Raw genomic sequence first — 71,023 nt, forward strand, 5'->3', positions numbered from 1 at the left:
AGAGTGCTTCTTCTGCAGAGTAATTAGTTACACGAGAGCGAAAATACATGCCACTTTATTATTACAAATAATAAATGAGCGTTAGGCAGGCGGTAATGTGACCAATTTGTCTTTCTGAGGGTCGCTAATGACGCAAAACACTTGGCGTGAACTTGACAGAAAAAGAGCAGGTGAGCGGTGGTTATCAGCGCAAAAGCAGAAGAAGAAATGACACACGGAGTGCAGAATTTGTGCTGCAGCTCTCGCTGGGGTCAGCGATGCTGAAAAGACAGCTGGCCACTCCAGTCTTCTGTCGATCCATCACAGGAGATGGTTCCCGCTTGATGAAACACACAGAGAGACAGAGACTCTGCATAACCAGTCGACACTGATACAAACGTGAACTGATTAAAGGAGCTGAGGGAAACGATGCAGTTGCTATCCTTCGCCTTTGGATCCGAGCGGCGGAATGCTGTGAACGCTCGCTGACCTTCTCTAAATGGATTTGCTTCTTCTGTTAACAGGGGGACGTCCTTGTCTGCGTGCTCCGCGTGTCTCTTCCTGCGCTCATGAAATATCCTCCCGTCGGGTCCCAGGGCCACGGACCCTGGCCTGTCTGCTGTGTCTCTCTGTGCTGTGGAATATCAGAGAGGCCCCGCCTGCTTGCTGGTTGGCCATTCAAACGCCCACACTCAGCCTTAATGAAAGGCGTGAAATATTGCCCCGGGTGTCCAAAGTTTCAGCCAAAGCGACGTTAGTGAGGGCCACAGTAAAGCTGTGTGCTGTGTGTGTGTGTGTGTGTGTGTGTGTGTGTGTGTGTGTGTGTGTGTGTGTGTGTGTGTAACGCAGGCAGTGAGGGTAATGTGCACACAAACACACTTCGGCTCCCACCTCCTAGCCACAGCGGCGCAGACACTCGGCGAAGCCCAGGCGTCGTAAACAGGATTTATTTCATTTAATTAAGCTTTGGCACAATTACCTTTATTTACAGCCGCGTAAAGCGGGTGACGGGGAAACTCATAGAAAGATTTTGATTTCTGTTCGGCATTCCCTGCCGTTCCCATGATTAAAGGACAGCGCCCCAAAGTGGGTGTTTGCATCGCGGTGCTGCATATATATATATATATATATATTTATAGCTGGGCCAAGCCATTTCCTGCTCCACAATGCTGTCGTGTTGGTCTTGTTAATGAACATAATGCGGAGACATCCACCATGCTTTCTGTTGACTTGCAACTATTTCAAATTGGTTGGTGTTTTCTTTTTCTTACTTTTTATAGAAATGCCTCTTGAGAATCTGCATTTCTGCCGAATGACATCCATTATTAATGCTCAGCGTCCAAGCTCTCGGACGCGACCTTTTCTTCCCCTGCTGGCTCACAACCAGTCCTTTCAGGACTTCAGCTTCGACGTTACAGCAGCGCCATCTTCTGTTTCGTCCGCGAGCTCTCTTGGATTTTGGCAGCCATTGGTGGAATAAAATATATATCCAGATACAACAAAAACATGTGATTCTGATAATGGGGCCAGTTTTCTTGGACAACAAGTGAGTCTGTCTCCGGCTCTCAGACAACAGCTCCTATCACTGTGTCAGCCCAGCGGAACACATGGCATGTCTGTGTGTGCTGGCCTCCGGCCATGAGGCAGACTCACCCGGATCCGCTGTGACTGCTGGCATTGTTCTCAGTCCAGCGAGGACACAAAAACCAAACAAGAGCAAGAATCACACTGAATGCAACACAGTGGGTAAAATAAGGACACAGTAATTTATCAAATTAAGGCGGATATAGTTAAAAAGGTTATTTGTGTTTCTGGAATTCTTCTCTCACTGTGTTATCTGACCCGGTCAAAAGAACTACCCTGACACTCCATCACAGGATGCTCCTCCTGTTCCAAGATCTCACCAGTAGATGGAGCTTTACTCATACTTTTGTATAGACCCGCGATGGAAAGTGGAACGGCCTTAATGCATGTCACAGGATTTCTTAATTGCTTCAAAACAACTTCCTGGCATTCCGTTGGAATTTTCCAAATATGCACCATCTTTACTTCTAAGAAATACAATTAAACCATACCCCGTCCTGCTCTAGGAATAGCAATTATTTGCTGTTGTTTTTGTTTTTTTGTGAATCGTGTCCTTTCATCAACCTCTCTGAATGGCACCGGACAGGAAGCCAGGCACAGAAATGCAACAGGCCCCGGGGGCATGGCCGCTGAATGCACGGGCTTTGCTTCTTGTTGTGACTGTAATAAAGAGGCTTTTTGGACGCTCGGGGGCCCCGCAGGAGTCCTTGGAGGAAGGTTCAAAAGAGGAAAATAATTGAAAAGAAAGAAAGAAAAATGAATGAAGAGGCAGATGGAGGAGAGAAAGGCAGAAACTGCTGGTCTGAAATTGCCAGTCCCAGTGCAAACACACAGCAGAGATAAAGGACTTGATTTTAAATAATGAGTTCACAGGGCAGTCTATACACTCACTCTCTGAGCAGACGTCCACACCGGCTCCCCCATGAGGTCTTCCAAAACAGATGGGACTCTGTCACTTTGACTCAGTCTCTTCAATCTCCTGCACGCCGACGGACTCATTTTAACGTTATCTAATGTGACGATCGGATTCATAGGGCCACAATTTTTTTGTCCAACCTCTGGTTGGTTATGGGGGGAAAAAAAACAAAAAAAAACAACAACAGCACAGTGTTGAAAGAAAAAGTCCATCCATTTGCACATCCCCGGCTTACATTGTGTGAATATTCACACGGGCCCGGATTATGAATTCATGAGCTGTCATTGTCTTGGAAAGTGAGAGAGGAAAAGCGCCTGGCTCGCTGCTCTGCTGCAGTCAGCGTCTCGGGGCGTTTTAGTGTTTTGGAAGTGAAGAAAAAGAGTATTAAAATAGTTCCTGTCTAGCGAGTAATGAAAAAAACCACATCCCCTCTGATCTGGAAGCTAGCGCTCATCCTTTTTTAGACAAAAAAAAAAAAAAGCAACCCGAGGAACTGCTGGCCTATTTAATCATGCACAAAACACACCACATAGGTCTACAGGGAGCGGTGCTTTGCAGTGTCTTCAACACCCTTTTTATGATCTTCCAAATCCCAAAGTGTGCAGCAACAACAAAAGCAAAATTTACAAAGTATTTAAAAATTCAACACAACAAGACTACTGGGGCAGTTTCTATACTTTGCTTATATTTGCCGGCAAGGCTATGGAGCTTCGAAAGCTCGGGGGTTCAGAGGCTGTGGCCGTGTTTGGCGAACTTGTTTTCCAAAGGAACATTAGCTCGTAAAAGTGGGGACAAAGTAATTCTTTAATTAATTGCTATTGCAGAGCAAGTCTTGCCCTCAGGCGTGAATCTCTGCCCGCCGCTGCTCCAGAAAGACTGCTGAAGTAGATCCAAGTTTCATGCTGCAGGCATTCTTCCGAATACAAATGAAGGTTGTCTAAATGTCAGTTGAAAATTTCCAGATGCAATTTTTAGACGCTATGTTTGGTTGGCTATTTATCAGCTTAGATTTCACATGCTTTGACCTGCGAGAGCGAAGATATTCCCATCCTTGCTCCAAACTCACCCACTTGAAAGCAGAAACTGAAGAACAGCGCGAGCAGCTGCCTGCCATTAAATAAAGATGAACTTCCTCGCCGTGCGTCTGGAACACGTGGATTAAGCAGCGACGACGAATATCCTTCCCGGGCTGTTGGCTTGCCCTAGATTTTTCCACCTGCACCGTCTTTATTTTTCACCGTGGTGCCTAAAATCCACCTCCCCGACGTGCTCGCGGCCGCCCAAGGGAGCTGCTCCACTCGCGCCCCAGCTTGATCACATTCTAGCAGCGCACCGTTCACGACATCCATTCTCAGGGTATGCAGGATTATGGCAGACAGATAGGGAGAGCTCACCTCTTGCCTCCGAGCCCTTCCGCCGATTCATAATGCAATTGGGCTCATCATCTAAATGTGTCCCCACCGCCCCTGCCGCTCGCGTGCAAATACAGGTTTATCTCGCCGGGGTGATTTGCTTGCTACTGAGACGCCGAGCAGCAACAACAGACATCTTTACAGGGGAAAAGTTGTTTGCTCTGATGTCTGACACAAGCGGCTAAATCGTTTGCACCGAAACGCGTGCAGCCAGATTGGAGAGTCGTCGTCTGAGTTCATTACCGCCAACTGCCATGATGGCACAACCCGCAGTGCAAAACGCCTTCTGCTGGCACACAGAGTCCTACCTGTGGCCTGCTCCTATTTCCTGCCACCGCCGCTTCAGTAAACATTAAGGCAGCAGAGGGAAAATGTTTATTTGAGTTTACCTCAGTTGCCTTCTAAATAAATAGCTGTAGGAACTAAAATAAAGTCAAATTTCCTGTTTTCTAAAACCTTGATATGGACGTGAAATATGAGGTCAATGGCCTCTTTATATTTTTTGACATCCATCCATGGAGACTACTAGGAAATATTTGAAAGTGGAAAGATCATAGTAAAATGTGCTATGCATTACCTCTTACCCCTCGCTCTTTTACTCTTATTGGGCAAATCATTGCACAGCAGATGACCCGAACTCGAGCCAAGCAGCTGTTTCCTGTGACTAAGCGGGTTAGGGGGAAAATGAATTCATTCCTCTTCGTCTCATTCTCCTCGATGGCACTACTGCCCTTTATCCCCAGTCCACCTGCAGCTGCCCAGCTCCAGAGACTCCTGCTGGATGCCTGCTGATACATCCCTAATCATAATGTAAATCGAGATGTCGAAAACTGAGGCCTCGCCGCAAGTCCACGTGCACAACTCGTAGCTCTCTGGATTACCGTTATCTGTGTTTTTACTGCACGGGGAACTAGTCATGAAGTAAAAGGTCTAAACCAGAGTTTTTGGCCTTGTTCTCCTAAATATTCTGTCACAACACAAGTTTGACAACTGAAATCGCCGCTGCGCAGCCATGAATCAAATTAATCGTGAAGCAAATTGTTGAAACCATGAATCAAGTGAAGGTTCACGTAAGAAGAAATAGAAGCGCACACACACACAACTGCCACATCATGTGCAAAACAAAATTAGCTGCATCCGCAGATTGCGCAGGTGCTTGTATAACATACTCGGCCTCCGTAGCGCATTTGCTGAACATTGCACGGATCAATAATGACACGGTGCAATCTGTTTCCTCTCAAATACTAATGCAGTGGCCGTATGGCTCATATGATTGTATGACAAGCTGACAATGATCACGCAAAGTCATGATAGTGAAGTGCAGTTCCGGCTACTTTAGCCTAACTGGCTTTTAGATTATCTTGGAAGAATATAGCACGACGAGGCGCAAGTCATCGTGGTTATCGAGAGTGTACGTGTCCTGACACAGTGACACAGAAAGAGAAAATTGCAACAGAGATGTAGTTCCCTCGCCCTCCTTTTTCTCTTCCCCTCTGCCCCAAAGATACTGTACCGTATTTAAAAAAAAAAAAAAACAATGCTGACATGAAGTTAACTCTGATATTTTGCCTTCCTGTTGCATGGAGATGAAACACTATGCATTCTTTGTCATTAGTCTGCATGGCAGATTGGGAAAAATGGCTGTAACATATTAGAATTGGATGGATATGAAATGTGATCATTTTTATCCGCTAGTTTTCTCTGTTTTAACAAGACAATCACTTCAAGCACAACTCTATTCATTAGATTTTTGCATGCACGGCTGGATGGCGCCTCAGGCGCTTTATTTCACACAAGCGCTTGCAAAATGTACCGAGACAAACACGTTTGTTGCCACTGAAAACAGACCACGCAGGGATTCCCACAAACAATCTGGGAACTCTGCAAAGAGAGGAAGCAATTTACTGAGACATTTTGATTACCTCCTGGAGCTTTACTATCCTTCTGAGGTTCAGTCCCCTGCTATGATCTACTCTTTATTCATGCAAGCAGGATAAATGTCCTGGAGCTAGATATTTAATGGGGACTAACATGCCATTGTCATGTCTGAGGAATCCGTCTGATCTGCTTAACAAGCAGAACATTTGGCTTTGCCGCTAAAGACTGCCCTGTGAGAACAAAGTGGGAACCTCGCCGCCACGCTGGTGCTCTCATTTCTCATTTTGTTTCACAACAGTATTGATCTGGGCATTCTATTATGCTGTTTAACAGAGGAATCTGCCGAAGACTGCTGCTGGGATGGCGCTCTGCTGCAGTTATGCCAATAAATCGCCCAGAGGTGGTCGATGATAGAGATTCCAGCATGGTGGGAATTAATGCTCGTTTGATTAATGGAGCTTAAAATATGGCGAGGGAGAGAGGGCCGAACACACCGCGTACGTAAAGACATTCTCAAGCAAGAATACTAAATTATAGGATTTTTTTTTTTTTTAGCAAACAAATTGTAAACAATCCTGTAAGAGTAGTTCACTCTCAGAAGGAAATGACTGAGTGCTTAATTTAAAAGGGACAAAATGGGGACATTTTAGTTTTTTTTGTCCCTTGTGGCCCATGGGTGATAACAGTTTGGGCTGTTTTTAATGGAACAATTTAAGTAATTCCAATAAGACACATTTAACCATATGCATTTTTACTTACATCTGTGAATGCATGCAGTGCTTTCCTTCATCTAAGCTGTTGACTCGGCTAAGTTATTAAGTTAAGTTATTTTTCTTTACATATTTTTCTTTAAAAAAAAAAAAGCCCTTATTGAGCAATTGGGGCTGAGGATTAACACACAATCATTCTTACTAACTGCATGTATAAATGCTTCCAATTTTGATATGTCCTGCTAAAAGTGGAGACACTTTAACGAAGCTCTTGCTAATGCATGCCGGTTGCCCCACACTGACCTCGCCCTCTGGCCCCCTTATGTTTAGAGATAATGTTATGGGCATGACATATGTGTTAGAGAGCCACACACACACACACACAGTTTGTTGTCCTGCCCTCTCCACAGGGGCGCGCAGTGCACTGCTGTGACATCCAGCATCGAGCATGTCTTTGGGGATGCTCCATTATTTACACCGTGCCTTCCTGTGGCCCAGATGAGACATGACAGGAGCCACAGGAAGCTCATGAATTAAACAGAGGCTCCTAAAAGCACATGGGGAGGGTACAGGGTGATGGGGAGGCCTGGGGGTAGGAGCGAGGAGGGGCGGCACAGCACTGGGGATGCAGATTGCAACGCACATGTCGCCACCGCCTAAGGGGTTGAAGGGAGTTGAGGCAGGGAAGGAAACATGGAGGGACGGAGAAAGAGCAAAAGAGATGGCCAGACGGAGAGGGATGGGGGGATATTTGGTAAAGGCAGAAAGGAAGGGATACAAACACACAGAGATTCTGTCGTCCGCGACACTGGAACATGAGAGAAAAAGCCGGTCTAAATTTAGCGAGCGATACGTTAATCCCCCCCCACCCCCCGATGCACATAAGAAGAATGAGGATGACGTCATCCATTCAGCGGACGCTCAGCGGAGTGTGTGATGCCTTTTGGAGCGGCTGCACAAACGCGTGGAGCAGTGAGAAGCTTCCGGTGTCGTCCTGCGCAAAAGCACAGATGGATCGGACAACTGCACCAGTGTGCTGCTGTGACTCGTCACCTAATGCAGCAGAGCAAACAGACGCCATTTGACAAATGGGTACAAAGATAACAGACACTTTCTAAACGGTGAATTTACTGCTGTACACATATTTATGTGCTATTTGTTTTAGCCGTATGTAAACTGTGCATGAAATAGAGTGATGGTCAGTCTCTTGATTGCAATATAATAAAACATTCTTCTACAAACACACACACGCATATGCTTGTAAATTCTTGATATTTGTGAGTACGTTTTTACAGGAAGTGCCCTGAGTGACAAACCTCTTTTACTGGCCCCTCGGGACCTGCTGTCCATCTCTCATGGCAAAACCCAGACGGGAAAAGGAACCGCCTAGTGCCAGGGTGATGTCATCTCATCGTCAAAGTCAAGCGTGGGCGCCGAGCCACACAGTGCATTTTCATATAGTGGAAGGCTCCTCGTCGCTCCATTTCCCCCTTTTTGTCCTCATGCCCTTTCAAGCACAATTATTAATTCCGCAGAATCAGTGAAATTGGCTTGTCATATAAAAATGTGAGTTGAGAGCACCATACATCACAATCTGTGCCAGTCGTACAAGGTTTATTAACTAGAATCGGTGTCTTTGAAGTTGAATGAGGTGCTGTTGTTAACAAATTCATTAGATTTAATAATGACTGTAAGTTGTCAAGCGGGTTTTTGACAACCCAGTGCGCCTATTATAAAGCATTACTAGGAAAATCATTTGGTCTAACAATCTGACATTAATACTAGGATTGTAGATGTTCAATATCAAAGGCAACAGGGCATTAAATGTGTACTTGACATCGAATGTGGTGTGTAAACTTTGTTGTCTGTAAAACAATTCACAGAACAAAAATGAAAGGGGTTCTTTCCACTTGGCTCGGGGTGTTGTTACTTACATGGTGAAGGTATCACGCAGGGTCTGCTCTTAGTTTCTGTATAGCAATGTGTTTGCACGCAAAGCTGAGGAAGGCTGTACTCATTGCCCGAGACACATTGCATGAAAAAATAAGTCATTTTTTCTTACACAAACTTTAAACTCAAAATCAAATAAGAGGTCAATGATGATGATGCTTTTTTGGTAAATATGACCTAATATCAAGCAAATCCAATAAGTAGCAATTCAAGTGGTGAAATGGCTTCATCATGTCTCAGCACGTTTTTCAGAGTTGACCTGAGAAACCCCAGTCGTGAGCAGGAGCGAGCCCATTTCCTAACATTTTCCCTCTCCAAAAAGTGTGACTGAGGGGGCCATGTGCTTTATCCCCCTCCCCCATTATACCAACACTCTGTCCATGTGTGCAATGGAGTGGCAGCTGCAAGCTCCCCCCGCATGCCCTGTGAAAAAAGAAAGTGGAAAAACAGCTTTTATGGGCGGACACTGAACTGCGACTGTCAGTGTCCCAGAAGCCAAAAGAAAAGACTTCCCTGCCACTTCTCATGGAAGGAGTGTTTTTTTTTTTTTTCAAAACAGCCTGCCAGTTGTATGGGTAAAAGAAAAGTTGTGAATTTTGCTATTTGGGGTTGCTGTCCAAATCCGGTTGATGCAATGCACTCGACTCCCCATGGAGAGAGAAGCACGTTGCGCACACCAAACCTCACACAGTGACACAGTGCGAGCAGCCAGCAGCTACCAAAGAGATGAAGCTAGAGGAAGTCTTACTCAGCGCCTGTCACCATATTACAAGACAATCGCGGAATTGAAGGAGACACATAAAAGAGAGCGCTGCACACAGATGCAACTGTAGACGTGCTGTCATGTGCTTTTCACGCTTTCTGTTTCCCACACTGCTCGGCGCTTAAAGAAATGTCAAGGCAAAAGGAAGTGGGGCCTTTTAGCATGAAAGTGTCTGTAAATACATGAGAACATCAAAGAAACCACATAAGATGAGGCTGAAGATGACTGGGTCCAGAAATCTCCTCCTGGGTCGTATTAAACATGCATGAAAGCACGGCCGGTGCACTGCATGCACGGTGCAGAGGGTTTGCACAGGTGACATTATGCGAGTTCCGTGTATGCACAGAGGAAAGAGACTTTAACGTGAGTTCATTTACATGTAACAGTAACCACATGAGGATATCCGGCTGCAATTTTCATGTCACATCTTAAAATTCACTTTACAAATTCACACAAATAAAATAATAATACAAGAATAAAGTCTGCATAAACGCCGCAGATGCTGACGGTCAGACTTCTACTCAGGAGGATCTGCTCACGCAACCTATCCATGCCACTCACTCCCACTTTAAACTTTCATGTCAGACTGGTAATTTATTCAAGGCAAGTGCGGAATCAGAGCAGTGCAATAATAAGAGCCATGAACAGAAATAACAACGTGTGTGTGTGTGTGTGTGTGTTATGTTAAACATGTATTAAATGCTAATAAATAAGGAATTGATATTGATATTGACTTTTTTTTTTTAATTTAGTAACACGCTAATATGTTAATTTGATGCACTTCTCTATACATTCTCACATGATTTTTTTTTATCTGAAGTGCTTGACTTCGCCGCCCACTAAGGCAGTGACACGGGACCAGATATGCTGTGGTGTTTGGCCTGTATGCGTGAAAGATAGCTAGAGAGCCTGAATAAGGGAAGTCGACATGCATGTACGCCCCACGTGCTTCAAAGGATGGCTGAAATGCACTCACACTATTTATACAGTCTGCAAGCACTCTCACATGTGTAAATGGCTATGGCCACAAAGGGGAAGGGCATCCGTTCGTTCCTCCAAAGTGAAAACCTGACAAAGTGTCAGCACGTTGGAGATCTGTATTAGATGTGTTGCCCGGGGGTGGGGGGAGTGGGTTGGGGGACTGAACTGGATGAAATGATACGATAACATGACAAGTGATAATGAATGGCTGGTGTCCAGTTAGGCTCTGGTGGCAACCAAATCAGCGCGGATCCTTACACTTCACACCACATTTATGGTGAAACGGAGCAGAACGTGCAGACCGCCTCACAGATGTTCTACACACACTATTCATCGATTTGGCAGACTGTCAAGCAGCCCCCCCGCCCCAACCTCCCGAACCACCACCACAACCACACACACACACACCTTCCCAGTGGGGGAAAGGGATGTACAGAAATAGTATGAAAGTATGAAAGCTGGGGAAGTAAAGAGACCGTCTGCCTTTTTCAGACACTCATTGCAGCCACTGTTTCTCAATTATTTCAATCCTTCTGTCACATTAGGTGAACTCTTAAGGTTTGATAGATTTCAGTAGTTATTCCCTGTGGCTAATTCTAACACTAGCAGGGCCACACATGCCAATTTGTGGCAACTGTTGCGACATGGTGGTACAGCACTGCACTGTCAGGTTACAGCAAGACAGAGGTGTCAAAAGCACTCACATATGTGAATGTATGTAAAAAAAAAATAAAAAAAAAAACTCTGGTAAAAGAACTTATTCAGCTCCTTTACTCGAGTAAAAGTAAGAAAGTACAGGTGCTGAAATGTACTTCAGTAAATGTAAGTTTATTCATTCATAAGCTGAGGTACAGTTTGATATTTAAAAACAGAACAGCACAGTTCAAATAGCTCAAACAAGCAACAACAACAACTATAGTAATAAGTGATTTACTTTTGAGAGAATTTGTATCTTTTAAACTTATTCAAGCACAAAAGCAACTACCGTGTTTTTCAAATGTAAGGATCTTTGTGTACAAATGTAGGGAATAAAAGTAAAAAGTCATTGGAAAAATAAATATTTTAAGTACAGATAACTGAAAAATACACTTAAGTACAGAAGAGAAATGTAGCAAAAATGTACTTCACTACTTCCCACATTTGCAGCAAGAAGGCCGTATGTTCAATTTCCATGCTGTGGGTGGAGTTTGGATGTTCTCCATTTGTCTGTGGGGGTTCTCTCTGGATATTCCGGCTCCCTCCCGCATCCTAAAGACATGCACATTAGGCTAATTGGCAACTCCTAATTGGCCATAGGTGTGAGGGTGTGTGGTTGTTTATCTGTGGCCCTGTAATCAACTGGTGATTTGTCCAGGGTGTAACCTGCCTTTGCCCCAGGGCCGTTGGGAAGGCTCCAGCGCCCCCCATGCCCCTCAGGTGGAGCATAAGCAGTGATTGAAAATGCACAGATGGATGGAACTCCTCTCAGAGGATAAAAAGATCATTTGTCTGCTGGCTAAAGACTATTAGCAGTCTCATTACACTTAACTGAGTGTTTGAGGGGCCCGCTTGGCGCAGCTGCTCCCTGTCCAAAGCACACCCCACTGTCGACTAAATGAGCAGTGGGCACCGCAAGACCTGTAGCAGCAATTAAACCAAGCGGTGCCCTATAATGAAAGGACAACATGTTTCCCATGACAGGTGTAGGACTGACATTATGTGCTCACAAAGCCCCGCCTGAGCTTGAGACTAGAACTGGTGATGCATGCACACCTTGTTGTGTACAACTGAGTACTCAGCAGAGTGGCTTTAATGGCTGCGTGTTGAGTCGAAAGTCAAGGGTTCACACTTCACTGATCTTCTGTGTCACAGGACGTCGTGGGGAAGACTGCGCTTCAGCGCAGGACGCAGGCCCTGAGTGACCCACAGGATTTGTCGGAATCACTCGCGTGCACCGCCCCGTTCACCTCTGTCACGGAGCGTGGCGAGAGCCAAGTCATGAGAACATGAGGATCTATCTATCTATCTATCTATCTATCTATCTATCTATCTATCTATCTATCAAAAAAATAAAAAAAAATAAAAAATATATACGTAAGCTAGGTAATACTGGCATAATACTTCAGGAGATTGAATAAATGATGACTCAGCTCTAGTCCATTGCGTTTGCAATTACATCAATGTGATAATAAAAGTCTAAATATTTTGTCAGAGCAATCAAAGATCACGACATATATCGACAACAAGTTATTTCCCAGCTAATGTGGCCCATGCATGGTTTTGCACTCAACACCAGAAAACCGTTGACATGTCCATACTGGTATCTGACAAGAAACAGAGAGTGTATTCAGTAGTAGTGACAAAAAAAACAAGAAGTTCGGGCCCTAAATTGTTGTTCTCTCCAAGCATTTCGTTCTCGTGTCACGATTAATCCGGTTGAATATCAATTTTGGACCCGAATCTATTTTCCCCCGAATGTACCGAGCCAAGATGTCATGGATTGCGCTGCTGGTGTCGCTCTGCGTTCACTTGGCCGTGTCTGCTTAGTGAATGAAGAGAAAGCTGGAGGAGGGAGGGGAGAAAGAGCAGCGCAGCAGCGGGCAAGGCACCAGCTCCGAAACCCAGGAATAAAGGCGAACTTAGCTCGTATGCGCAAGAATAATTTACTGCGGTTAGCGACATGATAGTCCGCGCCGAAAAACACACCGTGACGGGATTCGGGCGGTAGGGGCTGGGCCGTTGGTGGACTGTGCAAGAGGGCGGCTGGAAAGTCGAAAGGAAAGAAAACAACAACACTGGAAAAAAGACGGGGGTTACTCTCTACAGCGACAATAAAACAACACTCCACGACAAGTGGTCCACTTGGTGCCGAGGGTGACGTCCGAACAGAGGGAAAACCAGGAAATACTTGGAGACTGGCACTCTATTTAATTTTTTTCGAATGTCGGTTGCCCGATTGCGTCGCCGCGTCAACTTTAAACTCAGGAAACAATGAAGACATAGCAAGCGAGAACTCATCAAGTGTCTCGGAGCTGCTAGCTATCCCGCTAGCCTTAGCTCGGCTATTTCACAGCGAGCGAATGCGAGGTGAGCGCTGCCGCCCGCTATTGGAGCCACAGAAGCTAAGTTAGCTCGTCGGCTAACGTTAGCTGGCTAGCCAAACACGTTTTTCAGAAACTTTTGCCGTTGTTTCCTCGGAGCCCAAACGCTGAAGGAGTATTGCGAGTACAGAGGGGAAGGGCAGGCTCCCTTCTGGACGTTCTCCCCTCTTCTTCTTTTCCTGATATGATGATGGCTGCGGAGGTCAGCAGTGAGGATACGGGCTCGGTCACGACAGGGACAGGGGTGGCAGGCGTAGGAGGCCCGGAGACGGCCCCTTTCCCTTACTATCCCAACTCGGGCAGGGTGCGAGTCACGGACCTGCGACAAGCACCACCACCACCAACCCTCCGCCAACATTCTAACACCTCTCCGGACTCACTTCCCGACATGAGCATTATCCACAGCTTGTCTATTGGGGACTCAAGCGGAGCAGCGCTGTCCTCAGCTGGCAGCGCAGGAGGACGAGAAGGAGTTGGACATTCAGTTTCCCAAGGAACGAGCTCAGGGACGGTGAGCGGCGTCAGCCACTCTCCCACATCGGAGGGTCCAGCTAGTCGGACCTCACCCACATCAACAGGCCCCGATGGGCCCACTGCGTTCCCCCCACTGCCACCTCCTCCGCCACCCCCTCCAGGTTGCGGGGGGCCCGGTGGCACCGTGGATGAAGGGGACATGCAGGATGGACCCGAATACGAGGAAGAAGAGGTGGTCTTCCCACTGTCTGCACCTCCCACTAACCAGTAAGTGTGTTGAAATTACAAATCCCGTCCCTATTGACAAAGAACACTTTCCTTTATGTCGAGCTCACTTCCTTCCTGTTAACATTTGAGTTATGAATCATTTCTTTCGTTCTTCACGTTCACTCGGTGACCTGTTTGTGTGCTCACGTCAGTTCCAGTCTTTTTGGGTGATTTAAACCCCACCCACCCACCCAAAACAAAAACCACCCTAAAGGTTTAAGTCTGGCAAAAAAAAAAACTACTCAAGTCCTGTAAACTTATTCTACTTTTTTTTTTTTTTTTTTTTTTTTTTTTTTAATAATATATAAAATAAAGTGTTGCTATCTGTCGTAATAACCGTAATAGGACACTTTGGCTGGGTTTAATGGCACATCATGTACCGGGTTATGGCTAAGTAGTACTGTAGAACACAAAGAACAAAACAAGGTAATTAACAAGCTACAGCCCTGGTAATGAACAAGGAGCATTTTCAGCATAATTATGCATACACGTCACTAGATTTAAGTGAATTAAAAAAAAAAAGTGACACATTTATTTATTTTTTTAATTCAAGACAGACAAATCTCTGATCCTCTGACACTACAAAGACCAAATGATCAGCTTCCTGTATAAAAAAATAAATAAAAATGTATGGTCAGTTTTGATATGGAGGCATGGTGAGAGGCCCATGGCTTATGCGAGTTCCTTTAATGAGGAGTTGCAGGTGACAGGTGGCTATTTTCAGTCTGGAGGAGTCTGGGCCTGAGAACACCTGCAGACGTAGACTCAGTATTCAGAGCAGAAGCAGCCACACTGTCCTGTCAAACTTGTTAATTCTTGTTTACACTTCCAGGTTAATATTAACTTTACTCATTGCCAGTAGTTTAGTGAAGCTGCAACGTATGATGACCTCAGTCTTAGTCCTTGGGTGACTTGGACACCCTTTCATTTTAATATAGATTGTGTATTTACATGTTGTCGAAAAACATGCAGTTTAATTTGTCATTGCCAATATAGGTCTGCTATTCTAAAATGACATACTGGAGTCACTCCCACTTTTGTGTTCGACTTGTGAGTCGTTCACAGTGGCCCTACTTCTAAATTCAGTCACTTTTCCATTAATTAAAAATCCTCCAATTAACGTCGACTTGACTTACCTAATTTACTTTTCTGTACATTATTATGATATTATGATTATTATAACGTTGTCACCACTGCAAAGAGGCATGCAAACAAGCGCATGACCAGGCCCCCTTGTGCTAATGTTGTAATAACCTAAAAAGGGCCCTGCCATTTGTTAAAGCCTTATGAGAGAAGTGCTGAGCTTTCTCTTACACTGACTGTAAGATATGGAAGTCATTGGTCCGGATTGTGGATTCAGCTCTTATTTTAGGGCCAACTTGTGTCTGTCTGCATGATTACTGAGCCAGAGGAGGGCCATCATTTTTCCACTCTGGCATTTCCAAGTTATAAAAAAAATTAAATTAGCTATACTTTAATCTTAGGTTTTGCCTATTTTACTACTGTGGAGAATTAGTATTGGTCAGGGCCATGACATCCTGCCAGAAATTATTGGACGTCTGTGGTATCTGAAGTTTTAGGAAGTCCCCCCCCCCCCAGCCCCCCCCCCCCCCCCAAAAAAAAAAAAACTATTCTGTTTTGCTCCGTTTGACAGAATCCAATGTGATAGCAACTTTTTATGTTACCTGCAGTAAAAGCATGTCTACTCAAAGAAATAAATAATTACGTATAGATGAAAAATCAGTCTTAACAACTAGCGTTGTCAGTAAAGTGTTGTTTGAACTGGGATCTTTGGGAATTCAGATTGCTGACAGTGTTTTACATTTCAATCCTTTTTTAAAGGCTGCCAACAAAGATGAATCGCAAATTGTGGAATTCATTTCTGGTTTTGTCTTTCTTTTTTTTTTTTTTAAAGGGTTCTGCCGTTTCACTCTCAGAAATATATTTCCCAATATGTCTTGCCCAGGTCATAGGAAACAAAGCAAAAAAAAAAAAAATCTTGCCCTGGCCGACTGAGATGTTCTATTTCACTCTGTTGTGTAAGTCACAGACAACACAAGTGTTTCCTCTATTGCAGGTTTGCGGTTTTGTTAAGTAGCCCGTTTCAGTGATGAATTACACAAGACACTCGACCGCATGCCTTCCATTTTTCTTTTTTTCGCTGGTTATTATTAGCCCGCAGTTTCCCTGGTAGGTGCTGCGAAGTGCGAGTTTATCAGAAATGCGCTCCACCCTGGCCGCCTTTATGGATGTTGAACTTTGCCCGCGTCAGATGGAATGAGGCATATCTGTGAGAGCACGGCGCGAACATGCCACCGCGCCGGCTGCATCCATTTGTTGTTTTTTCACCCGTGTCCATCCGTCTGTCTGCCTGCCTGCTGCGGGAAGACGCATTAAGAGGTGCTGTGTTTTGCCTTGTAACGACGACCCACTTATAGGGAGGGTCTGCCCTTAACTTCAGGGAGGGACTTCCACTTCACTTTAATAGCGGCTGATCTGTGGGCCCTGAGCGAGCGCTGCCGTCTCATATACACGATGGCTAATCTGATCCACTGTGATTTAGGCAAAATGCATCATAGTCACCATAACCTGATTACGGCTTTGCCCCAGATGCATAAAGCTGAAACTAATGGCCACATATGGACCTATAGTATATAGTATGCACTAATCCTGCAGTTTTTTTATTTTTTATCTTTGTTTCTCTCTCTCTCTCTCACTCTCTCTGTCTCTCTCTCCTTTTTACAACAACACACACGGTTGGCAAATTTATGCCCAGCAGCTATGGGTGTTGTCCTCACAGCTGACTGCCCTGGATGACTATCATTCTCATCCCAGTCCTTCAGCTCTTTACTTAGCCGTGTTTGCTGTCTGCGAGCTCCTGCTCCCAAGGCTGATCCTGTATTCCTTCTGAGTTATTTCGCAGCCAGCGAGGTGCGACACGGGCGCGCAGCGCTGCAAGTCATCCGCACTGTTTGGAAAAGGTCCCGCCAGTGCGTGTTGCACAACAACCGCCAACAACAACTCCGCACTGTTGTGCACCACGGTGAAGGGGACAACTTCATTCCCACCTCTGTGAAAACCCGAGTCATTCATTCATAAAGTGCGCTGGCGCGTTTGTGTCACTGTCGGGAGAATTCGGCCGCCTCGTCAGCCCCGGCGGAGAGTCGAGAGTGGAAATGTGCTGCGGCTCCAACGGGGCGCCGCTACCTGCTCCCCAACCAAGTGCACGGGCTTAAACAAACAGCATGTTGGGAAATGAGTCGTTGATTTTGAGTTTCCACGGAGATTAGCAAGGATTTGAAGTCGTAAAGGGTTTCCCTCAGGAGTTGGGAGAAAAGGGGGGTAAAGCAAAGTTGGATTTGAAAGATCAGCGGCTGTGTGAATGTGTTTAACGGATTAGCAGCCGGTTGTGGAAACGTCGACGCAACTGCCGTGTAAATTTAGTCTGCACACTACCTAATTGCTGCCTCTGTGGTGTGATTGAGACAATGGAATTCGTGTTGTGTAGCATAACCCTGCATGCCCTGCGTACAACGTTTCCTAACGAGGAGAAAAATGCTGGTCTGGTTTCTGTCACTGTTAGTTCGACTGGACCTGTAACTGCTTTCCCCCCCTCAAAAAGTTCCGATGTTTGTCGCTGACGGTGTTACTTCTCAACAAAATGATTGTGCGGAAGTTATTTTCAGTATCATCAAACTAAGCACGCGTCACGACCAAAACATGCGTTCAAGTGCACAGTGGAGTTGAGTTTTGTTCCTCACAGTGGGGGAAAGGCACGCCATTGGATTTCGGCGGCGGTCACGAAAACGAGATATTTGCAGGTGAAAGCACTGTCACCCCCACGTGCCTCGACGTGCGCACACGTCTCCTCCTGACTCCGCCGGACGTGTGTGTTCGCTCTGGAGCGGCAGGGCTGGTGCCTGCTCTGCTCCGCTCCGCTCCGCGCCATCTGTCAACACCCAGCGGCTATGTTTTCTCGCAGCGCAGCGCAGTGCGGCTCCACCGGACAGCTGGAGTCACGGGGGCCGACGAGGCCCCGCAGTAATTAAAGAATCCATGCGCGATCGCGTGACTCTACACAATGTAGTTTATATAAACAGAGCAACAAATCCCCAAAAAAAGGCTTATTGTTCCCCATCTGAGCGTCTAGAAGGCCCAATCTGCTGATAGGGGGCGCTAGACCCATTCATTTAAATAGCAATCCCTTTTTACAAGTCTAATCGGCGCGCTAAGCATTGATAAGGTGAAGCTTATGGTTTCCATGCATTTTCAGGCCGTTGTGCAATATCCTGTCATGCCCTTCCAATACCCACACTGCCCTGCCTTTTCTCTCCTGCATCCTGTTTTCAAGACTTCCGAGCCGCTCATTGTGGCCTTAACAGGATCCTCGGAGGCATTCTGGTTTGTGTTTGACAGTGCCCGTGGCTTTTCACTCCAATGTCTTTTCCGCATAGCGAGGTGCGCTGGAGGTGGATGATTGCAGTCATTTTTAGCGGTTTTTGTTTTGGGTGTATTTTAGGGGAGTTGGCGGAGGACGGTTTGCAGGCTCCTCTACGGATGGCGGCCCCTCGTCAGAGGAGACCGAGCAGCGGCTGCCTGACCCCTGAGCCCTTCCGATCGGTGGCGCTTGGCCATATGTTGCTGCAAGCGGTGTCATTCTCATAATTGGTGTCCATTTCCAGTCAGGCTCGGCGCGGAGAGCCACGGATAATGTGCTTGTCAGCCATTGTTGTTGATGTCACTGTTGTTGGGTGACTTGACATTCATTCTGTACTGCAATTGGAGGATGTTTTTGTTCAGCATGCAAATGCCCGGGAAAGAATTGATCCAGAATAAAATGAAGCGCTCACTTAATGCGGCGCGATGTTGGCGTCCTCGCACTCCTCAAAGTTTAATTAACAGTTTTAAAAATATTAAACCCCAATGCCAAGTTAAGTGTTCCGCCTGGCACAGCTCTTTCTCCCTTTTTTTTTGCGCTATCTTACTTTAAATTCAGGGAAAATGCAGTGTGAAGTAATTAAAACAAACAATTACCTGCTGAATACAACCTGCAGATAAACTAATCTCTCATTTCTTTCTTTCCTTCAATTTTTATCTTTTTATAATTAAAACCTCAGACAGACACTGCATAATATTGTCGACCATCTGTTTAGTGCTCAAATTAACCAAACATAAAGCTTTACATTCAAATGGTACAGTGGAACTGTGGAACAGTGGGAGCGTTTCCAACTGCAGATTTCTGCAGGTAAATGAAGTCGAGGTCACTGCGTTTTAATCTTTGAACGAGCCTCGCGCCGGCAGACGAGCCACTCTAACACTTTTGTAGGTCACAAGGTTGTGTCGGTTGTTTCCACTAATGCGTGCTCTGTGCATCCGAGTCTGCATGGGCAGCATCTGGGTGTACGGTCCCACGGCCATCTGAGCGCGCGCGCATTTGCCACTCCCTGCCCTCGCTGCTCCCCCGTGCTCGGGGGAGCCAATCGGCAGCATGCATCTGGTGAGTGGCTTGATGAGGGAGAGGCGGAGAGGAGAGTAGGAGAAGTCTGAGGTGGGCTCCTGTGGTGCGGTGCTGCACTTTCCCTCTGTCTCAGGAAGAGCAACTTGAAAGGAGCCTCACGACCCTTCAGTTTCTTCTCGGGGTGACTCAGCGGAGATCGACTCGCTCGGATGCGGTCTGTGTGTCGGCGTGGGCTCACCTGTTCCTCCCGATGTCTCTCGTCGGCCGCACTGATGGCAGGTGACCGTGTCAGGGGAGCAGCGGCGGCACCTTGTCATGCTTCCTGAGGATTCCGTGCCGCCGCCGTCGCTGCGCTTTGCACGTTGGCGCTGGCAGTTCTGGGCCGAGCGGCGGGCACGTCGGTGGACTGGGTGCTCCTGGTAGGACCTGAGGAAACACCGGGGAGATGCAGCAGAAGGCAAACTCTGCGTAAGTTGGCGCGGTCGACTCCGACTGAGACTAATACCTGATTCTGAGCTTGCAGACACTTCTCTCTGCTTTTGCTTCTTGACTGTGAGTTTCTGGGCAACTTCACGTTTATTAGATTCTTTTATCAGTGACTCTACTCTCCGTATACCACTTTAGCTCACTATGCTCAAACTTTCGTCAATCAAGAAAATCTGTGCCTCTGTAAGCTCTTGCTTTTGTTCATAAGTCGAACTTTGCACGATGCATTGGCGCCATGCGCCAAATCCTGCAGGTGCAGAGAGGTCATGAGAGGCCATGAAAGGCACTGTGCACAATGGTCCCTCCAGTAAGTTGGTAGCTTTCTATTGAGGTGCATTGCAGATGTGCCGTAATGCAATGTTTTTTTATTCGTTTCTGACGCTGATAAGGGCAGACAGGATGTCTGTGGAGATGCTGGAGTGCCGCTGCATCCATCAAAACAGAAGGAGATGTAGTAGAATGACATAAACTGGGGAGCAAAAGATCACAAAAGAGCATCGGAGGAGACAGGCAGACTGATGAAGAGAGAAGATCCAACTCACTTAAGTCACAGCAATCCGTCAGCCCCTGTTAGCGTCACCTCCCAAAGACTTGGCCCCAGAAAAGTCAAAGAAAAATGGATGTCAGAAAGGGCTCAACAAGGACTTCCGCGAAGTGGATGGATGTGGATGCACAAATGTTTCATCGTTGGTATATTTTGTCAGCATACAACACTACTTAGTTTAAACAAGTATACATATTGCCTCCACAAATCCATTAATTCTGCTTATTTAAAGGTAAAGCCTGTCCCAACATACTCTGGGCATCATTACTTTTTAAAGTGTTTAATGCTTGAATGATTTTGGTCAGTATGCAGTGTCCTCATTTGAAGAGGGTTTATAGCTTTCATCACGGCAATGCCATCATTTGTTAAGCAACCCTTGGGTTGTTGTTTTTTTAAATGCTTTTCTGATGACAATCTGATTAAACATCTCATCATGCAAAAATATTTTTTGTAATTCATTTAGCAGCGCTTTTTCTTTCTCGTCTTGGCCTTCGATAGCCAGTTAATCCATCATTTATTAAAGTTATTAATCGACTGAACAGATGATAAGCTACAAAGTTACACAATGACCGTTATGTTATCAGCTGTTAAATTAGCTTGAGAGTGTTTTAATGCAGGTGCCTACTAACAGTAAACATAATAAACACGATTGTGTCATTCAGTTAATGTCTTTCATTAAAATGAATTTGCTGCCGATTATGCTTCTCATGAAACAAAATCAATTTAATTTTTCTAATTACCTCTTAGTGCCTCTGGTGTTTAAGAACGGACCAGGTGAGATTGCTCACTCTAGACTGAGTTGTCTCGGCTTTGACTTCCGGTGTGAAGCAGTGATGAAGTATGTCTAGTTTGCAGCTCTGTGTAATTATCATACCGAGGTGAATCATTAGTGGCACCTTCCAAATAAAGCAGAACGTTTTGAAGTTTTTCCTGTGTAGTGGGGTGGGTACGGAATGCATCCGTCTTCATCAGCAACTCATTTTGGGATCGTTTTTTTTTTTCCCCTCTTAATCGTTCCTTGTTGATGAGTAAACATATCTTCTTGAAGCCATTTGTGACGTATCAAAGCGCTGTCTAACACTCTGGTCATATTCAAATTTGACTCAGAACGACACACACACACACACACACACACACACACACACACACACACACACACACACAGAGCATTTGAACGAGCGTGATTCACAGGAATGCGATTCAACATAATCCGCAAAACTGAATGCCGGCGCAGTCATAGCCTTCGTGATGCAACACTCTGAAGCCACTCGGCCTGAAAAAATATAGCCAGGAGGTTTGTGTACACAGTAAATCACGACGCCGCGCTCGCAAAAAAGCGCCAAACCTCTGCGTTTGGCAAGTCTCCCGAGCTCGCTAGGCTCGGGCATGTTTAATTTCAGCTACATGCAACAATATTGCTCATGACGGCGTGACACACATCGCTGCGCTGCCTTTAACTCAGCCTAGCGTCACGCGCTGCTCGCGGGCCTCGACGTGCGGAGACTGAAACTGCTCTCCTGGTTTAATGTGCTTCTGTCCATCCAACCATCCGGTTTCAATACTGTACTCAGACTCACGGGGGTCTGCTCGAGCCTGTCTCTGCTGTCTTTTGGGTGAAGGTAGCGTGACACCCTGGACAAGGCGCCAGTTCATCGCTGGGCCACATGGAGACAAACAACCATTCGCACTCACACTCACACTCGTGGTCAATTCAGAGATCCCAATTCACCTCGCATGCTTGTTTTTAGACTGTGGGAGGAAGCCGGAGAACCCAAAGAGAACCCACACAGACACAGAAAGGTCCCAGATCAGAACATATTGCAAAGCTAGCATAGAAATACCCATTTATTTGGCCCTGCACGAGCAGTCGCTCAGTTTAGAAGTGGAGCTCAGTGGCGGAAGGCAGATAAATTCCTTCCCCGAGCCGAATGTCGACGCAGGACAGACGCCTGACGTCACCCGCGCCGTTCGCCGTTCATGCCCTGACATGAGGCGCCATTCCTCAAGCCGACGGCAGCGCTGCATCCTTTCAACGCCACCGCGGCCTCCGCTCGCCGTCTGAACATTGGAACTCCCTCCCTGGCTGTTTCGTAAATATTCGTGTCTCCAGTTTGAGGTGTGATGTACAAAGAGTGGCACGTCGCAGCTCAGGCAGGACGTGTCAAGCAAGCTGACGTATGATTGGAAAACAAAACACCAAAGTCACTGTTGGCTTCGGGGGGCGGGGGGTAAATGCGTTGGATTTGCTGTTAACTAAATAAACAAGACGACGTGAATAATGCAGATCACCCGGAGGCGCTCCGTGGCAGAGCCTCTGTGGGTACGCTGGGAAACAGAACGCAGCCCTGCAGCTGAGAAACGCCGGCTTTTTGTTCAAGTTGGCTGCGATCCAAAATAAATAACGGTGAATCCGTACAATACCGCTCGAGGCAAAAGTGTATTGTCTGTGCACTTTTGCACTTTTGTTTTAACATTCACCTGTCGTTGTGATTCTTGCCGATCGCCAACAGTGGAACCAGTCTCCACTTTCATCGGGACCGAGGCCGGGCGGGGTTCCACTCTGGACGTTGCCAGTTTACCGCAGGCCCACACTGGCTGCGTTTACATCACAGTTTTTCGTGAAATAAAACAAAGTACAATTGCGATTTGCAGGCGTTTCCATTGAATCGTGTGTAACGCAGAAGCCGTAATTTGTTTGCTGAAGAATGGTTGTTATATTTTTCTCTTTGGTTCCTTGTAAAAAAAAAAAAAAATATTCCGTCTCCTCCTCCGTCCAAACATAACGCGCCGTTTTCACTTGAAGTGAACTGGTCACGTGACCCCGCACGTCACGTCCGCTGACGTGTAAATGCAGAAAATGGGTTTCCATTGCACCTTTGCGATACACCTCTATATCAAGTTGAGTGTGATGTAGCTTTCACACTAATGAAAGCCACATCAAGCTCTCATTAGTGTTCTAGCATCCTGTTGAAAACGTGTGTGTTTTGGCCGAGGCTGATGAACTGATCTGCTGGCCATTCGACTGCTGGTTTTCGTGGCTAGAAGCAGAACCAGAAACACGACTGCCAACGCAACAGAATTTGGCCTCGCCGTTCGTCCGTGGCCTGTTGACGTACTGGACACGAGGGGCCAAGTACGGCGAGAGTTCTAATACTGCTTAAATTCAGGGCTGCAGTGGCGCCTCACCATCAGACCAGGTTGCCTTGTGGTATCGTATCAGTGTCATTATTAAAATATTTTGGGCATCGCACCCAAGTTATTTTTGTATCGTAGCAACACTGGTTCCTCGTGACTCGGGGCAGCAGTCTGTGAATGTGTTGCATGTTTGTCTGCGGCTTTTAATTTGCTTTTGGTTAATATTCACCGGATTTTATTTCTTGACCTTATGCGAACCAAATTATTTTATTGAACTTCGCAGCTTTGGCACAGATACTGCCACTACTGTGCTGCTACGACACTGAGCTTTGTTGCCAGATGATGGAAAAGCTTAAAGTTAGCTGCATAATCCGTTTTCCAAAGTCCTCGGTTTTCATGATCATGGCACTCCTGTGATTTGATGCAGCGCCCCCGCCTGGTCTGGTGGAGCTCTTGACCTCTTTGGTGTCTCTCCTTCTCCTCGCCTGCTCCGAGAGCTACTTCTAGATCTCTCTGACACCTCCGTCACGTCAAACACAGAAACGAGAGACCTCCAGCATGGCTTGCTTCCCCCTTCACAGTCTTTGTTGTAGTTCTTGCTGCTTAAAAAAAAAAACTAGGACTGTGGTGGCTGTCCTTGAGCGTCTCCGTTATTATCACCCGTCCTGTGAAACACTTTTCCTTCTGCCGTGTTTTTTTTTATTCCGTGTCTGAATGACAATAGAAATCAAGTGTAATCTAAACATGTGTACATGAGTTTGGTTGTTGTTCTCCAGTCCATCAGGAACTTTTGAAATGTCAATTTTGGATCTTGAAAGTGAGAAGTGGTTTGGGGCTTTGTTGGTTCAAAAAAGCAGAACATAAATTCCGGAGTGAGCAGTGACCTGTGCAATTATATTTCATATTTTACAAGACTATATCAAATTTTTTTCAGAGCCTTTAAAATAAACAAATAAATAAATAAATAAATAAGTAATGACAGGAGTTTTATGGTTCAGTTAATAGTGACGTTTTGAAGATCTCAAACGCTTTTGCTTGACTTGAGCCCTGCGTGCACTGTGCGTAACTGGATGGGCTTATACTTTGCACCGTGGACACGACAGACATGCAGCGTGCTGTGCCCAGCACTGCCATGTCATTGTTCGCTCCCTCTGTTCCAACTCGGTATTATTCCCTCCAGCCTCCCGACCAACTCAAGAGCTCCTCAGCCTCCCTCTCCAGCCACTCACATTCATCCTCTTCATCAGCCAAATCCCCTCAAAGCCCCATCCTGGACACTTAACTCTCCGTCTCTCCTATTAAGCCTCCTCCAGAGCTTGCTGTATGTAGTAGTAGACGTCTCTGTGTTTTCTCTGCGAGCCGAGACCTCCTCGCCCTAAACCAGAGTGAGCCCTTCTGGCTCCCCTGAGAGCAGCGCTGCTGCAGCACCTCATTCATCTTTTTACGGCTGGATGTTTTTCAAGCCACTGCTTCTCTGTCGAGAGAAGCGCTGATGGCCTATATTTGGAGAAGCATGTTAATCTTTTACCTCAGCTGGCGAGGCCGCATTCAAGTTCAACAGCGGCAGAGTTCAGCCGCTGAGAATTTCACCAGTGTTGTTGCTCCAAAAGTTTCTGTTTTATTTTGAAAGTACGCCGTGTCAAACGCTTTGCTTACTTTAGAAAAGGGCATTTGGTATCTGGTACATTCCTGTTATTTGCTTTTAGTACGCAATCTGTTCTTCCTATCTGGGTTTGACTCATGGGGATTATATTAAATCTTTTTTTTGTGATCAGTTAGTATACAAGTGTTTATAGGCATGATGATAATTAGGATCCTCTAGCTGTATTAAATTGTAAAATGTATTGTAATAAAGGGGTATGAGAGCAAGTATCGCTCTCGTACCTCCACTTTTGTCCCAAATGGTCCCATTGGTAACACATCTTGTTGGTCTGCTTACCTGTGATAGACAGGTTTGCCCATTCACCCTCCAAGTTTCGCCTCTTCTTTCCAGACAGATCAGATTCTGCTAGATGGGCACGTGAAATAGATAACGTAATCATCCCAATTGCCACATTCAGGTCATTTTTATATATGTATGACATTAAAGAGAACTGCACCAATCATTCTGCTTGAAAGGCGGATCAACTGAATATCAGTTTTCTTTCCGTCTCCAGCGCAGCGTGATGGGAGCCGGCGCCGGCGATGTGTTTCTGATTCCTAACGCTTGGATTTTCCAATCTTTTCCCAGGTGGTACCATGGCAAGCTAGACCGAACCATCGCAGAGGAGCGGCTGCGCCAGGCGCGGAACCCTGGCAGCTACCTCATCAGGGAGAGTGACCGCCGGCCCGGTTCCTTTGTCCTGTCTTTCCTCAGCATGAACAGCGCGGTCAACCATTTCAGGTACGCCTGCTGTAGCGGGAGACTTGGCTGCGTGTGAGCCTGAACGTGTGATCAGTGTTTTGAGCCACTCAGTTACGTGTTGTGTAAAAATGTGTGAAGCAGCCTCTGAGGGTTTTGGGACTTGGAACGATCGGCTCCGCTGTCTCCCGCACACTTCCCAGATCTGCTGGTCATCCTGCATGTGCACAATTCTTAGCGTGTCACCATCAGAAAGGGACATGAACCATGGTATTATGGGATATGATTACACGGATATGATTAAAGCAGCTCTAGGTAACTTTGGGTGGAAATGGCCAAGTGACCAAGTAAACACGCTGCAGCTCTATAGTTTATTGATGTGGGAAAATTCAAACAGTCGCCGAGCTGGAGCGCTCCTATGTGTTCAGGAAAAACACCGATATGAAATGCAAAGCAGACATTAACAATAACGTTGTAGCAAACGTTCAGCACTTTTATTACTTCATCTTTCATCGAGGTTACTTATTGGGTTCCATTCTGTCATTTTACAATCTTATGTTTTTGTAATAGTAGTATGTAAAACCGCCTCTAAATAAACGTGTGACGTTGCCGTAAAGTGGTTTGTCCGGCGTGTCGGGTCGCGCTTGAAAGTCACGCAGTGCAGTTGCAGCCGCTGTGGCACAACCCCCCCTCTCGCTGCCGAGGCGGCACCATTGATCCTATTAATTGTTTACGTACTGCTTTACTGAGTTTGGAATCACAATTTTAAGGTCGAAAAGTTACCTAAAGCTGCTTTAAGCCAACATGCAGTCGCAAACGTTTTTTTTTTGCAAAACTTTGAAATAAGAAAAGCTTGTAATGAGGTAAAAGCTCAGAGATGAGTTGATAATGAAGCGGAGGTTTGTTTCTCTCTATTTCGGTTGGTTTGTGGTTTCCTTGGCCTTCCCTTTTGGGCCATTGAAATCCGCCTGCATCGCAGACTGTCAAAAGAAACAGCAGAATCTCTTTAGCGTCTTCTTTTTAATGCACGTCCAGTGCCTGCTTATGGGGGGAAACCCATGAATTTGCACGCGCTTGCATGCGTTCACGCCACGCAAGAATCCTCCATGCATGACACGCCAGTGAAGCCGAAGTGAAGTGAGAAGAGGGTGCATTATCAGCTATGTGGCATGCACCATCCTGGGAGTCAATAGGACAGGACAGGCAACTGTCTTGTCCTCCCCCTGGAATCATGTGTTACACCTTCTCTAGGAGGACTCGTGCATCAATACACAAGCTGCAAATACTAAACACAAAATGTGCTCTTTCTGATTAACATCAAACACTGTGAGAGCCTTGCTTTTTCTTGACACAAGTTATTGCTTGAGAGACTTGCAGGCACTCGTCAGAGGGTTTATTTCAGGAATTGACCAGTGTGGTTCAGGAGAGAGACAGAAGAGTGATGTTTGGTGTTCAGCAGTAATGTGGTGCATCATGAGAGCCAAATCATCAGTTTGGTCATCATAAGTGGAAGTGCTTTGTGCTTACAAAGAACAATAATGTTAAAATCCTCTAATGATGTTGGAAAGTAAGAACAAGAATTAAAAAAGGTCTGTGACTTTGCTTGCTTTTTTTTTTAGTATCAGTAGTTATTGTCACAAATTTCTCAAGAGGGACTTTGTGGTTATTAAAACTTCAAAATGTTGCTTTTCTGTCCTTGTGTAGACCACCGCGCTCGAATTAAATCACTTCCTTCATTCCCTTCTTCCGAACGTCATACGATTTACGGCCGTTCTCAGCTTGTGCTCCTTCCCATGCTTCCCAAAAACTCCTGAATCTTCCTGCCGGCGTCTGTGCGCTGAGAAATTGTTCTGTCCAGGAAATGCACTTCCTAATTAAGTAACAATTACATCATCCCTTTACTCAGACGGGCCAAGTGTGGAAGCATGATCTCATAGATGCTGGATAGAGGCAGCCCGTCTGTGAGGGAATTATGAACACGAGGTTAATTGCGTGGCACCTGCACTTAAGAAGGCTTATGTCCTTCGAATGCGCATGCAGAAAATGAGCAACGGCTCACATGGCTTTCTTATAAATCCTCAATTAGAGATCCAATCAGCCGATGAGCATAGAGGTAAGATTAGCGGCTGCGCAACGAAAGGTGAGTTACGACAGTCCTAGTTGCAACTTTGAATCTGTCACAACGTAGATGGAACATCCTGATAGTGAGTTTCAGTGTTGCTTAATCAAGAAAAAAGTATTTCTGTTCCGTGTTTTTTTTTTTTGAGGATATATTTGCAGTTTTTTTCACAGGTTGTTTCTTCTCCTTACAGGATAATCGCCATGTGCGGGGACTATTACATCGGCGGGCGGCGTTTCTCCTCTCTGTCAGACCTGATTGGTTATTACAGCTATGTGTCGTGTCTACTGAAAGGAGAGAAACTGCTATCGCCGGTGGCGCCCCCAGAGGTGAGGCTGAATCCTGAAGCTGAAGCCTTTCCATGGCTTGTCTGACATGACATTACATGGTGTTGTTTGCTCTTATCCCCTGGCAGCTGGTTTGGAGAATGACAGATTGGGAAATACACCTTGTGCAAACGTTGTTCACCCCTTTGATTCATAGTATCAGGGTTGAACTGTAATTGTGCAACGTTTAATAAGTCTCTCCAAAAGGCCCCCCAGATAGCGTAATGTGAGACGCACAGTGTGAAGCGTGTTGGTTTTTCTGGGTTACACAATAATGTGCGATTATTATTCTGTTTTTTTTCCCCTTCAAAAACCAAAAGAACTAAACAGAAAACAGCGTGCACAATACAAATTATTGTGCTTGCAGTATGTTCATGTTTAGAATGAACAACCGCAGTAAGAAAGTGGATATTAAACAGTATTTAGGGTGCCCCCCCTCTGTATTTGAGATGACAATCAGGATTAGTTATCCAGTGTGAAGGTCCTTGTCAACACTGAGACTTGTGAAACTTCATTGTGTTCATTTCCTTCACAGCCTGTAGAAGACAGGAGGAGAGTCAGGGCCATACTTCCTTACACCAAAGTGCCAGATACTGATGAGATCAGGTGAGTTTCTTCCTGTCAACCTGAACCAAGTTTCCTCAAACATCCCTCAGAGTGTGTTTTATTCACAATGTAATCAAGTCGTTTCCACTAAGTACTTTATGGACACAGTTCGCCGCTCTGAGCAGTGCAACCTCGGCCCCAAAAAAAATCAAAATTTTCCAGTTTGTGCTTTTATAATTTTGGGCAAAAGTCAAAATTGTTTTGGACCACATGAGCAACAGTGACTCCCCTCAACTGAAGCCTGCAGTATTTCATCGTGTTGCTCCTTGGAAAAAAAAAAAGAAAAAAAAGGCAGCCTTGTCTTCCTCCCTTTGGTATGTAGAGAGGTACGCTGCTCCACTCATGGCAGTCTGGAAAGCACATCATCTGACTTGTTAATGAAAAACAGTCTTGTCTGTGCCAGTAGCAGCAGCAGCAGCAGCAGCAGCGGCTGGTGATACCAGCCCCCCCCCAATTTCCTAAATCCGATAAACATCTGTCTCAAGTCAACCTCAACCCCAAATCTGCCGGGCAGCCACAGGTTTCACTGAAGGGGGAGAAACAGCGGCCACACTGTCGCTTTTAAACAAGCCAGAAGAGACCTCTGCTGGTAAATGTGTGTCATCACACACAGCACAAACTCAAATCCTTGTCTCTGTGCAACTGGTCAACAAGGTCTGAGATTTTCAGATTTGCTTCGAACTAGATTTTTCTTTTTTTTTTTTTTTTGCATATTCTGGAGATGATAGTGACACAGAAGAGCTCAGCTGCTGTTGGGAAACTCCCTTGCATGTGCTGCCATCCTATAAATGTCCCATTTGAATTGGTGTGCTCAATACCTTGTTTCATTTCATTGTCTCATCTCTAGCTTCCTCAAAGGGGACATGTTTATTGTTCACAATGAACTGGATGATGGCTGGATGTGGGTGACCAACGTTCGCACGGAGGAGCAGGGCCTCATTGTGGAGGATCTGGTGGAGGAGGTGGTGAGTACAAAGAGTGATGTGTAATGAATGCACAGATGGACGTCAGCATGAAAGAAAAAAAAAGCAACATATTCAGTGTGTCAGTCGCCTGTCAGATTTGAGGTCTGATCGATTTTGCCTGTGATGTTTTCAGGCGCGGGAGGAGGATCCACACGAGGGGAAAATGTAAGCCGTCTCTCTTGCTTTCACATGAGAATGGGAACATTTCCTGTTTCCTTTGTGCCAGTAAATGGGTTAAATTTATACCATGGAAAGTCTGATCTCCAGATCTCCACATCTGTATTTGAATGATAATTACAACACAGATAATTCCACATGTCCCAAAAAAAGAAAAAAAAAGAAGAAAAAGAAAAGTAAGTTGTATTCCATGAACCTTTCTCACTGTTCCTGTTTCTTCTACTGGGCAGATGGTATCACGGAAAGGTCACCAAGCAAGAGGCTTACAACCTTCTGATGACAGGTACCTTCCGTCTTTTCCTTAGACCTTATTCGCTAGTGATGAATTATTAAAATCAAGTTCGATTTGAAAAAAAAGAAAGAAAAAAAAAATCCTATTTGTTTGTTTCTGCTTCCCCTTCGCTCAAAGTCGGCCAAGTGTGCAGTTTTCTGGTCCGACCATCGGACAACACCCCTGGAGACTACTCCCTGTTCTTTCGCACCAATGAAAACATCCAAAGGTTCAAGATCTCCCCCACCCCCAACAATCAGTACATGATGGGAGGGAGGTACTACAACAGGTACGGCCGTGCTTTCTAATGACCTAGTAAAGGGCCTGTAAAGGTGGACGGTGCATTTTGACCCATTCTCTCTCGTCGCCAGTGTTGATGACATCATCGACCATTACAAAAAAGAGCAAATCGTGGAGGGCTACAACCTGAAAGAGCCGGTGTCCGTGCAGGTCGGCGCTCACCCCACTGCCCATATTGATTTTTGTCAGCGTGATGCGTGACTCACAGATGTATTTACTTATTTTTTTCATTTTCATTTGCGCCTTTTGCAGCATCAGGAACAAGTTCTCACCGACACGGTCGATGGCAGAGAAATTTATAACACTATCAGGCGGAAACCAAAAGACGCTTTCTACAAAAACATTGTCAAGAAAGGCTACCTCCTCTTCAACAAAGGTGAAATCTGTTGCGCGCAGTTGTGCGAGCGGCGCTCGCGGGGCGCCAGACAGGTGGGGATCTATATTTAACCCGGTCTGTCTCGCCATCAGGCAAAGGCAAGCGGTGGAAGAACCTCTACTTCATCCTGGAGGGAACCGACGCCCAGCTCATCTACTTTGAGAGCGAAAAGAGAGCAACCAAACCCAAAGGGCTGATCGATCTGAGCGTGTGCTCTGTGTATGGTGTGCATGACAGTCTGTTTGGCAGGTGAGCTCTGAGGTCCTGTTTGAAAGGGACACTTGTTCTGCACTGCATGGCTTTACATTGGTCTCAATCTAAAGTCTGAAGTCTAAATCCTGTGGTCTTGTTTCTCGTGTGCTCCAGGCCAAACTGTTTCCAGGTTGTTGTCCAGCACTTTAGCGAGGAACAGTACATATTCTACTTCGCTGGGGAGGCTCCAGAACTGGCACAGGTGATTATGGTACAAACGCTGCACAAGCATGTGCACATCTGTGTCCGTTCACTTTGCTCAGAGGGACAAAGGTGTCTTCATCCCAAAAAGTGACCTGCAGTAAAGTACAAGACAACGTCTAAGCCTGCTGGATTAGCTCAAGCGATGCATCTGTGTTTGTCAAAGAAGATTTTTTTTTTTTTTTTATTTAGCGAACAGTCAGTTGATTGTCTTGTATTGAAATGTTTTTTTATTTTTTGTTTTTTTGCAGGACTGGATGAAATGCCTTCAAACATTCTGCAGTAATTTGAGGAAAACCACTCAGCAGCCCTCCAACAAGAGGCTCAGACAGGTATGCTGTGTGTGTCTGTCTGTCTGTCTGTCTGTCTGTCTGTGAGAAAGTGTGTGAGAAAGTGTGTGAGAGAGAGAGACATAAAATAATGAAGTCGCAACCCAAATTTATTCCACAAAAATAAAACCATTAGCCCACATTTACATTTTCTCTACGAATACTGTAAATCTGCTTTAAAATCCCTTTTAAAGAGGGAAATTGTCCACAAAGCCGCGACCCAATCAGAACAGCTCCCCACCAGTTGAGAAAGGCTCATCTGAACTGTGTTGGTCAGTAGGCGACCAGGCCCACAGGTATTAAAACAAGCGCAAGGCATTGAATGAAAGCAAAGACTTTGGCGCGCACGCTTTTGGTCCACTTTGCATTGAGAACTGTTGAGCGAGTGCCGATCACTCCGACACATAGCGGCAGCGCACAGTTGCAAAGTGCCTCCACTTGAGTCTGAACAGCTTCGTTCTTGCGGGGCGATGTGCCATGAACGCCCTTCTCCAAAGTTGCTGCAACCATTTAACGGTAATAAAAGCTGACAATAAACACACAACGCTCGACACTCAGACTAAGTGCCGTCTAATCAACCAAGTGCACTTTAGCGCTGTTGCTTGAAACGCGCCTTGCGCACCTACACAGTCCGTCAACTCGATTATCCTTCACGTTTGTCCAACTGCCTCCCGATTTGACTCTCACGCACTCTGATGTGACGTGTGGTGTTTCCGCCTCCGCAGGTGAGCAGCCTGATGCTGTACGTGGAGGAGGCCCACAAGCTGCCCGTCAAGTATTTCGCCAGCCCTTACTGCAACATCTACCTGAACAGTGTGCAGGTGGCCAAGACGCACCCGCGGGAGGGGCAGAACCCCGTCTTCACCGAGGAGTTTAACTTTGAGTGAGTGATGCCCCTCCTCTCAGTCCTTCACACCTGCACTCATCCCTGCTGGCTTCCGACCTCACCCCCCCCCTTCCCCTCCCTCTCCTCCTGTTCTCTCAGTGACTTGTCCAGTGAAATCAACCGATTCGAAATCGGCCTGAGCAACAAAACCAAAAAGAGCAAAGAAAGCGACATCTGTAAGTGCTCCAAGAGGTTCGCCGCCGCGCTTTGAATTTGTCTGCCAGCGGGTTTTTTCCTCCTCGCGTCGAAACCTCACGGCCGCCGCTCTCTTCCCGCCAGTGTTCATGCGCTGCCTGCTGAACCGCCTGCAGAAGGGCCAGATGATCGACGAGTGGTTCCCCCTCAGCTCCCACGTGCCCCTCAAGGGCATCGAGCCAGGCTCCCTGCGCGTGCGCGCCCGCTACTCGGTGGAGAAGATCATGCCCGAAGAGGAGTACAGCGAGTTCAAGGAGGTCTGCGCCGATCTTTGATTTTTCTGCATTCGCTCTTCTGCCGCACTGTATTTCACCTTAAATGACAAAAAAAAAACAAAAAAAAAAACCCTCCGCTGGTGCCCCGCAGATGATCCTGCAGAAGGAGTTCCACGTCATTTACGCTCTGGCCCACGTGTGCGGTCAGGACCGCACCTTGTTGGCCAGCCTCCTCCTGAGGATCTTCAGGCACGAGAAGGCCGAAGCCCCTCTGCTCAGGACGCTCAACGACAGAGAGATAAACATGGAAGGTGAGAGAGTCGTGGCTGGCAATTAAACTGCTCGGAGAACTGCTTTCTTTTCACTTGTGGAACTTGCGTGTGGTTTGTTCAATGATCTCGGATATCAACTTTGAACTCAAATTCCAGGAGAAACTGTTTTTAGTTGGAACTGAACTGACTTCTGACTGATTCTTAGTACAAAACAGTGCATTACAAATGCACGAGGCGTCCAAAAATTTTCTTTCACCACTGTGAGAAGCATCTAATCTGGCAGCTGTGGTGAAAATATGCTTTTATGCTTTCATTTTATGAACCGCTTTTTTTTCCGTACTCCTTCACGCCAACCAGATGAGGCCACGACATTGTTCAGAGCGACCACCCTCGCCAGCACTCTGATGGAGCAGTACATGAAGGCCACGGCTACACCCTTCGTCCACCACGCCCTCAAAGACACCATCCTCAAGATCATGGAGAGCAAGCAGTCCTGCGAGGTAGATGCCCCGCAGAGGCGTCCCCCTCCCCCCCCCTTCTCCTTTATCTGAGCTGCAAGGCTCATCACATTCACATCATTGGTGACATTAGAACCAATGAGGAAGCCTCAGCGTTTAAAATAAGTCCAGATTTTATAAACATTGAGGAAGAATGTCGTAGTGCGTAAACCCGTTGCTTTTAGGTTTAGGATGATAATAAGACAAAGGCGGTGATAAGCATTTTGTAGCCATGTCAAACTTTGCTTTGTGTGTTTCAAGCTAAACCCTTCTAAACTGGAAAAGAATGAAGATGTGAACCTGAACCTGGCTCATCTCCTCAACATCCTGTCTGAGCTGGTGGAGAAGATCTTCATGGCTGCTGAGATCCTCCCGCCGTAAGAACAAACAAAACACACACACACACACACACACATTGTACAGTCACTGTCACTGTCATCCTGTGTGTGCGAGTCCAAAGACTCACTGCGGCCCTCTGTCAATTAACCTTGCAGGACATTAAGGTTCATCTACGGCTGCCTGCAAAAGTCTGTGCAGCAAAAATGGCCCACCAACACCACCATGAGGACGAGAGTCGTAAGGTAAACAGTTTATGACGAAGGAGTGCGAGTGTATTCTAATGTTGAGGTTACAGCTTTGATCTGATCTGCATGTTCACGTCTGTCATTCTTTACCCAGCGGCTTCGTCTTCCTACGACTGATCTGTCCAGCCATCCTCAACCCCAGAATGTTCAACATCATTGCAGGTAAGTTTAAAGAAAAAAAAAAAAAAAAAAAAAATTTACATAACAAAAATAACAACTTTTTATAAGCACTTTGCTAACAAATCAAGTACCGGTAACACAAAAATAAGTGAGTAAACTGTACAAGACAAAACAATAACAGCAATACAGTCAGCCTTTGGCGATTATACAAATTCAGTACAATGGTACAATATATACAAATGAAACCCAAACATGAAATGAATGTCTCTTCCCGTGAAGTGTTTCTATTTCATTCATTCTTGGTCTCTTTGTGCAGACCCTCCCTCATCTGCTGCCGGCAGGACCCTCACACTGGTGGCCAAGTCAGTCCAGAACCTCGCCAACCTGGTTGAATTTGGTGCTAAAGTAAGTTTTTTTTTTTTTTTTTTTAAATTGTTTTCATTGGGACGTTTTGCAACGGGAACGTACAATTTTTAATTTAGGGATTGTTTTTCCTGATTTTTCTCTTTAATTCCCAAAATCAGGAGCCCTACATGGAGGGCGTGAACCCTTTCATCAAAAACAACAAACACAGGATGATCATGTTTCTGGATGAGTTGGGGGTGAGTGAACCCCCCCCTTCAAAAAAAAAAGAAAAAAAAGAAAAAAGAAAAATCCTCAACAGTCTTCTGGCCTCTTGTTAGTAAAAATAAACACCCTCCTGAAATGTTTGTCAGAACGTCCCCGACCTGCCCGAAGCCACCGAGCACTTTAGGACGGACCTGTCCCGGGACCTGGCCGCTCTGCACGAGGTGTGCGCCGTGCACTCGGACGAGCTGCGGACGCTGAGCAACGAGAGGGGAGCGCAGCAGGTCAGAGAGCGTCCGCCCACGTGCACGCCGCTCCTCGCGCTCGCTAAATTAGGCTGCGTTCAGACTGCAGGCGCCGATTCAAATCCGATTCAAATCCGATTCCTTCTCAAATCCGAGAAGTCAAGTCACATTTATTTATGTAGCACATTTCACATAGCAAGTGTAAAGTCGATGTGCTTAAAAAGAAGTAAGATCATACACAACGAATATATTACATTTCATGAATAAAACAAATAAGAAAAATAGAAAATAGGTAGATGTTTACATTTACACAAAAACATATAATAACATTAAAGACTGAAAAAATTATTAATAATAATAATAATAATAATAATAATAATAATAATAATAATAATAATAATACTGTCTGAACGGGGCTTCAGTCTGATGTGATTTGGTTTTTTTTGTCTCTTGCAGCACGTATTGAAAAAGCTGCTGGCCATCACAGAGCTCCTCCAGCAGAAGCAGGCTCAGTATGCCATGTCCAACAGCAACAGGTAGTACTGCACCGCCCCTCCCCCCCACTCCTCCATCCACCACCACCACCTCCTCCTCCTCCGCCGCCGCCTCCCATCATCCCATCCCCGCGCCGAAGTCTCCTTCGCCGGAACGCAGCCAAGAAGGAGGCGTTCGCATGCTCCGCCCCTCCCACCCCGCCCCCATCGCCATCCATCATGTTCCTCGTGTGATCGCCCCGCCCACACATGCATCCCCAGCCCGCCCGCCATCTCGCAGCACAAGAGAGCTATGCAACAACAGCAGCAGAGTACAACAAACAGTTCCTTGAAAGGGCAAATAGATTGAAAATCCAAAAAGCACGAGTGACTGACAAAACAATATTCCCCCCCTCGAACTGTCTGTTCTGCAGTCTGACTCGGGTACAATTAACTCCCTTCATGTCGAGGGCCAAATATTAAAAGAGTTCAAGAGGTTTTCTTTGTACCTGGTTTGTGTTTTGATAGCACATGTTGCCAAAGTGACCCCACCCCCACCCCACCACCTCTCCGGCCCCACCCGCGTCCTCCACATCCTGCTCAATGAGGAAACTGACATGAAGAAGCAAGTTCTCAGCCCAACACCTCATTCTCCTCCTCTCCCTGCCCCCGCCCACCTTTCTTGTAACTGGATTATGAGCAATGATGCTTTTTATACTGCGATTGACTGATTTTATCCTAAAGGTTGTGACAATATCCGCAAAGTGCTGATACTAGCAATTCTGTCTATTTGTCCTTTTATCTTTCCTTGTTTTCTAGATTGAAACAAAGTCTTGCAGAAAAGTATGGTTATTTTATATTAATAAATTCTCTTGCTGGAATCATGAGTTTATAAGTGAGATGAGCTGAATTTTGTTTTCCTTCTGATTGTATCAGCTATTTTTATTTTGTTTTGATTATTTGGTTAAGTCTTTTTTTTTTTTTTTTTTATCTTTTCAGTGTCAGCAAGACATAATCAGAGAAACCAAGTAAAATAAAAGTGTTTACAGCAGTAATTTTCCTTTTTTTTTTTTTGGAATAGTACAGACTGTATCAGACATGCATGCACTTATTAAAAAGTTTTTGTAAAGTAGATCACAGACTGGTTTATTGTTGCCCGGCAAAAGTGGAGAAACAGATGCACCAGAAGAAGACGAAATGTAAGAAAATATCTTTAATGCAACTGAACAAAAGGAAAACTCCAGCTACAGTCATCTTGTAGAAAAGTCAATATAATATACATTCATCTCAAAATCTTAATGTGTTTTATTTTTTTGGTCAACGAAATTTCAAGATTGTAGTATATTGACACTTAAAATGTAACGACACTGTTTCACTCCAAAACTACATCTCATAGCAGGTCTTCATCCGTAAACTCCTGCAGTGAATTTAAAAAAAGAAATCAATTATTGAACATTTAAATTTAATTGAAGTGCATTTTCCTGAAAGCAAAATGCTGCCTCACCTCCTCTGCCATCCGCGGCTCTTTAGCAACATGACCGTCATCCTCGTATCCTCTTTTCCGTTTGCTGCAACACAAAAAAAAATTGCCATTTTCACAAGTACATTTTTGGAATCGGGTGTGAACTTTGCAAGCTGTTATTGTTGACGTGCTCCACTGCCTGCCCGTGTCTGTGACCCATGGTAGTTGACTCATGTTGCACGTAGTTTTCCGCTACACCCTCATGGTCATCAGTAGTCGTAGTCCCACATCCCTTCATTTTCTAGACCAGTTCCTGCCGGCGGGTGGAAAAAAAAAAAACCTTCCACTCGTGCGGCGCTCGCGGCTTTTTCACAAACCCTGTCCGCTTTATCTTCCAGGACAGAGTGCACCATCATGTCTCTGGATGCTGCCATCCAGGTCATGTGAGTATGACACGATTTTCCGCCCCGAGAACCGGCGTGTCCGGCGCTCCCAACTCCACAGCCAGCCAAAGCGAGAGCGCCTCCCCCTCCCCCGGCCCCGGCCCCCACCGGGTGCATGGCTCCGGACCAGAGTGGGTTTCTATTTCTAAGCATGTGGCCTCGATTCCTGGCAGTTTCAAACGCAATACGGCTGTTTTCTGTGCACGGGGGCGGGGGCGGGTGGGTGAGGGGAGTAGGGGGGGAACGAAATCACTTGCTGCAGATCCGAACGCAGTCCTTCCAAAGCTCTTGCCTGAAACGCTTCGGACGACGAAACCTCGTCCCGTTGGACCTCGCTGAGACGGCCTCCTGACGAACCCCCACCCGAGATGCAGTCGGCTGCAGTCCCCCCCCCCCCCACCCAGACGTGGAACCAGACAATCCCCCGTCGACTCGCTGTTCCGGAGTCGACTGTCGAGGACCCCCCCCCCCCAAAGCACTGAAGTAGCGTCGTCTGCCGTCGTCAGGGAATTTAAACACAGCACCTCTCCGAGATGACACGAGCCTTAACTCCCAGCCCCCCCTCACGCCGCCCACCTTCCCCCGCTTCACCCCCCACCCCCCCACCGCCACCACCACCACCCCTCCCTCCCCTGGACACCGGCCCACGTCCGCCGTCTAGTGGAGTATCAAACCACCGCGGAGCACTTCTGTTTTTTGATGCGCTGCTTTTTGTTTGTTAGTGTCCTCCTCCGCCTAGGCTTGTGTAGCAGTGTGAGGTGTTCCTGTGATTGTAGCTGAGCGGAGCCCAGAGCTCGTCCAACGGTTAGGGAGGTTACCAGTAAATGTGTCCTGTGCATGTGTTAACCCTGAATGGATCCTGCTGTAGCGCGTGGGCCTGCGTACGCTGCCGTTGAAAAGTTTGCGGTCGCCGACTCGTTTTTTGCGCGGAACTCCATGATAAATAATCCACTGGAATGCTCCAAGAACATCACTGGTGCGCAGAAAGCAGTCGGGATGTGCTGAGCACTTGTAGGATGGCTTTGACAGCTGCTGCCTTGAATGTCTTGAATGTGATTTAAGAGAAATAATAAAGCGTGCATATGCGGCCATCGTTACAGAGGTTGAATGCTTTAAAGTTGCTTAAAGAAAAATATAAACCTTCTAAAACTAAGCTTGGTACTATATTCACACTTACTTGTGTGTGGTACACAATAAAGAGTTAAGAAAAAAAGAAAAAAAAAAAAAAAAAGCATCATGATTTATATTTTAGGCTCTTTAAAACAGCCGACTTTTAGAGTGTTCACATAATTTTGCACACTTGGAATTCTCTCTATCCCTTTTAATTACATTGGAAACAGTTTTCATTAAACACTAAAATGTTCCCGTAATTGTTTAGCACATCTTGACTGATTTCCATGCTCTCATCATGATTTCATAAAACTGCTTATAAAGGAGTTCAGTGCAGAATTGAGTCAGTGAGGCCAAACTCTTCAACTGTAGAGTACTTAAATACATACATACATACATACATACATATATGCTGCTCTTACTAACACCACCCCAGACTCCCTGAAGGCCTCGGGCTGCGAATGAAAGCTTTCACGCGTTTGCAGCCGTTCTTGCTCTCCCGCCTCCCACAGGTGGCGCTGCCGTGGCCCCCACCTTTGTACCGACTGTTTCCTTCTTCTCTTTATTAGATTCATTCTGAGAAGTCATGGCAAGCACAGACTTGTCAAACTTCCGACTCGAGCTCGTACGAGGCAGCTAGCCGCCGAGCTCCTCCGGGGGACTCGAGCGGGCCGCGAAGTGGAAGTCTGTGCCTGTCATCGCTGTGAGAGTTTACCAAACTGTTTACCGTAGTTGCACTCGATACCACGGACCTCACCGACCTCACTAAGTGTTAAGCAGACAAACGCCGGGATGCGCGATTAACAAATGAGCCGAAAGAATTAAAGAAAAAAAGAAAAAAGAAAAAAAAGTCTTGTCAGCAATACCAATATCAGCTGTGCTACGCAGTATGGACGATGTAGGGTAGGAATGTGGCGTGCTGTTGTACTTCCTTTCTGTATTTCATACAGCTGATGATGTGTTCCTTTTTATTTTTCTACCTGATATTGAACCTTGAACCTTTTTGCATCTTAGATACAACCTGAATAAAATAAGTGTTGCTACAAACGACACTGGAAATATTGAGTTTCTTACTAAAATGTTGGGGGAGGGGGGTAGAGTTTCCTGGCACACAATATCACAAAAGTACTACATCTCAAGAATTTAGCACTTTACTTTTGCTTTTGAAAGCTCAACTTATTGTGTTTCAAGTGAAACTAGCTCTGTCTTAAAGGCCTGATGTATAAAACATTCAAACATACATTAACAACAAACAAAAAACATAAGTGTACCTGGATTCAGGGCTGAAAACAATTAAAAAAAAAAAAAATCTAGATATAGAATTCACAAGATTTCCAAACAATTGTACCACGATTAAAATCTTGACACTAATTTGTATCAACTAATAAAATAAATAAATAAAAAAAAACTTTTTTACTTACTTGCTTGTGGCAAATTCTAGGTGAATTCGCTCCAGCTTCTGCTTGTAAGCATTCACCTCATCTGCTTTGGGAGGTTCGTACTTCCTTAGAAGGTTCTTCATGCCTGGACAAGAAAAAAATAATGCTTGGTTATACATCTAGGTAGGACTTTGATACTTCATGAAACGAGCTCGATGTCACCACCTTGTGGTTTAAGTAGGTAGGGTGCAGTTTACTTACGCCTCATGGACTCGTACATCTTTGAAAGTGTCTCTTTGTCCCCCTTTAGTCCCAAACATTCGGTGAGATAGCTGAGCAAATAAAACAAACAGTTGAATTAGTTTACCTACATCCATGCAACAGTTCACCCAGTGTTAGTTGATACATGTCAAACTGGAAATTTCATTTGCAAAGTATAATTTTAATTAATGATATTTAGTGATAATGTGCAAAGTTTCTCTAAGCATATGTATGTGAAATTTAAATCATGTTATTTCTAGATTGCTCTAAAATGTACCTCTGAATTTGGAACTTAATAGGGACCTTACCTCTCCATACTAAGGCTGGCTCTTGAGGCACTGTTGAGAATGGCCGTCAGAGCAATCTGAGAGGGAGGAAACAGCAGTCCTGCATCCGTCAGGGATGCCTGCGTCATAAAGTCATCAGCACTCTTCCTCAGCGACTCGGGATTCTCCATAGTTGGGAATCTGGTCTGAGGGGAGAACATGAACACAAAGACAATGTAGTAGAACAGGAGAAATCTCCAGGTAGAAAAACCTATCGAAGCTGTGCGGGAGTCCACCCACCTTGAGGTCGATGAGCAGGCCTTCCATGGGTCTGTAGGGGTTGTGGACCACCAGATGAAAGTTGAGCTGTTGGATGAGCAGCAGCTCATACTCCAGGATCTGCTCTGCAACCCTCTCCTGTCCCACAGGGCTCTCTTGCACGAGGTTCCCCACAAACTGGGTGCTGGACACGTTGAACTCATCCACTTTGCAGGACAAGTAAGCACATGTCAGCCTGAAAAAGACAATGGTGCCATGTAAAATTCAATCGGTCACAGGTTAAACTGCGTCAACATTTAAAGCTTTATATTGTAAATGAGCTACTCTAAGTCATGTTAAGCCATGTATTTATGACCGGAATTTCATCAACCATACAACCAAAATTTGCTAAGCCCTCCTTTTACTGATCTGACCTAACAGGACCCCTTGCTTCCAATTATAATCAATTATATAGTAACTCAATAAATGGATGCCCTCAACCCACGTTGCTCCTTTCGCCGCAAGATGGCGCTACTCACATAATAATCCGAGGATGGTATTCCATGACGGAGTTGTTCAAGTAGAATCTTCTGAAGTACATGAGCGCCGTTCCCTGCAAAGGTAAAAGTCCCCAACACTGGTCACACCCCATCTAGTGACACATCATCACGCAGTACGTTTTAGAATGAACACCGGGGGGGAGAGAAACGTGCACATACCACTACAGACTTGGGCATGGCAGGCTTAAACGCGTTGCAGAAGTCCATCAGCCTCCTCTCGTAGTGTCGGAATAAAACATCCTCCTCACGACGCTCCAACAACATGGACACGCTGACTCCGGGCTTTTCAAGAGAGAGAGAGAGGGACACACACACAGTTGTCATACTTACTGGCTCACAACAGGTCCCTCCGCTTTCTCAGCTCTACTTACTCACCTTTCCACTTTCCATTTTGTTGCGGAATTTCGCGTTGGCCTTGCATCTTATTTGCTCCAGTTCGTCCTCTCTTTTGAAAATCCAGTGTTTTTTGTGGGAACTATTGTGGAACATGACTTGCAGCAAAAAATATCCACGAATCACCAAAACAACGTCGGCAGCAAAGCACGAAACAAGCTAGCTTACTAACGCCTTGAGATAGGTGTCACAAATTTCTTTCGTCTATATTATTGAAAGTAGCTCCAAATACAGAATGCAGTTGACTTGGCAAAATAAATTGCAGTTGGTAAGCTTTCTCATACAACGAACCAACTGTTCAAAAGGCAGCTAAAAATATATTTATATTCAGAAATAATATAGAAATACTGGTCGCGTCTCTTCTACGTCATCCTTGCGCTTGTTGGTGACGTACTACCGTAATGTCAGTCTAGAATGCGCACGGAAAATTTTAAAGCCCACCCTTCTCTTATTATTTCGGTAGCACACACGCAAGCGCTCTGTCCCACTCTGCCAAAAATAGACACTCATTTAGCCTAATGACCAACATCAGGTGTGATAGAGCCCATCTGTTGCACTGAATTTCATTGCTTTAGCCGAATTAACGACTTCACCTCAATCAAAAGAAGCCCAGTTCAACTTCGGCCAAAACTTCATACTCATTTCGCCGGTTCGTGTAGGATAAACAACTTCGCAGGGTCTCCCCCCCCCGTCCCTTTAAACGAGCCGTGTGAGAGAAATTGAATTACGCAGTGTGTTTAGTCGGCGCCACTCAACCCCCAACCGGTCTTGCCTTATAAGGCAATTTGCATAAACATGAGTAATTTATGAATAATAAATGCGCTTGCATTCAGTGGGAGCCGTTAATTTGCATATCACCGCCGCTACAGTTTTATTTCCTTAGCGCCGTGTTATCGCGGCGCCCCTCGTCCTGCTCAAAAACCAAACACACGCTGCATTAACAGGTACGTGCCAAACACTTTTAATATCTTTATTATGTGTCTGCGCTCGGTCCGTCCGGCTGTCCGTCCGTCTGTCTGATAGGGGCTTATGAACCTTTTTTTTTTGTGCGTGTGTGTGTGTGCGTGTGTGTGTGTGTGTGTGTGTGTGTGTGTGTGTGTGTGTGTGTGTGTGCGTGTTGTGCACCCGGCTCACACCTACAGCAGCTATCCATCGCTCGGCGTCGCCCTGCACAGATTGCATAAACATGAAGTGGCGATGCATTATTGATGAGACGGTGGCAGCGTTTACTGTAGCGGCGCGCGTGCGTGCGTGTGTGTGTGTGTGTGTGTGTGTGTGTGTGTGTGTGTGTGTGTGTGTGTGTGTGTGCGCGCGCGCGCTGCCATGGCAGGCAGGGGCGTAGTTTGGCTTGTGCTTGCGCGGGCTGTGACGGTGCACGTGTGCGTCCACGCGGTCAGTCAGTGAGTGGGACCCCCCGAAAAAAAAAAAAAAAACTTCTTCTTCTTCTTCTTCTTCTTCTTCTTCTTCTTCTTCTTCTTCTTCTTCTTGTGTTGCTGCTGCTGCCGCTTGACTTCATTGCGCGCGGCGATGGAGACGACTTATTTTTCCTTCTGTCTTATCTGCTGCTGAATAAAATAGCCACGGGCGTTACATTTATATTTATAGCAAGCAGAGTCTGGAGCCCGCAGCCTAATGCTGCTATATCTACTGCTGGAGCTGCAAGTAAAACTTCACAGTGGTCACTGTGTGTGTGTGTGTGTGTGTGTGTGTGTGTGTGTGTGTGTGTGTGTGTGTGTGTGTGTGAGAGAGAGAGAGAGAGTGAGAGATGGGTGTGTGTGTGTGTGTGTGTGTGTGTGAGAGAGAGAGAGAGAGTGAGAGATGGGTGTGTGTGTGTGTGTGTGTGTGTGTGTGTGTGTGAGAGAGAGAGAGAGACAGAGAGAGATGGGTGGGTGGGTGGGGGGTGATTTGGGGACGCTGGTGAGTCTCCAAAGGTTGAACCTTTTTGCAAGCTGACAGGCAGTGTTGAATGGCCGATAAACCTTCAGGTGAGGCCAGATGAATGATCCCGGGGCCTCCCTGATCAAGTTACACCCATCCGCAACGACTCCATTCCGCACCCCCACGCCCCACCCCCCCGCCCTCCACCCGTGTGCGTTCCTCCTAATATTTCCCGGGGAAGTGACGGAGAATTGTGCGGACACACCAAACCGAGGCGTCACCTTGGCGGCACACACCTTTTGTGAGCTGCTAACGTTGACGCGGGAGGAGGCTAATCCCCGAGTTGCTGTCTTGTACGGGAGAGAGAGGTTGGTGGGGGGAAAGTCGTTTGGAAATAACCTTGACGACGATGCGGATCATTTCTCTGACCAGTGAGTCAACCTAATCTGCTTTTCCACTCCTTAAAGTACTTTTCTTTTTTTTCTTCTTTTTTTTTTTGGAGTGCGCTTCCGTGGCGTTCAATTACTCTCGGCTTCACACACCAACAAATGCAATCAGACCTCCCCCCCCCGCCCCGTGTGCATATTAATTATCCTGCTCTGCATCCTGCGCAAACGCCCCCCAAATCCCTCCCCCCACCCCACCCCCCACCGCCCCACACTAATGCTGCCGTCACCATGGCAACCCAGAGTGGCAGCGCTGATGTCAGAGTCTCCTCCAAGGACACTCGTGCAGGCGCCGGGTCAGGTGATGCGTGCTGCTGCTGCTGCTGCTGCTGCTGCTGCTGCTGCTGCTGCTGCTGCTGCTGCTGGGCACGTCCTGACACCCAGGCACAAAATGGCTGCACCGTTTGCTCCACAGCCGTATAGGAAGATTTGCAGGATGCGTTTGTTTTTGCTCCCTCCCCCTTTTTGATTCCGATGATGGGGAAGAAGCGTCGTAACCCCCGGTGGAATTTAAGCATCCGTCTTTGCTGCGGCTCAAATGCAGTCCAATGGGTGTTGGTTGGTTTCCCAGTTGGCATCAAGCATCCGAGTCGTTTTTCTATTTTAGCGTTTTATTTTTTTTTTCTTCCTCTTTTACCCCTCCCCCTTCAACACTCAAGCACAATTCACCCTCACCCCCTCCCTCTCTCTCTCTCTCTCTCTCTCTCCCTGCCTGTCTCTAATTGAGCTTTGTGTCTACCTCCATCTCCATTCAAATCAGGGGCCATTTGCATACTGCCGCGCCGGACAGCTTCCCCAGCTGTACAGTACAGAACTAAATGAGGAACACAGACCCACTTTGCGTGCCGTGAATACTAAGCAGCCGCGAGAGTCATTTTCCCCTTTTCCCTGAAAAGGCTGCTACCTGAGAGATGAGGAGGCGCCGGCAGGCAGGAGGGAAGGATGCTCGTGGGCAAATCAGCGCATTCAAAGCAAGGCAGGCGGAGGGAAGGAGACCGTGTGCTGTTGGAGTTTGCTGTATTTTTACATATATATTTATATTTATATAAAACGAGCCACCTCAGAGGGTTTCATAACTGTGATTTGACGTTTAAAAAAAAAAAGAGGAAATTGGCCGTTGAAGCCAATTTGACGAGAATTCCATGTTCAGACTGCAACGCTTTCTCGAGCTCCATTCTAAGTGAGTTTAGATTAATAGAGGCATTATATTTTGGCTTGAGTCTGACATCGCTGCTCCTGTCTTGCTCACATATTTGCCCATTTTAGCCCAGGCCCGGCCTGCCTCTGACGCCGGTGCACGTTGGGGCCTTTACCTTGAGTCCTCTCGCTCCTCGGCGAAGAGGCTCGGCGTCGGTATATTCCACAGACATTTTGCTTGAGTGCACGTTATTATGTTGCTTTTTTGATGCACTCCAAAACCACACTTAACAGAATGTGTTAAGCACACCCTTAATGGGAACCTTTAAACCCCAAGGCCAATTTTCATTTCTGGCATATTGGTAGGGATTTGTGACATTTCAACTCATTTCAGGATTCAATCAAAGCCATAGCTCTAGGGGGAGGAGAAATGGCACGCTCTTTATGGCAAATCCAACTGTCCTTGGTGCGCTCTGTGCATGCAACTTCTTCCTCCACACTGGGACCAGTGAGAATTGAGTGAAATTTAATGAGCCATTTAACTTCACCTTGAAGACAAATGCAGATAGTGCTAAAATATATATGTATGTATTAATGTACGTATGTATTTATATATGTATATATATGTGTGTGTGTGTGTGTATCTATACATCTATATCTATATGTCTATACACACACACACAAGCATATGACTGTCCTTTCTTTGAGTTCAGATGAAAATGTCTTATTTAGAAAAGAAAATCACTTTTTCTTATTTGTAAGGCTGAAAAAAAAATCACTGAAGTTGAACACTTGAACACGAACACACACACACACACACACACACACACACACACACACACACACACACACACATGATTGAATGAATCACAGAGGACAGTGTGAGGTGAAACAGTTCCATGAGGACCTTGGTGCTCCAACATCAAAAGATCCTTAATAAACATCCCTCTATTCTCATTTTGTGCAAAACACACAGAGGCTGTTTGCCAGAAACAGCCACATGTAATTAGCCATAACCGTGCTATGTTTTTTTTGTGTAGCATTTATTACTTTTTTTTTACATTAATATCTGAAAATAATGATTTGAAAATTTCAAGTGTAGTCGCAATTGTAAATAGAATTTCATTGGCTAAAAGTTCATTTTGAAACAAAGCCGACTTCACAAGGAACAAAATTCTGATCTGAACTCTGAACAGGAGTATTTTTCTGAGAATTTGTTATTAATAGATATGTTTAATTAAATAGCAAATCTTTGCTTAACACATACAATTTTGCGTGTATGTTTCTGAAGTGTGTGTGTGTGTGTGTGTGTGTGTGTGTGTGCCCGCGCGCGCTGCCAAAAGATTTTCTTAAATCCTTTTTAAATGTGCCTTCAATGAGAGATTTTGCATCTTAATCTAATTAAGAGCAAGATGCCAGCATATAGATGAAGAATTATGAGCTCGAAAACGAAGGGGGAGGGGAGCCACGTTTGATCAAGTCATGTTGCCCGGCAACCGAGGCCATTTATTTCAGACAAAAAAAAAAAAAAAGCCCTTTAAGATTTAATAATCGGGTTGTCTGCATTAAAATGCAAAGCAGACTGCCAGGCTGCATCTGAAGGACAGCAAAAATTAGTCGGGGTAATTTCCAAACCTACAGGTGAATGGCTGACCTTCGGCTGTGAGTGCCTGTCAAAACCAACACTCAGGCGCCGCAAATCACACAAAATAAGCTCCCTGGGTACGGCTTTGAAAAATTAAATGGACAAAATTGTACCACATGCACACAGTGTGTATTTTTGTTTTATTGAGCTTTACAATTACAAAGTCACTTTGTAATTGTAAAGCCACTGCAAATCTCCATTTGAATTTCCTGCTGAGGAAAATTCACAGCTCGGGAGGGCCGTATATTCCTGAAAGGTAAAAGTAAAACATTGTGATGGATATTTCTTTAAAAAAAAAGAAGAAAAAAGAATAGGTTAACTCCTGAGTTTTCAGTATAGAAATACAAAAGGTCAGAAATACATATTTTACCATTTTTAATTACCAGTGTATTTTGGAAAGCTTGTCATCATCACTCCCTGGAGTGTTTCTGATAGCTGCCTGTTTTTTTGATTTTTTTTTTTTTTTTTTGGTCCTCCAGCCAATAATCACTGGCACCCTCCTCTCTTTTGTTTTCCTAATCACCGCCTCCTTTGTCAGAGAGTGTTCTCGTAAGTGCATCAATCCCTGCTGGAGTGCACAGAGGGCTTCCTGTGGACTTCCCGCCGACTCCGACAAAAAGCCCCGTCAGGTGGATCAGCCATTTATCACCAGTCCACAAATGCAATGTTTAAAGCACAGGCATAATTCCAAAGCACCCCTGTGTGCCCCACAAATTGCACACGGTTCATCCTGCAAATGTCACTGACGTCGTGTGGAACTTTTTTGCAGGAAACAGATAAAATGTGATTTGGAACCTTTGCTTGTTTTAAATCTCATCATGGCATCCTTTTTCAAAATATAAATGACATGACAAAAAAAACAAACATACTTTTTAATTTGATTTCAATTTTTTTTTTTTTTTTTACTGCTAACAAAATAATAGTAATAATAATGGTGACGATGATAATAATGGCTTAGCAGTAATAATAATATTAGATCACTCTTGCCCTTTCTGTTTCTCCACCTTTAATGTATCTGTTTTAAAATAGAAACAATGCCACCTTCAAGGTCTGATTGAATAATGCCCTCTTGTGGTCCTGGCGTGATATTATAGCTAGATATGAAGCAGCTGCTATTAGGCCTAATTAATGTCGTCTTAATCCACATGTTCTAATGCTTTTTTGTTTTTTTCTTTTTTTATTGGTATCAGAGAAACCCTTCTCTTCCAAAAAAAATGATGCATATTTTTTCATCTTGTCCCTTTGTGCATTTTTTTTTTTTTTTTTTTTTTAGAAATATTAATGAAAAAAGAAACCTCCACCTATGCAAACACACTGTCGCACGCTCTGAAACACACACGCACGCACGCACGCACACACACGCAGGAACAAATGATGGGAACTACACTGCCTTCTCACTAGATGGGGCAAGAGCCTCATTTTATTGACACTGAACTGATAACGCCCCATATCGCTGCTGTATTCTCCCACCCCCCAGGCCCCCCCCACCCCCTTTTTCTTTTTTTTTTTTTTGATAAATCTGTGCTTTAATTCTGTAGATATTTGATCAGGCTGGATCAAGGATGAGGTCGAGGTATACATCACCGACGCCTGTCTGAAGGCAATGCTGGAATTTAGAATTCTATGTGTGTGTGTGTCTGTATGTGAGTGTGAGTGTGTTGCATTGTGTTTTTGCACAATGTGCAGCCCATCTCGCACTCTGTGAACGCTCACTGTGGATATTTGTCTGAATCCAGTGTTTGTATTACACAAAATAGCTTTATGAAAAACAGGTTTTGGGCACAGCAGTACAATATTTCTTCTTCTTCATCATCTTTCTTTCTCGTTTTTTTTTTTTTTTTCCTTCTGTCCGTGCATACTGCTATATTCGCTGTCTCAAAATTGTGTTTCTGTGTGATTCATAAAGTTTCTCATCTCCGCCCTCCCCCCACCCTCCCCCCTCCTCCTCTGCCACCACCGTCTTCCTCCCCTGCTTTGTATATTCATTGGAGGGTAGCATATCATTATCTCATGGTTGTGTTATGGCCTGCTGTTGTTCCTGCTGCCCCGGCTCCGCAGCGTGCCTGAATTGGCATGGGAAAGGGAGACGGAGAGCTTAACGGCCAGAACTGTGAGGTTCTGTGGAGATGACAAGTAGCTCCTTGATTAACTCATAGGCTGGCCGAGCGGACACACTGCGTTCTTTATTCATTTCCCTTGTCCTTTTCTTTGAGAAAGAGACCCAATAGGGCCCAGCAGGTGAATGTAAAGAAACGCAAGAGGACTCCCCTCTGATCAGTCCTTTCAGAGTCAGACAATGGGCCGGCCCACCTCTTGTACAGCTGCATTAAAAACCTGATTAAAGTTCTTCCTGTTAGCGATTGATTGAGGATGCAAAGCTAAAACCAACAAAAAGCCCACACTGCCGAGGCCGGATAATGACCGGGCCCCACCTACAAAGCACGGGCTTCAAATGATTAGCGCGCTTTTGTTTTCTTAGGAGGTGTGTAAGTGTGTTTTTGTCAAGGAGTGTGTGTGTGTGTGTGTGTGTGTGTGTGTGTGTGTGTGTGTGTGTAATAGCAGGGGAAACGCTCTACAGATAGTTGACAGATCTCTCTAATTAATGTAGAGACTTAAAAAAAAAACAACAAAACCGTCTTTCTTTCTTTCTTTCTTTCTTTCTTTCTTTCTTGTGAATTTCTCTTCGCCCTGCAAACTGTGCCACATGGCCCAAAGCAAATTCATTACAAATTTTGGGCCTACACTGTCACCATTTATATTGTACATCATTTATTGCACTCCAGCTTTTTGGATTTTATTGGACATAATAATGAAAATTGACAGTTTTTTTTTAAAGTAGTAACGTAGAATTGAAGGGCAGGTGCCACCCAGCTAAATAATTTATTTGACGAGGTGTCTGTGTTTTAATGTACTTTAAGGAAGACGTCACCCTACATGCGCCGTTCACGTCCGCTCGAACTTTCACGTCGTAATCACGTTTTAACGTGTGCATTTCTAAACACTCTTGTCATTGTTATGTAAACAGCCTTTTTTGCATGTTAATCCTTTTACGGGGGGAACGTCACGGAGAGGCATGACGACGTGGGAAGTGATTTGTAGACGCTGAGAAGATTTTGACAATATGCGTGTGTGTGTGTGTGTGTGTGTGTGTGTGTGTGTGTGTGTGTGTGTGTGTGTGTGTGCATCTGGAGAATGCGAGAGAAGCTAGTGCGTGTGTGTGTGTGTGTGTGTGTGTGTGTGTGTGTGTGTGTGTGAGAGAGATGGGGGGTGGGGGGGTTCTCTTCAAGAATCCATAAATATTGCATTGCTTTGTTTGACAGATGCGTGACAGATTTTCATGTTTCCTCAACAAATTCCACTGTCATATTTTTCCTTTTGTCAGTCATCTTGCAAGCGCCGCATCCTGACAATTATCCCAGAGAAACTCCTGATCAAAACCACCTTATTCTGTCTGCCGCTCGGCTCTATCTCACACACGCACGCACACACACACGCACACGCACAGATTCCTCATCACTTGCGCCCTCTGCACAGTTCTCATTTGATTCCGACTCTGTGTATTGCACCGCTCATCAGTTCAAATGCAGAAATTACATTTACAAAGTGTTTGTGTCATCTATATTTCACACATTTTGTAATGTCTGTTTGTTGATGTGCAGTACAGTTATTGCAGTGTTGCTACGCAGTGATTGCAGTAAGTCATGTTTTTTTTTTTTCCGCCCCCCCCCTTGTACTGTAACAAAGCAGATCATTTGCAGCTCCAACAGTGGATGGCATTGTGCGCTGGGCTAAACATGTGCAGTCACTGTTAACATAAAAAGGTATATTTAAAAAATATATTTTCACACCGCGGATGAAGTGGTAGAAGAAGAAGAAGAAGAAGAAGATTTTCACACCAGCTTTACATTTTAAATATCCATCCATTCCCCCTCCTTGAATTGTCAAAAAAAAAAACTCCATAATACCACAAACACTAAATTCAGAATTTCAGAATTATTTTTGAAGATTCAGACTTCCTTGCCAGAAATGATCCGAGTGAGATGTCCAAGAAAATCCCCCTTTCTTTATGCCATCAATCCTTGAGTGTTTGAATAGTAGCAGAGTGAAAAATAGAGACAGACAGCAAGAGGAGGGCGCTGAGGAGGCCCTCAGGCTACAGTGAGGGTCTTGGGCAGATTGGCTCTGTGGGCTCCACAACAATCCTCACATCCCACACATTTATCCGAACGGGGTACCACACTGTGCCTACACTTACACTGTGCCCTCGCGCAAACACACACACGCTCACGTTTAGACACCCGCCTACGCCCACTGTAAGCCTTATAGGCTTTTTAACATCTCCCCTGTGCACCTCTTCCTCCCACTCTGCCGTTATTAGCCCCAGACAATCAGACTACCTGACTCCACCTCACGGCATGGGTATGAGTCAGAATGACCCGGAGTCTCAGTTATTTCCAAGAGACTAATTGTGTGCGGTGGGCAAAGCCAACGCCGGCGCAGAACCGGTGAAAAACGCGCGAGGAAGGAAATTAGTCGGACGCCGGTGATGCTGCAGAGCAGCGCGAAGCCGTCAGACTTTTGTTTTGCTTTCATTCTTTGCAACCGGGAGCTTCTTGCAGATGGGCCTAATCCCTCCGTTTTCCGTGCGTTCCGTGCACGATCGGAGGGTGGTGGGGTGTGAGGGGCTTCTTCTGTGAGCAAAGAGTGGCCTCAGGCGCCCGAGAAGAGAGGAGTCAATCTCTCTCTCTTTCATTTGCACACTGTACGTCTCTTTGCGCTCGGGAACCTTGATGCCTTTGGAAACGGACGCAAACCATACGTGGCAAGCTGCAAGTGGGATAAGAGCAGGGGTCCGCTGATAAACCCGGCTTGGCTCATAGTCAGACTAACAATGTCTACACCAATCTGCCGGAGTAAAAAAAAAAAAAGAAAAGGAAAAAAAAAGCCTTGAAATTCTCTTTCTGTGTTTGCTGCTGTTCTGTTCTGTATTCACCCCACTGATGTATTTTAGATAGGACACAGAGGTGCTCTCAGCCAAAAAGTCTGATTTTCTTTTTCTTTTTTGGGAATTTGCTGCATGTCAGATTGGGATGACCAAAAGTATCAAAAGGAAACTCTGCATTTTGTACTATCTGTCACAAAACCCCACTTTATTTGCCAGGACTTGGCATTCATTTTTTTTATTTATTTATTTATTTATTTTTTATGTTTTTTGAGGAAGCATCAAATCTGTTGTTTTAACTTAAACAAAGACTTGGACAGCATCATGCCTTTTTTTTTTTCTCAGGTAAATACAAAAATCAATGTGGAATGAAGATGATGCCAAGCACAAGAATATCCTACAAAGACTGGCAGTCCTGACACAACCTCTCTCCTCAGCTCCAACCCTGACATTGTCCACGGCCCCCAGCCCAACCCCCCCCCCCCCCCCCTCTCCTTCCGCCGACCTACTCCCAACAAACCGCGGCACAAACAGAAGCACGTTGTCATGCGCCCGACCCTCGGCGTCGGTGCAGGGTCACTGAGGCCGGCGGCGGGCTGCGTGTGTACCATCAAAGGCACATGTCAGCGTGAAGGACTGCCAGGTTGTCAGTCAGTAACTCTTCTCATCCAACCTTAAAATACTGCGTAGTCCAACAACAGCCCCCCACTCCTTTACACTTCCACACGCACGCACACACACACACGCGCGCGCGGGCAGACGGCTCAATATCCTGCTCCGTCTGACCCCGGCGGATGTGGATCAGTGCAGAGGCACTGACAACTCCAGCTCTGGCATGCCAACAAGTCTGGTGTCGATGAAGTGATGCTTTGAATTAAAAGTGCGTTTGATGCTTAAAAGGAGCTAACCTGATTTGACTGGCTAACGTGATTTGAGTGGGCTCAGGCAGAGACGGAGCGCCACGGCGTGCAGAGACAAATGGATCTCTGCCAGCCAGGATCTGCTTATTCAGCCCATAATGTGGGCGAATGAAGCCAGAGGTTGACACACGGGAGCCAATCTGGAACGCTAACGGTTGCTCTTGCATTAATTCCCACTCCGGGTCTCATCACCACGGTTATCTTACGGCCTTTTTGAGCACACTGCTACTCAACGGGGTGATTACCGGCTCTTTTATCAGCGTTCAGCCAAGGCAAAGAAATCAGCCGTAGCCACACTGTACGTGGGCTAATGCCGCCATGGTTCGTGTTGTGAAAGTAGGCGTTCAGTGGTGTAGTTATACCGCTCACGATCTGGGCAGATTTATACCCTCGCGCACATAATATCCGCCATATCTTGGCTTCTTTTGTAAGAAAGCATTTTATTGAAAGCGGTCGGGCGTCCCAAGGTTTACTTGAGATACTTGAAATTTACACTGAGATGAAGGTGAGGGTGGTTGATCTGTGGATGTGGCAGCAATGAGGTTTGACTATTGCTGCCACATGACTGCATACTCATTAATACCTGTGTCTATGAAGTAGCAGAGGCTTGTGTGTTTTTCTCTCCGGCCGGTTTGCGCAGGAAAAACGAGGTTTTTGCTTTATATGTAAAGATAGTGAAGTGCGGTTACCCCCTCCCCATCCTCAAAGAGCCTTAATCACAGGACCTTGAGAAAAAAAAATAGAAGAAGTTCCTCTGAAGAACAGTCACTTGCCAGGCAACGAGACAGACACATGAAAGCTAGCCAAGGAGGGGGTTTGGAGATAGGGTATGGAGACCCGCGCCGCACAGAGTGGGGCGGAGGGACTTCTCCCTCTCATTAAAGATCAACAGCTCTGCTCGTGCCTAACAAGACCTTCTCCCGGAGTTGAAACAAACAAGCACTCACTCGGAGGGAAGCGCAGATTGGAAGAGAAGCTCCCCGCGACGGTCCGTATTAAAAAATAAAAAGCCAACTTTGTTTGACTGCAGACGCCGTGGATGGGTGCCATGCCCGTGAGGTCATGGGTCTCAGGTGGTCAAAATCTGAGCTTCCTCCTGCTGCCCTCTGAAATGCCTTCATGATCACCAAGCGTGAGGCCTCGCTCCCAAAGACCGACCCCCTCCCAGCCCCTGCTGGGCCTCTAATCCCGTCTAAAAGAACCCGGGAAGGTGGCTCCTGTGCGTCTTCTCTGGCCTTTGCGGTCCTCAGACGCCTCCGAGAATATGAGGGGGGGATTAGCGAGCCCAGCCTCTGGCACCACCCGCCGTCCTCAGTGCGGAGTTGACCCCGCAACCCCGTGGCCAGGTGGAGCGCCAGGATAGGTCGAGACTGCGAATGCTTCAACCCTTCCCCCTCTTAAATGAGCCATCCTGATAGGCGCCAGGTAAGAAGGGTCATGAGAGGTCGACAAACCCCTGTGGTCCGACACACAAAGAGGCAGAGGATCACCTGCCGCTTGTCAGATCAAATGAAGGCTTAAATGGGGGGCTACTCTCGTCAAATCTCTCTCCATGAATACTCAGGAAGGTCTGGGCCGTACTGTACAGCCTCCCCCGGTCCTGGCCTCCCGTAGCCCTTGGGGACCCTGTTGACTGCTAACACCCCTGTACTTCAGCACAGGTCCCCTCACAGTAGCCATCAAGCTCATAATTCCTACTCTCAGCCCATCACTAAGTACTATGTGCATAATGGAGCCATAATCAACCCCTGGCAATGGGGCCTTTTCTCTCAGCGTGTCTGCACTCATGTTGAGCTCGCATGTCGAGTTGCAATGAGATGCTAATTAGACTTCATATCTACGGGGCTAATCTGCGTGTTCACATTCAGGTGCTTTTAATCCACTCTATAGCTAAGCACCGCACTAATTTGCAGCTTGTATTACAGTCGTGGTCAAGGGAAAAAAAGGGAATGAAATTATTCCGTGATATAGTACGATGAAGTTTGAAGGAAGCCTTTTTTTCTGTATTAACTTTCCGCCGTGAGGTTTTGCTGGTCAAATCGTGTTCTACCCCAACAAATGACCTCATCAAACCGCACCACATGACAGGGTAAGTGAGGGGTGTGGCAGTGTAGGTGCCCAACACAATGCCCCTTGTCAGTCAGCCTCATTCCTCGGGGCGAGGAGAGCCGAGGGAGGGTGCGACGGAGGCAGCCAGAGGCCATTGGGTCTCCGCGATTGGTCTTAATCCGCCAGCTAATAAGTTCAGAGAGGGGCCATATGCTGAGGTGCAATGTGTTGGGAGGGGAGTGTTGCCTCATGTTACTTACACCAGGCCGGCGCTTTCTCAGGTACCGCCCTCCCACGGTCTGTTCCTTTGTACTGGGGGATCAGCCCTCTCCACGCTGTGAATGGTCCGAATTGATTAAACCCCACCGTATAATTGTCAGCAAATCCCAGCGAATCATTTCCCATCCATTTGAAAAGTACAATGTGCGTTTCTCTTTTTCTCCTCGCCCTCCTTCTTTCTGCCCCCGCCTCGCCGTCCCCTTCCCTCAAAGTCCTTCCCCTCCCGTTTTCTTCCCCTCTTTTTTTTTTGTGTTTGAGTCTCAGGTTTGTCCCTGAATGCCACTCCGCACCCCCACCCCCCACCCCCACCCCTCCCAACCCCCAACTCCCTCTGCCTGAGAGAGAAAGCAGAGGCGAGGAGGCAGGGGTGAGGAGGCACAGCGTATGCTTGGCTGGACACTTGGCTGCAGATGAAAGTGGGCGAAAAAAAAAGAGGAAAAAAAAAAGTCGGAGACGTGTTTTAATCTGCAGCTCCTGCCAGCTGATCTAAGCTGGTACCTGCCTGGGCACAGTCTGGGCAGAGTCTGGTCACAGCATCAGGTCAGCAGCAGGCAGGCGAGGGTGGGTGGACGCAAAAGAAGCAGGGCAGATACAAGAAGAGTATAATTAAAAGAGTAAAGTTAGCTTTTCTGTCCGCCTTGCAAAAAAACAAATCAAATGATCGTTTATTTAGGCATGTTCACGAAACAATATATTTATATATGTATATATATATATATATATATATATATATATATATATATATATATGAATATATATACTTATATATGTGTGTATGTATATATACATATATATGTATATGTATATATATATATATGTGTGTATGTGTGTATATATATATATAGACACACACAAATGTGTGTGTGTGTGCGTGCGTGTTTCTGTGTACGGCAATTAATGTGTTCATTTCTCAAGCAGAGGACAAGGGCTTTCAAGACTTTGAATTAGACTTTCCTGTTATTGAAAGTTATTGAAAGTCTCGGATTGGAGACTCCGTTGGAAGCTCGTCTGAGGACGGCCAGGCACTCTTTTACTCTTTTTGGTGCCACTTTAACATTCCAATCAAGATTAGCTATTACTGAAACACGGTGTCAGGTAGCCATTGACTAGCTATTTGGAAGACAGTCCTCAATAAAATAACCACTGGCTTAAAAAGAAAATAAAATTCCAAGCCAAAGCCAACCTCGATTTTAAACCGGTGTCAGATCACAGACCAGCCAAGCTGATTGAACGCTGCTGTTGGAGAACTTCTTCATTTGTCACCATTTGTTAAAGGAGCAGAGTGCAGTGTGTGTTTGTGCGTGTGTGTGTGTGGTTGGGTTAGACGGAGCACAAGGCAGCGATGGTGGATGGGAATGAAGGAAAAGCAATAAACTTGTCTCTTTAGCAGCGAAGTCAGAGTCGCTGTGTAAAAGCGTGACACTCGTGTTTTCTTTCCCGAAGTTAGAGAAGTGTAAAAGGCCTTGACCTCTAACCTTCTTCTTCAGTATCCTTGCCTTGTTTCCGGAAAAAGTAAAGGTCATTAGAAAGTAATTTACCAATCGCTCTTAAAATTACTCCCAGTGGAAAAAAGGGAAATATTTGGAAGACAGTTTTAATGTTTTTTTTTTTTTTATTAGATTACAAAAGCTCCAAGTATATATATTGGTTTTTAATGATAGATCAGGGGAAATAGAATTAATGTGGATCAACCCATTGACACGTGCACCCTCTCTAATCAAATCCCCATCATGGGTGAACATGTTCGACACCCTTTCATTGATCCGAGTGGTCCCTTGACAGAGGTACAAGACTCCCTGACCTCAGCCATTTAACCCTTGACCCCAGCTACTGGTTGCAAACACACCCCAGTCTGGAGGTTGATGGTGTTGACGGCTTCAAAACCGTTCACTGGGCTCGGGTCTCGGATGTTTGTTCTAACTTATATTGTAAGCCAGTCCTCAGTTGTTTGTTATTAGTTGAGCAAAGCAGAGCACTGGTGTTTACAAGTTTCTAAACAAACACATGCATTCTGTGGAGGAGTTATGGTTGTAGAAATATATCTTAATTTAAGGCAAATTTATGGGCCTTTTTCAGCGCTTTCAACCAAATCATGGTCTTTATCATTTGTTCATAAAAAATTCATAACCCTAACACACGAATCTCTTTTAGCCACCCCTTTTTTATTTGTTGGTTGTACCATGGGTTGATTTATAAGAGCGCAATACAAACTGTGTTTGATTCATCTTAATTTCATGTTCTGAGTTGGAAAAAAAAAAGGAATATGAAGATTACATTTTTTTTCAACACTCCCTTTGGGCTTTATTTTTCGCCTTTCCATTTGGTACATTTTTATGCAATAAAAAAAATGTCCTAACTAAAGGAAATGTTGAACTTTGTTCTGCCGCCTGTCAAATCTTAAGAAGCACAATGCTTATTTTTTTTTAAACTGCTCAAATGCCACAAAAGGCCTCCCGACCTTTTGGCACCGCATCTCTCTCTGCTCTCTGTCCATATGTCCCACCTACACATGCAAACTCTTGTTACATACCCCCCCGCCCCCCACCGTCCCCCACCCCCCGACTTGACATTGATCTTCAAGTTTGGCGCTGAGCGTTCACAGTGCGGGCTGAAGGGCGTTGTTTGTGGGAGTGATCTTCATGTAAAGTGCTCATAAACGATCGCGGGTCACGGCGGCAGATTTATGATGGCGGGGGCTGGAAGGAGACGTGGGACAATGCAGCACCTCATCCCGGCTCGTTCAGGCAGCCCGGCGGCGGCAGCGGGGGATTGTGAGCGGCCGTGGCGGCCGTGGACGATGATGACGATGATGATGATGATGATGATGACGGCCGATGATGAGGAGGTGGACGAACATGAGAAGGCTGGGATAAAGGTGGTGGAGGGCAACGAGGGAGATGTTATGCAGAAAGTTGTGATGATGAAGCCGTTGGGTGCACGACAGAAGCCCATCTGCTCGGCGCTGGTTCTTGCTAAAACTACCATGCAAATGCTTATGTGGATACAAAACACACATTAACATGCTAATTCTGGATGTGGCTGGCGTTCAGGAAGTGCTGCACCTCTGGCCCCTTATTTCCATGCAGAGTAGTTAACCTTAAGATCAGCGCTGGAAAATAGAATCCTCAAAGAATGTTCCTCTGAAGATCCGGTCTAGAGGTGATTACCATTTTCCCACTCACAGATCTGCAATGGTAATGACTCTCTGTGCATATTTTTGTAGCCTTTCGGAACTGAAACTTCCTATCGCGCCGCTTGATCCAGGCAGGTGGAGGCAGTTTGCTTCCCACAAGTCTGTGTTCGTCCTCTTCTACAAAACCAAGGCTGGATATTTTTTGATTCCACAGGTCTCGGAGGCTAGTTAAGATTCGTTGTTGGGATGTCTGCTTACATCTGCACCTGATAGCTACATTTGTACCTGGTTAAATTTTTGCTCGCGTCTGCAACAGCCTGAAGATGCAATTTGGCTACCGACCAGAGAAGGAAGTAATCTAGAGCTGGCAACAACATAAGTGCAAACATAATATCATAATTACGAACATTATAATTCCTGCAATTTTCTTGAAGCGTTGTTCCCGTTATTTACTTGACACCCGCTGACAGTGACGGCTGTGGAAAAGGTAGATAAGAGCGTGTTCATCATACATTGTGTCGGATAGAACACTTTTGAGAAAGTCACACCATAAGAACGGTGCAAGCTCTTTATTTTATTTTATTTTATTGTCTTTTGTTTTTCTAAAGGACGGGGAAGGGCACCATGGGAGGAAATATTGAGACTGTTAGCACAGTGGTAGACATTCCAGCCCATACCCAAAGATTTTCAACAAATGACTCCATATCATAACACATATATGTGTTAATTTTATGAGCGTTATCACAAGCTGCGTTTCCATTACTATTTTCCGCAAAATAAAAGCAATATTTCAAAAATTTCAACAAAGCACAATTGCGATTTGCAGGTGTTTCCATTGAATGACGTGACGCGCACGAGCCGTAATTATTGTAAAACCTCGTCCCGTGAGATTTATGAGAGTTTGTGTTTATGTTTGTTTGCTGTCGAGCACGGTTGTTATATTTTTCTCTTTACTTGTAAAAAGAATATTCCATCACCTCCTCCGTCCAAACGTAACGCACCATTTTTACTTGAAGTGAACTGGTCACGTGACCCCCGTACATCACGTCCGGTGATGCGTAAAGGCGAATGACACTTTTGCGATATACCTCTATATTGACACGGCTGAAAAACCATCATCATCACCATCATCATCATCATCGTGATGAGAGGGTGAAAACCTTGTAGTGATATTTGAGAGGTTTTTCGGTTTCCACTACCAGTTTTTTATTGCGATATTTAGGTTTTGCGCAATTCTAGGGGTAATAGAAACGCAGCAACTGTGCCACTGGTGAGGAAAAGAAAAATCAGACTTGGGTCACTTGAGTTTAAATCCATCCTAAATGTATCCGCCACGTCGCAGGCCGAGGTCACTTCAAATTAGTCTTGACGACAAATACGGAAACACGCGACTGGCGCGATGCGCTAGGAACGCGCTGGCCTCGGCCGACACCGTCCGTATCGGCGTATCCCTTCTTTGATAACCAATTTTTTTTTTTTTTCTTACGGCCATAACTTTGGCTGCGAGCTTAACAGCTCAAGAGTCATTAAAGTATCATTTGTCCGGCCAGAGTGCTTTAATGATGTCTGCTTGGTAGCGCCGGGGTCCATCAGCGGGAGCCTCCTGGGAGCGAGGTGGCGGTGTTCCATTTGCAAACCCTGACCTCTAGTGACCACAGCGCTCTGACCCACACATGCGCCCTTGTACCAGCGGGGTCGTCAACGGGGCCTTGTCAATGCTCTTTAGCAAACAGATTAAGCCCCATTGTTTGTAAATAGGATGACCAGCTGCCGCGCTGCCCCGTCGCTGTAATTACGCTGACCCGTGAAGAGCACCGACACGGGGCAAAGTTTACCGGTGGCGCTTGTCAGGGTAATGGAGTTGAATTTCTAAATAGGAAGACAATTTAAAAAATAAAAATAAAAATGCCCTGCTGTCGTGAATAAGCATTGCTCGATTTCATTTTTAGAGGTCAGATCCAATATAGCAGCATTATTTAGCAAGAGAAGCGCTAATTCTATGCAACAAAAAAATTGGGGAAAATACTTTGTTCTAACCATACTTTTTGATTCCTTTGGTCTAATTTATTATATTATGGCTCTGGGGAATCTTATGTGAATCCTGTTCAAACAAACATTCCGTTCTGGCCGTGTTGGATTAAGTGGAGTTGTTTATTCCCTCATTAACCCCCTGCTCCCAAACGACCCTCCCTGTTTGCGTCCACTTCCTACCACCACCCCATGAGGCCGCCGACTGACTGACCATATCCTCATTTGACCTACATACCCCACATTGTGTGAGGTTGGACTGAGAGGAGGCGCTGGCTGGAGGTCAGAGGTTAAATGACCAGGACTGTTTTCAAGGCGATGGGAAGTTCAAACAGCTGAAGCTTGTCCCCTCATTGTCCTTATCCTGTTTATGGCTCCATTAAAGACCGTGGAGCGGTTGAGCCATTATCACCTAATGGGACTCATGTCATTTTATTACAGGAATTATACAGAATGTCCATCAGCAGCGGTTTTGGACATGGACAGGGGAAAAAATTCCAGAATTTAACGGGAGGCCCGTCCTTAACTTAAAGCTGGCCCGGAGCTTCCACACATCTCCACACATGGGTTATGAATCTGATTAACACAGAGTTTGCTTTTGTTTGGACACCCTGTGTTTACATAAAGAGGCCCAGTGGGACCAGCCCCGGAGGTCAGGGGGTCGGGCCTGGGTTGTCAGAGAGCCCTGTGACATTTCTTTCCCACGTTCGGCGGCTCCCATTGTCCGCAGCGAGGAGCCCCCGTTAACGTTTGGCCCTGGGAGGTAGTGTGGCGTGAGAGGGAGGCCTAGGGGTATTGGACCCTCAGCGGGTCCCTGGGAAACGGGCGTAACCAGGCGGGGCTGAGGCGAGCGGGGACAGCATGGGGTCATTTTCCGGCTTGCTGCCCCTCTAAAGGACTCTGGAGCAGAGTATTGGCCCCTGGAGGAGAGCTGGTGTGGAAGACAGTACAAAAGGCTTTGTCTGCCCGTGTGTGTGTGTGTGTGTGTGTGTGTGCGTAACAGAGTGAAGGAGGGAGAGAGATGTGTGACAGCAGGTTTGTGCGAGCTTAAAAATGATAATTTTATGTGTTTTGGTGTAATTTACAGTAGTTTGCATTGTAAATAAAAGTCCCTGTTTTATAGCCTGATACATCAATCAAAAAGAACAGAAAAACTAATGCTTAAAAAATAAATAAATAAATAGAAAATGCCAAAGTCATGCCATTGTTATAAAATGATTATTAGCTTATTCAAACATCAAAAACTTCCAATGAGAATGATTAAAATGTCACCTCATTTTAGTGGTATCACAGCGTGTTAAATGGTGTTTACCACATCACAGCATTTTCTCAACTGGTCTGATCATTGTCGTCGGACTGTTATGGAATATCACGTACATTTATTTTTCATTTCCCAAATTTTCACTTTTTGCCATTTCGGCAAATATATCAGATCTAAAAAAAAAAAAAATTCATAGGATGATCTTGCAGTATTTGTGCAAAATGCAAAAAAATGAGGATGTGCATTTACATTTCCCCCTTGTAATCCTAGCGTGTCATCAGAAGCTAACACGCGCGGCTATTGAATAATAAATAGACATCAGCGAAATGAATAAATAAAACATATCAAGCTTCCATTATCACCTTTTCTTCCCCACGTCTACGCCCCGGCGGAGGGGGAAAAAAAAGAAAAAGAAAAACAACGTTCCCGCTTATAATAAGGTCATCCCTTTTTAATGTTAGCCGCCTCCCGTCCTCGGGGTCTCCGACGGGTTTTTCGGCGCCAGCCTGCTTCTGCCGTGCGACGGACGTGTACAGTAATGTGCGAGCGGGGCTTTGTTGATCTGAGAGGGGTGAGCGCTCGCTTGATTTTTCGAGATGATAGCGGAGGAAGACCCCCGTCTGCACGCACGCACGCACACACAGAAGCAGGATCTGGGATCTTGAGGGAGAAGCTGTCTCCGGTGCACGGAGGCGGCGTGCGCGACGTGCGCCACCGCTCTCCTCTTGGTGCAGCGCACGTGTGTTTGGGGACGACCGGCAGCCATTTTGTTTCATGCATTATAGATTCACCGCGGTCCCTTTAGCCTGAAAAAATATATTTGTGCAACAACAAAAAAAAAAGAATCATCCGCCGTATTGTATCCGCCCCATTTAGCAATGATGATCATCGCTGTGGACAATTATGTGCGTGAATTGCACTCCAAAGTCCCACTTTGCGTTTGTCTGCCCGTTTCGATCCGAGACCCCAGCAGGGTCGTCTCTCACACAATTAATTATCCAAATCCTCCGTAGAGGTCTGTGAAAAGCAGCGTATTTAGCAGCCTTGCCTCTCACTGAACTCATTCCTGCTGAAATGATGCTTGGTTGGCTCCTCCCACATGTCTAGAAAGCGACAAAGACAAGGTGGGGCTCGCTGGCTGGCAGTGTTTATTTGCCATCGCTTACTAAATTCTCTGGTCTTGCATCATTCCCATGTATGTTCTGGACTCTGGCCGGGCTGTTTCTATTGCGGCTGCCTCTGTAAGATATTGTTCTGTTATATTTGAGATATTTGAGGGTTTGCCACAATTCCAAGCACAGATTGCGTAGAATCTTTTCCCTTTACTCTTTCCGGGTTGGAGGGCCTGACGTACAGCTGCACTTCTGGTCGAATATCACAGCGATTTACGTATCAGTGGCTCGTTAATCTTAGAATATCTCAGTTCTTCCCTCCCCCCACACACACACACACATTGACTGCATTTTAAAAATGTGATATTTGAGAGCAGTTTTGAAATGTTAAAATGTTGTTGTTTTTTTCCCATTCAGGCTCATTTCCGAGTTTTAATTTTAAGTTGAAAAGGAAACACACGCACACTCTTCAAGAAAAGCAGCGCAAGCTAAAAAAAAAGAGAAAGAAAAAGAAAAATGTTTTTATATCACGGCAACGATTTTTTTTTTCACGTAAAGTGACATGTAAAAAAAAAAAAAAGATTGTAATCCAAAGTTCTGTTCCCCGTTTCCGTCGCCAGACAGACTTGTTTTTACTCAGGACGGACAAAGTGTAAAGAAAACCAAAAAATTGGCAGAGATGGGATATTTCCGTCCGCTTGCATGCTTTGTTTGCCTCGTGTATAGGCTACGGCAGCACTCCAGCGCGTTCTGGGAAACTTTCAATAAAATGTCTATTCATCCCAGGACTGAGCGTATTACCAGTGCGGCGTATCAGCCACCAGAGCCGGGCCCTGATAGAATCTCCCCTCACGCTTCCGCACGGCAGACAAAACATTGCAATCTTGAGGCTGATTGTGGCCATTTTCCTGTTCCTCCTCTTAGCAGAATTGTTTCCTGGCCTGGCGAATTGAGTTTATCAGGTGTTGAGCAATGGAATGGAGACCACTTGACAGGTCTCGAACAACTGAATAGGACGCTGTTGGAAAGGAGACTTTTTTTTCCCCCCAAACAAATGGCAAACTAAACTTTGTTTTATTTTTCATTTTGTTAGGCCTCTCCAGCCAAACTGCCCTCTTTGCTTTCTTTTTTTTTCCATCGCAGAACTTGTTTTTGACACTTTAAACGGCCTCTGTTTGCCCGCCGGCTTACGAAGCGGGCTAATTTCCCATCGTGTAACCGCGGGTGCGAGCTTCCGTCGCGCTCAGCGGAATGTCAGATCTGAGCACTGCTGCCCCTCCCCCACCCCGACGTTCCCGCCCTCCCTGAGCCCCGGCCTGAACTTGGGAGTTGTCGGCCTAGATTTATATGCATGCCCCTCCTTTGATGACAGGGTAAATATTCACCCAGACAGCCAAGGTGCCCCCGTCATTACCCATGTGCCGCGTGTTTGCCCACCAGTTAAATTCTTAGGGGAATTGTTTGGCGAGATGAATGGGGGCCAAAGTGGTGAAGGACGTATCGTGGGTTCAGCAAACGAAAAAAAAAAAGAAAAGAGAGAGAGAGGGAGAGAGAAAAAAAAAACCACCTTCTCAGCTGCAGATTGGCTCAGCAACAGCTCGGTCCGGCGGGCAGAGTTAGCGGCGAGGAGGTGAGGAGGTGGAGGAGAGGAGGGAGGGAGGTTTTTTGTCTTTTTTTTTTTTTCTCGCCTGTCAATTAACGCGGGCGTGAATGGCTGCGAGGTGCAAGAGCGCTCGGCGGAGCTTTGCCTCCTCTTTTGGTCCCGTCGGACAGGCAGCGATAGCCGAGGTTGGCGCTCACCTCAAATAGGAAACCCCTCCCCCCCCCCCTCCCTCCCTCCCTCCCCCACTGCCCCCCTGTCAATATTCAACTATTTAATAACCCTGAATGTGCTGCTCAGTGTGCCTTTTGATGAGCGTGGGGGTCTGCCTCTCCTTTGATGTACTCTCATTGTCAGACTCGCTATCTGAAATCTCCGAAGATGGAATTGGTGACATTTTCTTCTTTTTTTCATTCATTCAATCCAACCTCAAAGCTTTCCAGCAGCATGTCTCCGGTCCGCCGTTGCTTTTGTTGCATCGTAGGAGGGTGGGAGGGGGGGGGCATTCAAGTTGCCTCCAGTTCCCTCCCACTAGGTCCCCCCCCCCCCACCCCCCCACCTCCCATCGCCGGGTAATGGAACACCGGGAGATGTAAGCAAGGATGTAACCGGCTAAAATGTGTTTTTATGCGCCTCGCCGGCGAGAGCGAGAGACGCCGGTGGCTGGATTGCTCCAATTCAGTTTGCTTTCCCCGAAAGTCAGTGAGAAACGCGGCGATACGTCGGGGCGACGCGCTCCTTCCCCTGAGACGCGCCCGTGCCCGCACGCACGCACGCACACAATAGGAAAGGAAGCGGAGGTCTGTTGGTTTATTTCTCCAGGTGGCGTAGAGCCTTTCATTCACCGTGAGGCAATTCTCTGTCTGTTTACGCTCGTACTTTATTATCATGATGATGATTATGAATTGGCCGTCAGCGGGCTTTGCAAATATTTAAGTCTTGCTGTTTGATGCCGAGCGCGGGCCACAGAAAGGGGCTGCCTTCCTTCGATGGGGTCTACGGCGAGCGCCGCTCTCACAGGGTGCATTTGTCATAAAAAAAAAAAAAAAAGCAGCGACAGTAAATTACTTTGCGTTGTCATGAAGTCACTCCGGCATAAAATGCAGACGATAAACACGGCGAGAGCGATGCAGGGAAAAAAAGCGGGGGGGAGGGGGGGAGGGGAAATACCGGCCGTGATGTCATTTATTTCAACACACTCAAAATACGTTTGAGAAATTGCGCATTAGGGCGACTTTAGTTTGCGTCTGCGGCGTTTTAACACTCGACGGGAGTGTTTTCTCAGCTTTATGCTTCCTCCCCCCCCCCCCCCCCCAACACATTGTTTATTGCCTCTCGTTATTTTTTCGGGCGGCGAGAAAAAAAAAAAAATCTCTGTGGCTCACCTGGTAAAGTGACCACAAAGGCAAAGCAATTCTGAGTTCAGATTGCGTGACTCCAGAGCCACTAAAGCAGCCCGTTTGTTTTATGCAAAGTTTTATTTGAAGGGTTGATGTGATTTATCCTGCTGCAAGGCCCACCGCTGAGTGTTCTCTGTCTCCATGGTGGGGACGTCGAGGGGCAGACATCAGGTCAAAGGTGCAACCAAAGAGAAGAATTGGTCATTATCGCCAAAAACCAAGGTCGCGGTGCTCGGCGATGTGAAGTTTTGTCGAATCAAAGGCTTCGAGTTTCGACGCCTTGAAAGAATGAAACGAAGGCGGATGTACGAAAGTACGCGATTCCCAGCCGGGTCAAGTAGATTTATCAACGCTTCCCCGGCAACCGGCATATATGAAGGAGGCCAAAGTGCCTGCATGGTGCATAAACGGTGTGAAAAAATGTCTCAATGTTAATGCGCCGAGAAGGTTTGGCTTCGTCTTGGAGTTTGCATGAGAAGTCCCCTCGGGTCACCTGAAGCAGATTTTCTTTTCTTTTTTTTTTAATAATAATAAGAAGGGTGTCAATACAGGCAACTGGCACGTACCGACCGGCTCACCGATTTCAAGAGCGACGGCTTTCTTGCCTCCGAGACTCTCAAAAGGGTGAACGGCAACATTGTGCGCGCTTGGATTGCTTGGATTGCTTGGATTGGATGAGAACAAACATACGCGTCCGTGAGTGTTTTGTTCTTTTGTTGTTTTTTTTTTTTTCATGCCGATAAGCCAACATGAAACAGTGAGCGTCGACTCTCGGACCCAGTCGGCTGGGTTGCGCGGGCAGCCTCGAGGGTCTCTTATGAATAAGCAGAATGGGGACAAAACAGGCGGCCGGTGCGCCGAGGGAGCGGGCGAAGCATTTTCTGATGAAAGTATTAAGTGCGCTTTGTACAAATGCGCCGAGAACAGCGGCGTTGCATTGCCGCGGCTCATATCAACAACTCCTCCCTCCTCGCTCGCGAGGTCGAGCTCACTTCAAAAGACCTCGCTGACATTTTCCTTTCACCGCCGCAGCCAACAATAATGATAATAATAACAACAACAGTGCGAAACTTAGTTTTGCCTCGCCGGGGACGATGCAGCCCGGTCTCGCGGAGAGGGTCCGGCGAAAATGAGAGGCTCGGACTTCCTCCGGCTCTGAAGTGTCTTTCAAGGCCCGTCTGGCGGAGGACACGAGCCGAGCCCACACTCCAGAGCGGCCGGGCCGTCGTAATGTCTAACAACTTCCTCCATTTCTCCTTCTCACCATTGGGCTAATTTGAGCCTGCCGATCTTCCCCCTCTCCTTCTCTCCCTCTGTCGGCGCCGCGCGCTCTATACATCTTCACCCACCATTCCCTCACATTTTTCACTCGGTGCACTCTCGCTCTGGAGGACCAATACCCCGGCAGATAAGAGGGAATGGAGTCTCTCGTCTGCACAATTTGAAGCACTGCTTTGAAGCTGAATGTGAAATGGCGGGGCTCCGCTCCTCTCTGCCCCTCTCCGGCTGGTAAAAGAAGGGCCCTCTCGTTAAAAGCACTTTACCTGTGCTCCCTCTGTGGATCATTGCTCTCATTAAACAGATTTGGGGTTACGCTCAAATCACAATTACTCCAAGCACTAACTGTTAATGGGCACAAGGGTTGACAGAGTAAGAGAAATGTCTCTGACATTTCTTTTTTATGTCTCCCTCTGAGCCGCATCAGATGGCTGCAAGGTGAAGACTGAACTAGCCGCTGGCTGGCTGAGCACGGTTCCATTTCAAAGGTGCGCAGCGACAGTGGGGGGGGGGGGGGGGAGAAAAGATGCACGCAAGATTAGATTGAACTGTGTGGAACTTTTAACTCGGAAGATAATTTCAGTCTTGCTGTGAAAAGGAAGCAGTTACTTATACAATCATTTTTACCCTGACAATTGGATTTTCTCTCCAGAACTGAACCAGTAAGTGGAAACACACTCTTGCCCTTGTCTGACCTTTCACTGCTAACCAAGGTTTTTTTTTTCTTTTCTTTTCTGTACTTCAATATACAACAGACATCTACGTGAGTGTGAGTGTGTGTTTATCTGGCGGTAGTCGTACAGTATATGTACCAGATAGTGGAGAACACCCTCTGGGTCCTACTGCACAATGCCAAAAAAGAGTGCAGGAAGCATGCTTTCATCTGCTCGCTACAGAGATCCTGCAGTGTGTGTGTGTGTGTGTGTGTGTGTGTGTGTGTGTGTGTGTGTGTGTGTGTGTGTGTGTGTGTGTGTGTGTGTGTTTGCGCGCACGCGCACGTGCACGTGCGTGTGTGTGTGTCTGTGCCGGGGAGTGTTTGTCGGAGATAAGAAAGGAGATATGTCACCTTGGGCTCTGCATCGCAGTCGGAAAAACTTTCTGGTCTCGCAGACGCGGCGCCGATCCCTAATTTGACACTTGATAATTCAGTCTTTAGCGGCGTTTAAATGATTGAATTTCTGCATCGACTGTTCCTCAGATAAAGATAAAATCCTCTTTAAAACACTCGGAATCGCTGCTCCCAGTGAGTGTTTTTTCGGTTAGTCCCCTGTTGACTGCCTGAGGAAAAAAAGGAGTACGATATTGAGTTTTCCATTAGTGACTAAAGCGGAAAAGCAAAACGTGGGTATTCCTTCACGTCGAGTCTCACTGTTTGCGCGTGCGTGCGTGCGTGCGTGCGTGCGTGCGTGCGTGCGTGCGCGAGGGGGAGATTTTGAGAAATAAAGCGTGCGCAAATCGGCGTTGCGCGCGGAGTTTCTCGTCGGGCCCCGCGTGTGGCCCCACGCCCCCTCGCTGCTAGCATGTTTGCACGCGTGCGCCTCTTCGCCGCCTGTGTGAGGGCCTCTCCCGGTGACTGCCTAGGGCAATCGCGCGGGATGTAATCCCATGTATGCCTCCAGTCTCTCCGCTGCCTGCGTAGATGTGGAGGAACGTTTTAGCCCCTGCAGTGTGCCGTAGGGCATAAGCGCTCGCTCTCCCGCGCCGCTAACAGACAGCGAGTGCCGGGGTGCGGCTTCCCCTTCCCCTGCTCTCACCGTTTTGCCGCGCGACTCTTTCTCCACTTCCTGTGTGGCCCGGCTCAATTTGCGGCAATAAGCGGCAGCCTAAGGAGGGAAGAAATCTACTTCTGACAGTCGCTAAATCAAAAAAAAAAAAGTAGGCAGACTTCTTCTCGGCAAATTCGCCCGAGCGCCGGGAGCCGCGCAGCGCTCGCTCTCGCCTCCAGATCAAATCATCCGCTTAATACGCGGCGTTATCCTGGTTGACACTTGGTTTTGTGCGGCGGCTGCGCGCGGCGGCGGCGGCGGCGGCGGCGGCGGCGAGTGGGACGTATGCACGGCGGAGCAGGAATGTCATGCGCTTGATTGAAATCAAGAGAAGCAGACGTCCGCGGGGCTTCGTGACAGGCAATCGCATTTGATTTGACAAATGAATCCAAGCAAGGAGCCGGACATGAAAGGCTTCATTCAGGAGGTGCGCGGAAATCAAGTCGCCACGTACGTACACATCAAGGAAATTATACAGGACTTTTCTGTGCTCTTAGAATAGATGAGCAGCTTTCCCCACGGAGGCTAAAGCTGCACAAGCTGAGGCGGACCTGCGTCACCAAGCACCGCCTCGGTTGAACGGCGTCCTGCCGGTGGCTTTTGACGCTTTTTGGGAGTAGCATTAGAAACCATTGGCTTGCATTACATCCGGCCGTTTCTCTGACCTTGTATGAGTCGTGCAAACGCCAATAAAAAGGATATGCAGTGTGACCCTGTACTGTGTTTGCAAACGATCTCCGGCCGTGATCGTTGTGAGCCTCGTCGACGACGGAACTCGCGGGCCTCGATCTCCATTCGAGGTTCGAGCCTTTCATTTCTAAAGTGACACGGCACAGCGAGCGGCGAGCGAAGAAGGGAAGAAAAATGCCAAGAACCCCAGCTTGAGATGAGAATGTTTAAACATGGGGTTCGTCAATCGAAGCCGTTGTCAACACGTCTGAACGGAGATTATCAGACTTGACACGGTTTTGCCGCTGTTAAATTGGTATCCAGCTAAAGTGCAGTTGGAACGGTGGCTTCAAGAGACAGAAAAGGACCTTAAGGTCCAGAAGAGTTTCCTGTTATTTCATGTTTACCAGACTGATTTCTTGAGACGTCTTCCGAACCTTCCCTTTGGCTCCGCTGAGCAACAAGGTTCTTTTTTTTTTTTTTTTTTTTTTTTTTTTTTCTAATCAAGGTTAATCACATTGGAGAAAGGCCGTCCCTGGTAATGATGACTCTGCCATTATCACTCAGTCCCCTGGAGGTCCTTCTGATTCCCTGCACTAATAAGATGGCAGACGTCCATTCACTTCATATTGCCGACCGCCGCTTCTATCACTCTGGCAGAAGACTGCCATAGTCTATTTCCTTCCCGACTTTCATTCCGACTGGTTTATTAATACCCTGGCCTGACCTCCTAGGGTGTTTACCGGCAGTTTTGATGAGGTTGTCGAGCGCGGCGCGAGGAGTGACAGGTGGTCCCGGCGATAACTATCCATCCGCAACCCCCCCCACCCCTTCCGTCACACCGCGGCGCGAGCCTCCGCCACTGATCTCCCCTCTAATGTCCAGACTTGCAAGAGAACACAGCGGAGGGCCGGATCAATAGGTGTCATAATCGATAGGTCAGAGCGAGGGAACCGCCGAAAGGTCAGAGAAGATCGATTCCCACATTATTGCGGCGCAACCTCTCGGCCATAGCGGGTCGGTCATTAGCTTTTAAACCCTGCTGGACGTCCCCGCCCCCTACCCGCTTTCGGTAACAGCGACTAATCCTAATAATTAGATCCAGTCCGCTTGGAGGGGCAGACAACCGCGGCTTTCTTCACCAATGTGTGATGTGTTACATTATGATATCATGGCCGGCCCCTCTCGCACTCCTTGACCCGTCTCGCTGTCAGACGCTTCCTCGTTAAGGAGGAAGACAGGCTCGCACCCCTGCTGCACGTGGCCGCTGCCGCACAGCCATCGTTAGCCAGCGACGCGGCCGCGCGGTGCCGCCGTACAAGGCGAGGGCTCTCCGAGCTGCGTTCTTCAGCTCTAGGAGGTTGATACCGGGCCCGCACGGGGTCCCCGCTCCCGCCGCCGAGCTCAGTCGCAC

General features: G+C 46.4%; 2 protein-coding genes across 2 annotated transcripts; one reads left to right on the top strand and one right to left on the bottom strand.

The window, feature by feature from the left end:
• The first annotated feature begins 12,680 nt into the window (after nt 1-12,680).
• On the top strand, nt 12,681-38,059 carry LOC142881085 (ras GTPase-activating protein 1-like). The gene is made up of 26 exons (XM_076015135.1): nt 12,681-13,994; nt 25,848-26,000; nt 28,271-28,406; nt 28,939-29,009; nt 29,857-29,974; nt 30,108-30,139; nt 30,382-30,434; nt 30,561-30,711; nt 30,794-30,872; nt 30,975-31,098; nt 31,191-31,347; nt 31,465-31,552; nt 31,803-31,883; nt 32,606-32,763; nt 32,866-32,942; nt 33,046-33,218; nt 33,328-33,487; nt 33,806-33,948; nt 34,207-34,322; nt 34,440-34,526; nt 34,624-34,691; nt 34,966-35,054; nt 35,174-35,251; nt 35,366-35,500; nt 35,918-35,997; nt 37,795-38,059. The coding sequence occupies exons 1-26, from the start codon at nt 13,438-13,440 to the stop codon at nt 37,841-37,843; spliced, it is 3,213 nt and encodes a 1,070-aa protein (XP_075871250.1). The 5' UTR covers nt 12,681-13,437; the 3' UTR covers nt 37,844-38,059.
• ccnh (cyclin H) lies at nt 37,133-42,458 on the bottom strand. Its single transcript, XM_076015140.1, has 9 exons — nt 42,049-42,458; nt 41,833-41,955; nt 41,653-41,726; nt 41,156-41,369; nt 40,898-41,061; nt 40,590-40,660; nt 40,371-40,473; nt 37,439-37,502; nt 37,133-37,351 (listed from the first exon to the last, which is right to left on the bottom strand). Exons 1-9 carry the CDS (start codon nt 42,160-42,162, stop codon nt 37,325-37,327), a joined length of 954 nt encoding a protein of 317 aa, XP_075871255.1. The 5' UTR covers nt 42,163-42,458; the 3' UTR covers nt 37,133-37,324.
• Between the last annotated feature and the right edge of the window lie 28,565 nt (nt 42,459-71,023).

Source organism: Nelusetta ayraudi, unplaced genomic scaffold (genome assembly GCF_046127955.1).
Source record: "Nelusetta ayraudi isolate G7.1 ecotype Tasmania unplaced genomic scaffold, CSIRO-AGI_Nayr_v1 ptg000181l, whole genome shotgun sequence".
In the NCBI taxonomy this organism is placed as follows: domain Eukaryota; kingdom Metazoa; phylum Chordata; class Actinopteri; order Tetraodontiformes; family Monacanthidae; genus Nelusetta; species Nelusetta ayraudi.

What these genes read in the sequence shown, in the direction of transcription:
- ccnh (XM_076015140.1), bottom strand. Translation starts at nt 42,162, where the DNA reads ATGTTCCACAATAGTTCCCACAAAAAACACTGGATTTTCAAAAGAGAG. An exon ending in CCATGCCCAAGTCTGTAGTG is followed by an intron (nt 41,727 to 41,832) that starts GTATGTGCACGT and finishes TTACCTTTGCAG; the next exon opens with GGAACGGCGCTCATGTACTT. An exon ending in GCCTGCTCATCGACCTCAAG is followed by an intron (nt 41,062 to 41,155) that starts GTGGGTGGACTC and finishes TTCTCCCCTCAG; the next exon opens with ACCAGATTCCCAACTATGGA.
- LOC142881085 (XM_076015135.1), top strand. Translation starts at nt 13,438, where the DNA reads ATGATGATGGCTGCGGAGGTCAGCAGTGAGGATACGGGCTCGGTCACG. An exon ending in GGAGGGAGGTACTACAACAG is followed by an intron (nt 30,712 to 30,793) that starts GTACGGCCGTGC and finishes TCTCGTCGCCAG; the next exon opens with TGTTGATGACATCATCGACC. An exon ending in CAGAGAGATAAACATGGAAG is followed by an intron (nt 33,488 to 33,805) that starts GTGAGAGAGTCG and finishes CACGCCAACCAG; the next exon opens with ATGAGGCCACGACATTGTTC.